Source organism: Platalea leucorodia (genome assembly GCF_965183815.1).
Source record: "Platalea leucorodia genome assembly, contig: HAP1_HAP1_SCAFFOLD_190, whole genome shotgun sequence".
NCBI classification, from domain to species: Eukaryota; Metazoa; Chordata; class Aves; order Pelecaniformes; family Threskiornithidae; genus Platalea; species Platalea leucorodia.
Window position 1 is genome coordinate 125,067 of NW_028121365.1, and position 53,934 is coordinate 179,000.

The following is a 53,934-nucleotide window of genomic DNA, read 5'->3' on the forward strand; positions in this document are numbered from 1 at the left end:
GAGGAGGTGTGGGAGTAGGGAAATGGAGGAGGAGGAGGAGGAGGAGGAGGAGGAGGAGGAGGAGGAGGAGGAGGAGGAGGAGGAGGAGGAGGAGGAGGAGTGGTGGGCACCCAGGGGAGCAGAGCTGCAGGGGGAAGCTTCTGGGGGCTCTCAGAGCCAGGGCACGGCGGGGCGCCCAGGCCAGCACTGTCAGGGGTACCCAGAGCTGTGCAGGCACCACCGTGTGCCACGGGGGCAATGATACCCCAGGCAGGAACCGTGCCTGGGGAGAGGGATGTTATAGAATCATAGAATCATTTATGTTGCAAACGACCTCTGAGGTCATCAAGTCCAACTGTTAACCTAACATCCTGGTCCACCTCTAAACCATGTCCCTAAGCACCACATCCACAGGGTATTGAATACTTCCAGGGACTGTGATTGTGCCACTTCCCTGGGCAGCCTGTGCAGCCTAACCACTCTCCGTGAAGAAATTTTTCCTAATACCTAATCTAAATCTCCCCTGGCACAACTTCAGCCCAATTCCTCTTGTCCTGTCACTTGCTTCCTGGGAGAAGAGACCGACCCCCACCTGGCTACAACCTCCTTTCAGGTAGTTGTAGAGAGCAATAAGGTCTCCCCTCAGCCTCCTCTTCTTCAGGCTGAGCACCCCCAGCTCCCTCAGCTGCTCCTCATAAGACTTGTGCTCCAGACCCTTCACCAGCTTCGTTGCCCTTTGTCGTGGTTTAACCCCAGCCAGCAACTAAGCACCACACCGCCGCTCGCTCACTCCCCACCAGTGAAATGGGGGAGAGAATCAGAAGAGTAAAAGTGAGAAAACTCATGGGTTGAGATAAAGACAGTTTAATAGGTAAAGCAAAAGCCGCGCGCACAAGCAAAGCAAAGCAAAGCAAGGAATTCATTCACTGCTTCCCATGGGCAGGCAGGTGTTCAGCCATCCCCAGGAAAGCAGGGCTCCATCACGCGCAATGGTTACTTGGGAAGACAAACGCCATCACACCGAACGGGACGTTAACGGGACCCCTTCCTTCTTCTTCTTCCCCCAGCTTATATACTGAGCATGATGTCATATGGTATGGAATAGCCCTTGGGCCAGTCTGGGTCAGCTGTCCTAGCTATGCTCCCTCCCAGCTTCTTATGCACTGGGCAGAGCAGGGGAAGCTGAGAAGTCCTTTACTGGTGTAAACTCTGCTCAGCAACAACCAAAACATCAGCGTTATCAACATTATTTTCATACTAAATCCAAACCACAGCACTCTACCAGCTACTGAGAAGAAAATTAACTCTGTCCTAGCTGAAACCAGGACAAAACTGTTTCAGTGGGAGTTTTAACTGCCACAGAGCTGCAGGCTGACGACCTTACCATCACTGTCACAGTGCCCCAGTTCACAGCCATTACCAAGGCCCTTTGGAAAGGCTCAAATGCGCGTCACCTCCTCTGAAGAGGACCTACTTCTTTCCTGTTGCCAGCGTTAGCAGCAGAGCCCTCTGGCTCTCCAGCCCACACTTTCCCACTTTCTATCCAGGACTGAATGGCTTTCAGCCACTACCTTAACGGCTCTCTTGCCCATGCTCCTTTGCCATCTTGCTTCCCACCGTATCACTTGGGGTGGGCTTCTTGTCATTCTACACTGAGCCCAACTTCTCAGCAGGAGGACTACACTGCTGTCCCCACGCTTACCTAGTGTAGAATATGGAAAAGAAATTACAATTAGCAAATAGTAATTCTACCCATAGCCCGTATCTATCTAGTCTATAGCCTACAGCTCTGGACATACAGACCAGCCTATATTTCCTGTATCTACTTACTCTATGATGTGTCCAGAAAGCCAAATCACAATTACCTTTAACAGAGAATGCAACTGGGGGGGAAAGGGGAAGAAAGAAAAGGTGGAGAAAAGGAAAAGGGTAGGCATGCAACTGAAAAAGAAAGGAGCGGAGTTATCCCGAAGACCAGCTCAGCCCCACTCGCTCTTTGATGCACACAGATGTCTGAGTTCAGATGTGAAACAGCAGAAAAACCCTGACAGGGCTCCTTTTCACTGTCCTCCTCCCTGTGTGCATGCTGGGACCTCCTCGTTTCCCTGAAGTCCTCCCAGAGTAACAGGGGGTAGCAAAGAACTGCATCTGCAGAAGCAAAGGGGCGGCCGTGCCTCGGCTTTGGAGAGGCCCAAAGCCGCCCTGGGCCCCAGCAGCCCCTGGCGCCCCGGCATTTGCTTGGCCCCGAGGCCCCGCAGGGCCTGCCAGCACCGGGGACCCCCGGGGACAGAAGCCAAGGACAACGGCCAGCCCCTGTGGGCAGAGGGACAGGGCTCTGTCCTTCCTTCTGGCCGCAGGAGGATGCCCTGGGCCGTGCCAGCACAGGGCGCCTCTCCTCCTCACCGCCCTGGGGCAGCGAGGCCTGAGCAAGGCCCTGGGTGCTGGGCTCAGCCCGGCCCATGCCAGCGACTCCCGGCACGCAGCTCCTCCTGCCCAGGGCGGTGGCTGCAGCACAGCCAGAGCCACCGTTTGGGAAAGCCTTGCCGGGGCCCAGCACACCCCGGGCAGCTCCCCTCCGGCCCTGCCCCCACCCCTGCCCCTCGCCCTGCCCCTCCCCTCCCGCCCTGCGCAGGCCCGGCCCCCCCAGCCGCGCCATTGGCCACGGCTGAGCCAATCAGCGGAGCCGGAGGTGGCCTGTCAGTCACAGCCGGGTGGGGCGGGGCCGGAGGGGGCCGAGGCCCAGGGGCCTGAGGAGAAAGGGCGGGAGCCGGGCCGGGGGCAGCCGGGGCCCGGGGGGGAGCAGGGCCGGGGCCGGGGGAGCTGCAGGGGCCGGGGCAGGAGCAGGAGCAGGAGCAGGAGCAGGAGCAGGAGCAGGTATCTGCCAGTGTGGCTCGGCCCGGGGGGAGGGACCTGGAGGCCTCAGCGCCCACGGGCCCCACCACGGCCCAGTCCCCAGCCCTGCGCCCGAGGGCTCAGCCCAGGGCCAGCCCCAGAAGCAGGGTGGGAGCGGTTCCTGCTGCTGCCCTGAGGGTCGCCAGCCCCAGCCCTGACAGCTGGGGGTCGGTGTTTGGTGTCCGCAGGCCAGGGGAAGGCAGAGCGGCCTCCTCTCTCCAGGCGGCTCCAGGCTTTGGAGCAGGCATGCTGTGGTGGGGACAGGCCAGGGGCCTTTGCTGTCCCCAGGCCTTCGTGTGGGTCTGGTGCTGATGGACAGCCCCGTCTCTGCCGACAGCCTTTGATAAATGGGGATTTCCAGACACGGAGCTGTTTCTGCCTCCTGGTGGGAGCATGTGCCGGGGCGTTGTCAGAGCAGCCGATGGGGAGCGCTCCTGGTTGGAGGCAGCTCCCTTGGCAGATGCTTGTGCTACCGCCAACCAGTCCAAAAACTTTCTAACGCCAATTTGGCATTTAGAAAGCAGGCATTCTTTATTGCAGCGCTGGATGCACGGGGGATATCTCCGCCCAGCGTGCATGCCATAGGTCACGCCAGCAAAGTATTTATCAAACTTAAAACGTACATATTCCTTAATTTTCCGAGGAAAGTCATTAATGTTACAATTATTTCCCAGAAATCATTATCATATTTCCCCTCCCACCGGAGCATGCGCTGTTTAATTCTGGGGCTTCTTTCGGGGGTCCTTGGTGGTCGTTCTCCTCAAATTCAAGCTGTCCGCTTGTTGACCTCTGTGGCAATTAAACACGGACTCCGCGTATGAGTTTAGGCGAAGACAAGCAAAGACAAGTGAAGACAAGCGAAGAAGACGACGACAACGACAATGACAATGGCGATGACAATGACACTTTATTTTTACAATCTATCCCTTTTATAATATGATCTTGTGTTCACGAGCAAGCAAAAACCCATTTCATTGGCTACTGTCTTTCATCCACGTGTCTCTTCAGCGTTACTTATTGGTTCTTCAAGCTGGTGCACGCGAATTCCTCTTTCAGGGATGTGTCCAATCTCATCCTTATTTTTCTGCCTCTAAGTTTCACCAGCTTGTTTGTAAGAAGCCTCAAGGGCACAGCTGCATCTCATCAAAGTAAAACACTATTTCATTTATTCCCACAATTCCCCCTTTTTCTACTACAAAAGCTTGTTTAATCATATTCTGTAGCATTTTCTATACCCAAGACACTAGACAAGAAACTATCGTTATTATAGTGCAAAATATTAGTAACAAGAAAAAAACCCATTTTGATTAGAGACATTATCTACCCGCCAATTCCCCAACTTGTTAGTAAGTGATTCAGCCAATCAAATCCATCACTGACTTGTAATTTGCTAACTTCAAATTTTTGATTGCTTTATGGATTAATTCGGAGTTATCTGAGAAGTCATTCCCCATCAGTCTTCTCAGAGTTCAGTGTCTTCTGCTGTTCGTTCTTGTTATCCGATGCAAGAGCCGGTCTTACGCACCTTGCAGGTACCCACTTAGGTCCTACATCTGTTGAGACACAAGCATACCCTCTGCCCCAGGTTAGTAGATCAAAAAGACCTTCCCAATTACCTGTTCGTAGCAATTTTGTAAAAACTCGGGCCTTCTGTGGTGTGGCTGTTAAATCTTTTGATTGAAGAGACAGAAAATGAGAGACAATAACAGGAATATTATTTTCAGACATATTCAGGTCTGAATATTATTCAGGACACATACACGGCTTTACTTAGTCTGTCTGCTGGAGTGGCTCCTGGCATTCCCTGCTTTTGTTTTTGCAGGTTCAGTTGGTTGTTGCAAGATTTTCCAGCCCAGATATTTCCAAGGCTCAGTTTTTTGTACCTTTTCAGGGGCTACTTCAAGTCCATATCTGTTTAGAGCTCGTCGTATCTCTTTTTCTTAGTTGTGGGCAATCTCTTTTAAAATGTCCAGTTTTTCCACAGAAGAAACATGATTTCTGCACTTTCATTGCGGCCGCAAAAGCTGTAGCTAATGTTTCCATATGATGGGACATTGACTCCACCTTTTGGGTAGCTTCTATCGTATCCATTAAGGAGGGATTTTTTAGAGGCAAAAGCACTTTTTTACAGTCCGTATTCGCATTTTCAAAGGCTAATTTTAAGAGTAGGACCTCCCTTGCTTCTGCATTTTCGACTTGTTTTTCCAAAGCCTCTTTAAGACGATCTAAGAATGAGATATATCCCTCTCCTCTCCCTTGCTTTATTAACGTAAATGATTTTATCGCTCTTCCAACATCCGGCACTCTTAGTAATGCCTGTAAGGCAAGGTCTCTGCCTTGTGCTAATATCTCTGGTCGTAATCGTGCCTGTAACGTTGGGTGATTTAGCAGCAGATCCCCTATAAGCTGGGGGAGTCCTGCCCCTTGTAAAGGGTCGCCTTGTTGTCGCTGCATATTGATAATTGTGGCGTTTTTGCAGGCGGTACGCCAGGTGCTTTCAAAGATCACCTTTTGCGTTGGGGTCAATATAAGATTAGTAAGCGTGCATATATCAAATGGTACTATTTCATTTGTGAATATTCCCTGTAGCAGGGATTGTGTAAAAGGAGAACCCAGTCCATGCGCGGCAACTGTTTGTCGTAGATCTTTTAAAACATTATAGCCAAAAGGTTCATGCTCATCGGGGACATTTGCATTGCTGCATATGACGGGACAGGCTATCGCTGAACAAAAAGCGGTATCCCGTGCTTGCAATGCTTGGTGTCTAATCTTTTGCCACCTCGCAGCAGCGGCTGATGCCTCCCATTCCTCAAGTGGCAATTGATTATGGGTCTGTGGAGTATCGGCATTAGAAGCGGTAGAGAAAGGCGGTAAGAGTGCCGACACAGCAGGGGCCGGGTGTGGGCGGGGAAGTGGAGGGGTACTGGTTGCAGGGATCGGGAGGTCTAGCAGAGGTGTTGAAGCCATAGGAGCAGGTGAAGGGGAAAACGGTGCAGAGGGTAGCGGCGGCGCGGGGGGGCTGGAGGGTTGTGCAGCCTGAGCACCCGCGAGCAAGGGCATGTCGGAGGATGAACCCCATGTCGGTGTTTCTGGCGTGCCCTGCGGGATTAGCTCTGGAGTGGTAGCAGAGGCTGCAGCCTTTCGGTCTGACTCTAATTGTTCTGAAGTGTCTTTCAGTAAACTCCATGTTGTCAAAACACTTGTGGCATTACTGTCTCCCCTGGTGGCCGCTTCCCATAACACTTTTCCTGCCTCCTCCCAAGTCTCCACCTGGAACGCGGTCACTGCGTTCTCTTGTTGCCCGTTTTTTCGCAACCAAGTTAACAACTGAACCTTTCCTTCATCATAATTTATGCCCCTTTTTACAAGGATTCGCAAAAATATACACAAAATAGTTTTTTCTTCCAAGGACATTTGCTCCCCCATTTTCCCATCCCCAGCTGCTCACCTCTTTTTCCCAAGGCGATTGATTGTCAACAAGCAGCTCTCTGGTCCGCTGCAATAAAATTCAGCTCTATGGTCCGCTGCAATAAAGTTCAGCTGGGCTTGCCACCATCCGCTCTCTCGTCCGCGGTTCTTAGGATCGAATCACGTCGTAGGATCAAATCACGTCGGGGTCACCATTTGTGGCAATTAATCACGGACTCCGCGTATGAGTTTAGGCAGTAAGACAAGCGAAGACGAGAACGACAATGGCAATGGCGATGATAATAACGATGACGATGACACTTTATTTTTACAATCTATCCCTTTTATAATATGATCTAGTGTTCACGAGCAAGCAAAACCCATCTCATTGGCTACTGTCTTGCGTCCACGCATCTCTTCAGCGTTACCCATTGGTTCTTCAAGCTGGTGCACGCGAATTCCTCTTTCAGCGATGTATCCAAACTCATCCTTATTTTTCTGCCTCTAAGTTTCACAAACTTGTTTGTAACAAGCCTCAAGGCTACAGCTGCATTCCTGCGAACCTGTTTGTAACAAGTCTCAAGGGCACAGCTGCATCTCGTCAAAGTAAAACACTATCATCTCATTTATTCCCACATTGCAGGGCAGAGCTGAGTACACAGTGGGTGGGATGGGCTCTGTGAGCACTGACAGGGAGGAGGGTTGGGGCCAGAGAAACAGCTCCTGGCAGGGAGAGCTCCAGGCAGCAGAGACAGGGGCAAGGGGTGGGGGGACACTGCAAACAAGCAGTGGGGGAAGGTGCTCTCCGGCAGCTCTCTTGTTGTCTTTCACTGTAGATGTCTTCTGGGCGTTGTCTGCTGGGCAGTGCTCGGGCTCTCTCTTTAGAACATGTCATCTTTGGGACACCTGACTCTGCTTTGCCTGTCCTGCTGGGCTTGCGAGCTGCCCCCAGAAAGGCACAGCTCTCCTGTAGGATCCTAGGGAGTGCTGAGCCTTTCCTTGGGGGTTGGCGCTCTCCTCTCAGGGTCCTTTGCTTCGCTCTGTGAGGGGTCCTGTCCTGCTCTCTTCGTCACAACCCCATCTCTGGGCTGGGACAGAGATTACAGATCTGCCCATTGAACCAGTGCTCCCCTGCTGCCATACGAGTTCAGTTGTTTGGGGTTTTTAAAGAGAAATTTGTGAGTGAAGGCATCTTCAAGGCAGCACAAGCGAAAGGGCAGCACAGATGGGAAAAAAGACTGGTGGGCAGAGAGAGCTCAGAGCTCAGAGAGATTTGCCTGGAACTCAGGAATAGGAGGAGAGTTATGATCTGTGGAAGAAGGGGCAGGCAACTCAGGAGGACTACGAGGATGTTGTGAGGTTACACAGGGAGAAAATTAGAAGGGCCAAAGCCCAACTAGAACTTAATCTGGCTACTGCCGTAAAAGGCAGTAAAAAAAAGTTCCTATAAATACATTAGCAACAAAAGGAGGGTTAAGGAGAATCTCCATCCTTTATTGGATAGTGACAAAGGATGAGGAAAAGGCTGAGGTACTTAATGCCTTCTTTGCCTCCGTCTTTAATAGTCAGACCAGTTGTTCTCGGGGTACCCAGCCCCCTGAGCTGGAAGACAGGGATGGGGAGCAGAATGAAGCCTCCATAATGGAAGGGGAAATGGTCAGCGACCTGCTACACACACATGTAGACACACACAAAGTCTATGGGGCCAGATGGGATCCACCCGAGGGTACTGAGGGAGCTGGCAGAAGTGCTCACCAAGCCACTTCCAATCATTTATGAGCAGTCCTGGCTAAGTGGGGAGGTGCCAGTCGACTGGAGGTTAGCAAACATGACGCCCGTCTACAAGAAGGGCTGGAAGGAGGACCTGGGGAACTACAGGCCTGTCAGCCTGACCTCGGTGCCGGGGAAGGTTATGGACCAGGTCATCCTGAGTGCCATCACATGGCACGTACAGGACAACCAGGGGATCGGGCCCAGTCAGCATGGGTTTATGAAAGGCAGGTCCTGCTTGACCAACCTGATCTCCTTCTATGACAAGATGACCTGCCTAGTGGATGAGGGAAAGGCTGTGGATGTTGTCTACCTGGACTTCAGTAAAGCCTTTGACACCTTTTCCCACAGCATTCTCCTGGAGAAACTAGTGGCTCATGGCTTGGGCCCACGTACTCTTTGTTGTGTAAAAAACTGGCTGGATGATGAGGCCCAAAGAGTGGTGGTGAACAGAGTTCAATCCAGTTGGTGGCCGGTCACAAGTGGTGTTCCCCAGGGCTCAGTACTGGGCCTACTTCTGCTTAATATCTTTATCAATGATCTGGATGAGGGGATCGAGCGCACCCTCAGTAAGTTTGCCAACGGCACCAAGTTGGGCAGGAGTGTTGATCTGCTGGAGGGCAGGAAGGGTCTACAGAGGGATCTGGCCAGGCTGGATCGATGGGCCGAGGCCAACTGTAGGAGGTTCAACAAGGCTCAGGGCCAGGTCCTGCACTTCAGTCACAACAACCCCCAGCAACGCTACAGGCTTAGGGAGAAGTGTCTGGAGAGCTGCCTGGCAGAAAAGGATCTGAGGGTGTTGGTTGACAGCTGACTGAATATGAGCTGGCAGTGTGCCAGGTGGCCAAGAGGGCCAATGGCATCCTGGCCTGTATCAGCAATAGTGTGGCCAGCAGGACTAGGGAAATGATGGTTCCCCTGTACTGGGCACTGGTGAGGCCGCACGTGAAATCCTGTGTTCAGTTTTGGGTCCCTCACTCCAAGAAGGACATTGAGGTGCTGGAGTGCGGCCAGAGAAGGGCAACAAAGCTGGTGAAGGGTCTGGAGCACAAGGCTGGTGAGGAGCGGCTGAGGGAGCTGGGGTTGTTTAGTTTGGAGAAGAGGAGGCTGAGGGGAGACTTTATTGCTCTCTGCAACTACCTGAAAGGAGGCTGTAGTGAGGTGGGAGTCAGTCTCTTCACCCAAGTAACAAGTGATAGGACAAGAGGAAATGGTTTAGATGATTGGATATTAGGCTTTCTTCACCGAAAGGGTTGTTAAGCAGTGGAACAGGCTGCCCAGGGAAGTGGTTGAGTCCCCATCCCTGGAAGTGTTTAAACGACATGTGGACGTGGTGCTTAGGAACATGGTTTAGTGGTGGACTTGGTAGTGCTACATTAACGGTTGGACTCAATGATCTTAAAGATCTTTTGCAACTTAAGTGATTCTATGATTCCATGATTCTGTAACACTGCAGCTCTCCTGACTCTGCACTAAGCTACAAATATCTGAGCCCTTTTGTATGTCCTGTCTCAAGACTCTTACATTTTCAGTCATAAAAATGAGGATTTCTATCCCTAAATAGGATACCCACCGGTTGTAATGGTGGAAAATAAAAACCACAAACAAAATTATTATAAAGACTTGCTAACCCTCTTTTCTGCAGCTGTCACAAACCAGCTCCCATGTAGCCACTGCAGCAGAGCAAAGCTGACTCCTCAGCAGCACATGAGCAGAGGTCCTGCTCGGTACACCACACTCAGCCAGCGCAGACCAGAGAAAGGAAATGCACTTCACTTGGAGGGTATTGCGATGAAAAATGGAGTGGTTTTGCTCAGAGGATTCTATCCTGATTTTAACCTGTCCTTTCATTTTTTGAGTAGTGCCCCCATGTCAAGAAACAGCAAATGTCCAACAGCAGCTCCGTCACCCAGTTCCTCCTCCTGGCCTTCGCGGACACACGGGAGCTGCAGCTCTTGCACTTCTGGCTCTTCCTGGGCATCTACCTGGCTGCCCTCCTGGGCAATGGCCTCATCATCACTGCCATAGCCTGTGACCACCGCCTCCACACCCCCATGTACTTCTTCCTCCTCAACCTCTCCCTCCTTGACCTGGGATCCATCTCCACCACTGTCCCCAAAACCATGGCCAATTCCCTCTGGGACACCAGGGCCATCTCCTATGCAGGATGTGCTGCCCAGCTCTTTCTCTTTGCCTTGTTGGTAGAAGCAGAGTATTGTCTTCTCACCATCATAGCCTATGACCACTACATTGCCATCTGCAAACCCCTGCACTACGGGACCCTCCTGGGCAGCAGAGCTTGTGTCCACATGGCAGCAGCTGCCTGGGGCAGTGCTTTTCTCAGTGCTCTCCTGCACACTGCCAATACATTTTCCATACCCATCTGCCAAGGCAATGCTGTGGACCAGTTCTTCTGTGAACCTCCGCAGATCCTCAAGCTCTCCTGCTCAGATGCCTACCTCAGGGAAGCCAGGCTCCTTATTTTAAGTTCTTTGTTAGCCTTTGGGTGATTTGTTTTCATTGTGCTGTCCTATGTGCAGATCTTCAGGGCCGTGCTGAGGATCCCCTCTGAGCAGGGACAGCACAAAGCCTTTTCCACGTGCCTCCCTCACCTGGCCGTGGTCTCCCTGTTTATCAGCACTGCCATGTTTGCCTACCTGAAGCCCCCTTCCATCTCCTCCTCATCCCTGGATCTGGTGGTGGCAGTTCTGTACTCGGTGGTGCCTCCAGCAGTGAACCCCCTCATCTACAGCGTGAGAAACAAGGAAATGAAGGATGCAGTGTGGAAACTATTCGATTACAAGCTACTTCATATTAAGAAGGTGCCCATTGTCCCACTCGGGCTCCCACAGTATCACAGGAATAGCCTGGACTAACTTTTCTTCATATGTGTCTTTATTTTTCCTTTGTGGGATATTTGGGGGGTTGTTTTTTTGTTTATGCCTGTGATAATATTATTCTTGGCCTCCTACCTGCCTTTTCCTGACCCAAAGTCCTCATGTACATATGGATCCAGGCTCCCCATTTAGATAAACTCAATAAAGAAACCAGTAGAAAATTATTTGTCTCAGCTCGCATCTCTTCACATCTCCTCTGGAGCTGGGGAAACAGCCCCAGCCTGCAGGAGGGCTTCAGGGTGTAAATGCCCAGCTTCCTCACGGAGGAGCAGCCCTGGTGGACACTATCCCTCTACTGCGTGTGAGTTGGGGCTGCTGCTTTCCTGGAGCCATGGCCAAGGACAGCAGCAGGACATTGCCTTTTCAGTGCTGGTCTCTCCTCAATTCCACGCTGTTCTGCTGTGCCCTTTTATTTGTGCTGCCCCTAAGGTCTCGTGCAACTTGTGACAGTCCTGTTATCTGTACGGTGGCATCCCTGTGGCTGAGGGCAGGAGCAGGTCACATGAACCACTCTATCAGAGCTGGTCTCCATGCAAGCACCATCATAACCAAAGGGGCTCCTCAGGACAGGGCCAGAAGGCTGGAGGCCTCTTCCAAAGCTGGTGTCAGGAATACACCCAAGAAGGTTCTCCCTCAGAAGGACTTTTGCTCTTCTGGGCTTCTGATGGATTCAGGGTGACAATCTCAGAGTCCCACGGTGATGTGTTAGGGACCAAGGCGTGGATGAAGACCTCCCTTCTTGGTTGCATATGTCCACTGAAAGATCAACCGGTCTTTGACTTATCTGCCTGGTGCTGTCCCACCTGCAGTGGGGCTGATGGCAGATGCCATCCTGAAGAGGAACTGAGAGCTGCCAGGAGAGCTCAGGGGATCTCCAGGGACAGTGTGTGAGCCTGGGTGGGCGGTGAGTGGCACCTCATAAAATGAGTGACCATCCAAGGAGGAGTGTCCTGGAGGAAAAGGTGAACGTGAGGAGCCCACAGGCTAAGGGCCCTGCAATGGCAGGAGAGGCTGTGAGGAGACAGCAGGCAAAGGGCCATAAGACTGGAGAGTGTTTCAGGGCAACCTCTTGGAAACCCCATGGGCTGGATCCAGTGCAGCCATCCCCTGCCCTGTGTGCCATTAGAGACACCCCATGGTCCTGCCCAGCCCTGTCCTTGGCTCCTGAGCAATCAGGGATGATGGAAACGGGCTCAGCAGCAGTGATCCTGCTCCAGCTGGATCTGCTTCTGACCCTGACCACTATGGCCAGTGCAGGGTCACTCCATGGCCCCAGGGCACCACAGCCCGCTCCCTCTGCAGAGCAGCAATGCCAGCTTGGGGCCTTGCAGGAACCAGGAATGTCTGGCCAGGCCAGCACAGACATGCTGACCTGGGGAAAGGCTCTCTGGAGAGCAGGGATGACCGTGGAGAAGAGCAAGGGAGCATTTCTATGGCTGCAGGGGGGAATCCATGAGAAAGAGAAACCTCTTTCTGCAGGCACCCACTCGGGGCAGGCTGCTCTGTCCCCTGGCCCAGACTCCTGTGCTGGCATGGGGAAAGGGGTGACAATGATGGGGCAGAGTCAGTCTGTGGTGGGCATCTCCTGGACCAGAGACCATGCTTCCTGCCGTTTCCCTAACCTCCATTTCCTCATGCCATGGTGAGCCTCCAGCCCTGGGGCTGATGGGCAGGCCGAGACTCCTCCCTGCCCAAGAGGAGCTGCTGTGCCCTTCAGAGGGGCTGGGGCTGTGGGGTGAGTGCCCAGAGCTCTGCAGCACCCTGTGGCGGTGTCGTGGTTTAACCCCAGCCAGCAACTAAGCACCACACAGCCGCTCACTCACTCCCCCGCAGTGGGATGGGGGAGAGAATCAGAAGAGTAAAAGTGAGAAAACTCATGGGTTGAGATAAAGACCGTTTAATAGGTAAAGCCAAAGCCGCGCACACAAGCAAAGCAAAGCAAGGAATTCATTCACTACCTCCCATCGTCAGGCAGGTGTTCAGCCATTCCCAGGAAACCAGGGCTCCATCATGCGTAACCGTTACTTGGGAAACCGAAGCAGTCCGGTCAAGGGATTGAGCGCATCTGTCACACTCTGCCCCACTGTCAGCCCACAGGCACCACCTCAGTCCCTCTGCGCTGGGTGTTGGGTGTCTCCACGGGCCCTCCCCTGAGCCCATGCAGGGACCCCAGTGCATCCCACATCCTGGCTGCACAATCCCAGGGAACCCTGGTGAGGCCCCACTTGGAGCGTAGGTTATGATTGTTGTGGTGGGCTGACCTCAGCCAGACCCACCCTGCTTTTCACTCACTGCCCTCTCCTAGAGGATGGAGAGAAGGAAGGAGAAAAGTCTCATGGATCAAGAGAATGACACCTTAATAAGAAAAGAAAAAGCTATGTGTGCAAGCAAAGCAAAAAGAGGAATTCATGCACCAGTTCCTGGGGGCAGGCAGATGTTTAGGCACTTACTGGGGAGCAGACTCTCAGCACACACAACACTGGCTTGGGAAGACAAACACCATAACAATGAACAGCACCCCTTCCTCCTGCTTTTGCCAAGGTTTTATCGCTGAGCACAACATCCTTTGGTATGGAACAGCCCTTGGGTCAGTTCAGGTCTGCTGTCCTGGCTGTCTTCACTCCCATTTTCTTGCCCCCCCACCGCACAAGCCTACTGTCTTCTGTGGGGGGTGTTTGAGAAAGAAAGCCTTGATGCTCTGCGAGCAGTGTTCAGCAATAGCCAGAACCCTGGAGTGGTATCAATGGCCAAGGGTGTATCCGGAGTGAGGAATAGATTCTCTTGCGTGATCTCCATGAGCTCAGTCGGTAGAGCATGGGACTCTAAATCCCAGGGTCATGTGTTCGTGCCCCACGTTGGGTGCCAAAAAGGACTGTCGTCGTTTAACCCCAGTTAGGAACTAAGCACCACACAGCTGCTCACTCGCTCCCCCCCAATGGGATGAGGGAGAGAATCAGAAGAGGAAAAGGGAGAAAACTGATGGGTTGAGATAAGAACAGTTTAATAATTGAAGTACAATAAAACAGAACAGTTTAATAGGTAAAGCAAAAGCCGCGCGCACAAGCAGAGCAAAGCAAGGAATTCATTCACTGCTTCCCATGGGCAGGCAGGTGTTCAGCCATCCCCAGGAAAGCAGGGCTCCATCACGCGCAATGGTTACTTGGGAAGACAAACGCCATCACACCGAACGGGACATTAACGGGACCCCTTCCTTCTTCTTCTTCCCCCAGCTTATATACTGAGCATGATGTCATATGGTATGGAATAGCCCTTTGGCCAGTCTGGGTCAGCTGTCCTGGCTGTGCCCCCTCCCAGCTTCTTGCACCTGGCGGAGCATGGGAAGCTGAAAAGTCCTTGACCAGTGTGAGCACTACTTAGCAACTACTTGTCAACAACTTAACACTACTTAGCAGGAACCAAAACATCAGTGTGTTGTTCTCATCATGGTTCTCATGCTAAACCCAAACCACAGCACTATACCAGCTACTAAGAAGAAAATTAACTCTATCCCAGCTGAAACCAGGACAACATCGCTTTGTACCCTGTCCCCCTTCTGTTCCTCCTACTTGACACAGCCTCCCCCACATCCTGGAACCTACCCAGCCCTATGCGCACCCCATGTAAGATTTCGCAGACATCCCTGCTCCGGGGTCTGCTAGGGTCTGGACAAGGAGAGAGGTCGAGCAGGGCTGGCCATTCCCCCAGGGCAGGCCCTGAGCCCGGCAGGAGGAGGCAAAAATGGCCGTGCAGTCAAACTCACCCATAAACCTGTGCAGAGTAGAGAGTGCTGGAAGTGGCCAAATAGGGAGGCTCACTCCAGTAACTGAAAGCTCCCTCCAGTCCCATTCCCTAACACATCGCCCCATGCCCTCCTCCCCTCAGCCCATGGAGAACACCAGCACAGCAGCACGGCCTCGTGGGGGACAACTTCCTCAGCCTGTTCCTGACCTCAGCTTTGGAAGAAGAGCCCGACCTCCAGACACCGGCACTGAGGAAATCCCCTTTTATTACAGAGATGTGACATGGGAGGCCAGCTGTGCCATTGGGCAAGACACATGTGCAAAGACCTTTGTGTCAGACACACTGGGTTCGTGCCTCTGGAGAAGTGGAGTGCATGTAGACATTCCTAGAGAAACAGAATTATCACAGATAAAATGCCCTAAGCACAGGAGATTCCCCAGATACATTGGAAATCACTTGTGAAGAGACATGGGATGCTTATTGCTGCTGAAAAACTACGGATTGAATGAGCTTCTTCAGTGCGCCTTTGAGCTCCTGGTTCCTCATGCTGTAGATGAGGGGGTTCACTGCTGGAGGCACCACTGAGTAGAAAATAGCCACCACCAGATCCAAGGATGGGGAGGAGATGGAGGGGGGCTTCAGGTAGGCAAACATTCCAGTGCTGATAAACAGGGTGACCACAGTCAGGTGAGGGAGGCACGTGGAAAAGGCTTTGTGCCGTCCCTGCTCAGAAGGGATCCTCAGCACAGCCCTGAAGATCTGCACATAGGACACCACAATGAAAACAAAACACACAAATTCCACAAAGACACTAACCACAAGAAGCCCAGCCTCCCTGAGGTAGGAATGTGAGCAGGAGAGCTTGAGGATGTGGGGGATTTCACAGAAGAACTGGTCCACAGCATTGCCTTGGCAGATGGGGAGTGAAAATGTATTGGCAGTGTGCAGCACAGCATCGAGAAAAGCATAGCCCCAGGCAGCTGCTGCCATGTGGACACAAGCTCTGCTGCCCAGGAGGGTCCCATAATGCAGGGGTTTGCAGATGGCCACGTAGCGGTCATAGGCCATGATGGTGAGAATATAATACTCTGCTTCTACCAAGAAGGCAAACAGAAAGATCTGGACAGCGCATCCTGTGTAGGAGATGGCCCTGGTGTTCCAGAGGGAATTGGCCATGGATTTGGGGACAGTGGTGGAGATGGAGCCCAGGTCAAGTAAAGAAAGGTTGAGGAGGAAGAAGTACATGGGGGTGTGGAGGCAGTGGTCGCAGGCTACGGTGGTGATGATGAGGCCATTGCCCAGGAGGGCAGCCAGGTAGATGCCCAGGAAGAGCCAGAAGTGCAAGAGCTGCAGCTCCCGTGTGTCTGCGAATGCCAGGAGAAGGAAGTCAGTGATGGAGCTGTTATTGGACATCTGCTGTCTCTGCACATGGGGATCTGTTCAAGGAGGTAGAAGAAGGGAGAAGTTAGGGCAGACTGCTTTCAGAAAAATCTACTGACTTTCTTATAGAAACCCCTCGAACTGCTTTTCACTTTTAGAAAGAGCTTTGGTGAGCTCTGGTTAGTGGTGGCTGAGGGTGCCCCAGGGAGCAGGAGGCTCTGCTGGGGGCTCTGCAGGACTCAGTCCTGCCCTACAGCAACAGGTAAATAGGAACTCAGGGTGATCTCAGATTAAATCTACTTGTGAAACAAAGAGGTTTTCAGCATTGTGGCTCCCAAGTCACCTGACTGCAGAGCAGAGCTGTGGGGAGTTTGGGTTGTGCCTTCTGTTGTAGTTGCCCCAGCACAGCTGAGGAGTGGTTTGAATGCAGCAATGCCTGGCATTTCTGCTGCACTGCAAGGGAAACCTTGTGGGTGCTGAGATTGGGCACAGGGACTGTCCCTTAGTGCAGAGTGAGGACAGCCGCTCTGTCCATCAGCCCTGCTCTCAGCTGCCCATGTCTCTGCTGCCTTGAGCTTTTCTTAGCCACGACCCCTTTCTCTGTCCCCACATCTCCTCCATCTCCATGCTCACAGACCTGATCCCACCTGCTGTGTGCTCAGCTCTGCCCTGCAGGCACCTCCTGGCAGCAGGGCACTGCCCGGGGGCATCTCTGTGTGGGCAGGGGCTAAGCAACAGCTCAGACAAGTCCTGACGAGAACTGGGGTCTCATTGCCTTCTCCAGAGCAGAGAAATAAATTCCCATCTCCCACTGCCCACCCAGCCAACCAAGAGTGGAAAAACTCAAATCACAGATTTCTTCCTTTTCAGGCAATCCCCTGCCTTGACATCCCTCTTTAGAATGACCCTCTGCAAATGTCCGCTGGGTGATGTAGAAGTCTGAGCAGCCCTGACCCACGCTGCACCCTCTGGGCAGCAGAGGGATCCTGCCCTGCTTCCACCCACAGGTTCTCCCCACAGCTTTGAAGGGCGCTCCCTGGGTGGGCTGAGTGCTGACCCTGGCAGACAGCAGAGTCCCTGCCCCAGCCTAAAGCCTCCTGGGGCGTGGTGAGCCTGCTCTGAAGAACAACCCTGGGCACCCACAGGTGCACACCGATCTTCAAAATCCCAGAAGGGAGCCATCATGCCCTATCCTTCTGACAGCGCACAGGGAAGTCCTCTTCTGCAGCACGTCCTTCTCCTCTACATTAGAGAAACTCTGAGAATTCTCCTGAAAATCCCACAGGCTGTGGGATGTAGCAGCCTTTGGATATCCCTCCAGGAACACCAGCTACATTGTCCTGCAGCCAGAGACTTACCATGTAGGGGGATGTGAAGATCTGTCCCATGCAGTGAGCTCTCAGCATCCTCCCACTCCACACTACCTTACAGTCTCTCTGCCTCACTCTTCTCCTCTCAGCACTTGCAGGCAGTGCCCTCAGCCCTGCTGCGCTTTGCAGAGGAGCTGCTCCTGGGCAGAGCTGTCTCTCTGCAGCGCTGCCCACTTGCCATCAGCTCCCTCCATCCCAGAAGCCCAGCCCAGCTCAGCAGCAGAGGCCCAGCCCAAGGCACCACTTTCTCTGCCCCTCTGGGCTCCCTCCAGGTGTCCCTGGGGCTCCAGGGGAACCTGCTGGGAAACAGGCTGAACTCATCACTGATGTTCCCTCCCTCAGCTGCAGAGAGACACTTCCAGCACTGTCATTTCTCATATTAGGAAAAGACTTTGGCATGAGAAACCCCTTTTTTGGTCCCATCATTAGGCAGGACAGCCAGGAAGGTGACAAGGAAAGATCTAATTTCTTCAAGCCTGGGACTTATCCTCAGTTCAATGAAATAGGCACCTGGGGCTAGGAAGACATGCAGCTCTGTTTTGCCCACGCCATGTCTCTGCTTTTGCACCCACGGGGTCTTGGATGCTTTGTACCAGGGTTCATTATGGCGAGTCAGAGCTTGCCTGGTTGCACAGCTGCAGTGCTTCAGCCCATATGTGCAGCAGTGCCCTCAGCCAGGGGCACAGGCAGGCAGAGCTGGAGCTGTTCCTGAGCAGACAGAGCTGTGACATGATGGCAGAGCTCAGGACAGCTGCTCTTCAAGGACAGCATCCTCCAAGCTCCGCAAGGGTCCAGATGGAAACTGAGTCTAAACTTGAAAGGCAACTGAAGGGCACCATAAGGAGTGTTTGCTGCTTCAGGAACAGTTACAGGAAAAACAAAGATCCTTTGTGGCCACTGCTGAATTTAGCAAGAGCAGGTGTAGATAGATGTGAGATTCTCAGTGTCCTCTTTGCCTCAGCCTTCCCCAGCAAGGTCTCCCAGGCCTCTGTGACTCAGGGCAGGACTCTGGAGGAGGTCAACCAGCAGTGCATGGGGATCAAGTCAGGGATGACTTGAGCAAATTCCATCCTTCCCAGTGCATGGGACAGGAGGGGCAGCATCGCAGGGAGCTGAGTGAGCAGGCCAATGGCACAGCCAGGCCACTCTCCATCATATTTCCAAGGTCATGGAGACTGGGGGAACCCCCTGACAATGGGGAAAGTGCAAATGTTGCACACGCCTTTCAAAATGCCCAAAGGATGTGCAGAGGAGCAAATGGCTGTGCCCCAGATCATGTTCACCTGGATCCCATTTCTGGGTGTCTGAAAGAGAAGGGGACTGGATCTACCTAGGGGAGCTTGTCTCTCCCCATCCTCTTTGCTTTCTCTGCTGAAAGGACAGGATTGCTGGACCCAGGGTGAGCAGTGGTTGTCTTTTAACCTGGAAGTCAGTGAACTTTTCAACATTACCCCTCCACAATATTCTTGTGCCCAAGTTAGGATTTTCTGGTCTGCCTCGGTGGATGAGTAGATGGGTAAATAACCAGATGGATGGTCAGGCTCAGAGGGAGGTGGTGAATGCGTGGCACTCTGCCTGGAGGCATCTAGCTAGTAGGGTCCTGCAGGGGGCTGTGCTGCCACCTGCCCTGTTTAACGGGCTTTTAATGACCTGGAGGAGATGAGAGAGTGCTTTTTCATAACATTTGTAGAAGACATCACGTTGAGGAGAGCAGATACTGCACTGGAGGGCAGGGTGGCCATCCCAAAGAACAAAGACAAGCTGGAGTGATGGGCCAATAGGAACCTCAGGATAGGCAGTAAGTTGCGCCCTTGAGGTCAACTAAGCCCATGACACAACATAGGCCAGGGACTGCCCAGGTGGGCAGCAGCTCTGTGGAAAGCCTTTGGTGGTCCTTGGGTCCCATTAGGCAAAAGAGGAGCAATCAGGAAAGAGGGCCAACAGCATCCTGGACTGTATGAACCGGAGCACAGCCAGTCTGCTCAGCACTTTTGACACCATATCTGGAATATTTTCCTAGGTTTTGACATGCCACAATGCCAGAGAGACCTCAACATACTGGAACCAGTTCAGTGGAGGGCCACCAAGGTCAGTAGGATAGGAGAACTTTTATTGTAAGAAGAGGCTTAGAGAGCTGGGCTTGTTCAGACAGGAGTAGAGAAGATCTTGTGAGAAACATGTAGCAGCATTGCAGGGTTCTCAGGAAGATGGAGTCAGGCTCATGTCCATGACACAAGGACAAGAGGCCATGGGCTGAAACAAGAGAGGGTCAGGCTAGATATAGAGAGAAACTTTCTCAGCATAAGGATAGTCAAGCAGTGAAAGCTGTTTCCCAGGGAGCGTGCACTGGGATCCTTGAATGTGATCAAGATGTGTTTGGATAAAGGCCTGAGTACTCTGTCTGACCCTGCTTGGAGCAGGGGGTTGGTCCAGACACCTCCCGAGGTCCCTTCCAGCCTGAATGATGCTGTCCTTCCTTCCCTTTCATGGTTTCCAATTAGAGAGAGAGCGTTCAGGTTCTCCCTGACCCCAGAAGTCGTTCACATCAGGTTGAGGGCTGCTTCACAGGTGTCCCCAAACAGTCATGACCACATCCTTTGCTTCCCTTTTCCTTTGCCCAAAGCCAACTTCTTCTCTTTTACTGTCTTTATACCCTCCAAAAATAAGAGCCTACAGTGTTAATCCTTTCAGATTCAGTTGCTCAAGGAATGTCAGCATCCATGTAGAGAGTCCAGAAATGACCTGAGCATTGAAGCCATCATTGCGGAAAGAAAGACGAGGCATTTGACTGGTCTCTGAGCCCTGGAATCTGTATGCCATGCCTCCTGAGATTCCTGGCAACACCTAAAATTTAAGTTCAGAGAAATGTGAGTCCTCTTTAAGTGTCCAGGAGAAAGGGACAAGAGAGCATGGTACAGTTTCCCAAATGCCATGACAGTGCCCAAAGCATCATTCCTTTGGATGTTTCTGTGATTTCCCTAAAAACAGCAGGATCTTTTTTTTTTTTTTTTTTTAAAAAAGCAGGAAGATTATAAAAAGCACGAGGAAGATCCAAAATGCTCAAGGCCTCTTCTGAAGAGTGAGTGGCCCTGAGCAGCAGTGATGGGCCTTGTGTCTGGGAAAGAGGGTTGGGAGAAGTCAGGGAGAAACAAGCTGATGGCTGATGGTGTTAGCAAATCCTTAAAACCATGTCTGAAGCCAGCAATGGAAAGCAGTGGATGTCTGATGGTGGAGGAGGAGGAAGAAGATTGTCCTGGGAAGATGGCAGGAAGGAAGGCCCCTCCTGTGCAAATCAGGGATGATACAGGCATTTCCATCGCATGTGCATGGCTCAGCCTGACAGACGGGGAACGCCCACTGCTTGGGGTGTCTGTGCTCAGTCGTGCCCCATGAGCTGACCTGGCTCTCCTCCCCTCCTTCACTCCTCACACTTGGGTGGGTGTCAGGAAACCTCCCTGAGCCTGGGGGATGCACAGCCCTCCTGGGGTGAGGTCCCACCACTGCGGGAGAAGAGGGACGGTTGGTGAGACACATGGGCATGCAGGGAGGCAGCAGTGCAGGTGCAGCAGTGAGTGCATTGAAGGCAGGAAGAAGACTTGACATGTCGGGGGCTGTCATGCTGAAGTGAAATACGTTGAGTCTTGATTTGGAGGCAGCAGAAGCAGGAGGATGTGCAGTTGAGTGCTGGGCTGTGGAGCTAAACAGGATTCTAGCATGTCTGGGCCTTGGAAGTCTTGGGTGAGAAAGCAGCACTAGCAAGGCTTTGGAAGAAACGGGATGGGTTGTGGGGAACTCAGAGGCATGGGCAAATGCCCAGAGACACAGAGCTTGGTGCTGGAAGCAAGGAAGCAGGCACAGGCACAGGCACAGGTCAGTGTAGCTGTGGTGGGGATGGCCAAGGGCCTTGGTGGGGCTTTGACACCCCAACAGAACAGGGACCCTTGTCCACTCAGCTATGGCTTCTGTCTCTTCCACTGAGACCCACGAGAGGACATGAGGTCCTTACAGCTCCAGCACCTTGTTGCCTCCTCCTCGCCCACCCTCCATAGCGCCTGGCAGGTGTCCTACCACTGACCTGCGCCTGCCATCACACACTCCCACATCACAATGCCCCCAGGAAGAGCCCAGAGCATCACAAGAGGGAAAGGATCCCCCACTGCAGGGGATGGGGGTCAGGGCTTGGCCATCCTGCTTGGTGAAGCACATCAAGGGCTTTCACAGTGTGAAAACATCTCACATTGAAATGTCCTCCTGTCCCAAGCGCCTCTGACTCCCTGCTTCACCAGCCCCCAGGGACAGGAACCTTGTCTGCTCATTCCCTGCATGGTCTCTTCAGTGATGGCCTTCAGCAGGGCCTGCTAACACCCTCCCAAACCTTCAGCTGTGCTGCTTTTACTGCTCTGGAGGCTTGCTCAGTCTTTCAGGAGCTGCAGTTCAGGAACTCGGCACCAGAGGGCTCATTGCCACACAAAGCACTTGAAGGAGCAGAGCCTGGGCATAACTTTCCTTTAGTCGTCAGTTCTTATGTGGCTTCCTAGAGACATTTCAGGAGTGTGGTCAAAGTGAGAAGATGTCAAAGCAAAGAGGCATTGTGAATAAAATGCTTGATTTTGAAAAGCCAGTTCTGCATTAATCCTAACATATTTGGGTTACAGGAATGTAATCAAGTAGAGCCTGCACCATTGAGACCCATGGGGATGGACCGGCACAAGGCACCCCCATCAGGGGGAATCCCCATCTGCTAGGCTGAGGCATACATTCAAGATGCAAACCTCTGCAGTGCCCACTTGTTCCAGGCCTCCAGGCAGAGTGTCACTCATTCTGCATGGCCCTCTAAGCCTCTGTCAGCTCATTTTGCTTTTGCTACCCAGCCCTGCAACTCTCAAGCCTATGGGAGCTTTGGCATCAGCATCCTCCTTACATACAAGGGTAAGGCTTCTAAATAGCAAATCTATGAAGCCAGATGTTTTTTGTGAACTCACATGTGGGATATCTGAAAAGCCAAGGACATGTAGTGAGCAACCCAGACTCAGACTATGTGGACTTAATCTGCATTTAACACAAGAGGAATTCAAGGATGCTGCGAAGGTCGACTGCGGTTTGGAAGACATGAAACAAGCAGATTAAGAGGAAGAAACTATTGGCTTGCAATGTTGAAAACAAGATATGGGAGAAGCGGGCGGTGCGTGTGAACTATTGTTGTGAATGAATCAGAATATCTCTAGTAGCGCATGAACAGCATATCACCAAACATAGTTAACCAATTAATGATAAGTTTATGCATGATTAGGAAGGCAAGAAACTATATTAACTAAGCTGTCTATGTAATAAACGGACATTTTGCTTGATCATATTGATCGTATGCTGTGTCCGTGACTTCCGCGTCAGCAGCACAGACGGCTGTTGCCCTGGGTGGCAGAGGAGGCTCCTCTCCATTGACCCATCCTGGAGTGGGCCAGAGTGTGGGAGCAGCACCTGCAGCAAGAGCCTCCTTCTGCCCCATTGCCCTGCAGAGACCTTGAAGAGGCAGTGCTCTGCAGTGCAGCCCTGTGCCAGGATCAGGCCCCAGCAGAGAGGCAGTCCCAACTTGCCCCATCTCAGAAGGATTCAAGTGCCGTTTGCTGCAGAGGGTCCCTGGGCACCCAGGGGAATACAGGACTTGTCATAGGCACATCACGGGAGGAGAGTGCCTCTCCTGCTGGCAGGTGTCAAGGGGATGTAGCTCAGTGGCAGAGCACCTGCTTCGCATGTGGGAGGTCCTGGGTTCAACCCCCAGCATCTCCAGGGGTACTTTTGCCCTGACTCCCCAGCCTCAGGCAGGTGCAGGCTGGAGCTTGGGCACTGGTCCTCTCCAGGCCCTGTGGGCCTGCCCTGCCCACCCAGGGCTTGCCTGTGGGGTGAGGAGGGCTGTGGGAGGGCTGTGTGTGCTGGCTCTGCTGAGCCCCCTCTTGGAGGAGAAGCAGGCAGCTGTGCTGGACCTGAGCTCAGGTCACTGCCCTGCACCACAGACCCACCCCACCGCCCAGGGACAATGCTTGGCAGTGGAGTGTGGGGGGACCTCAGGGAGGGGAGAGGTGTCAGCAGCACACTAGGAATCGTTTCTGGCTGCACTGAGAGATGTGGTGTGAGGGTGCTGGTCCAGCCCTTTGGGACCAGGGCCACACTGCCCTGGTGGCTTTCCAGGGATAAGGGTCTGAGATTGTCCTGTCTCCAGGTGGAGATCCCATACCGCATAGGGAAGCGCTCCTCTGTGCCTGCAGGTAGGGCTGTCTGAGTTGGACGAGCCTGGGCAGGGCTGTGGGACTCCCAGCTTTGACATTTCTTATCCTGACCCTGTCTCCAAGTGCTTCTGCTTCCACCATCAGCACTGGCTTAAGCAGAGCCTCAGCTCAGGGCATGTGGAGCTCCTGAGGTCAGATACAGCCCACAGACACGGGGCTGGTGCCCACCTCTTGTTCCTGGGGTGTTTGGTGTCTCTGTCGATGCTGCGCTGGTGGGATCAGGGAGGCACAGGCCTGTCCACAGCCGTGCACAGGCGGGAAAGGGCAGATGGTGCCTTGGCTGCTCCGCCAGCTAAAACACCCACAACCAAAATGGAGTGTGAGACATGGCCTTTCACTGCAGGGTGCTCAGCCCCCAGGAACAGTGAGCCCAAACTAAGAGAAATAAGGCTGCCCTCCTGTGGGCTTTCCACAGCCATGCTCTGCCCAGCGTGGGGCAGCAGTGCTGAGAGTTGGGGGTCTCACTGTGACCCCCCTCAGGTAGGTCCTCAGGAGCTGCAGGAGCAAGCACAGATCTGGGGCCCAGTGACAATCCTGCTTTGCTGCAGAGAACAGACCCAGCCCACAGGGACAGGCTGTTCAGGTCCCAAAATGCCAGGGCTGGAGCTTATCCCAGTGGGAGTTTTCCAGGGGATGGAGGCTGTGCTTGCAGTGCCCATCTTATGTCACCCATTACCGTGGGAGTCTCGCCCTGGGAACGCTACTCTCCTGTGGCAGCTGCCAGCAGGAAGGCTCCAGGGTATGGAGCAGAGGGATGTGTGAGCCTGGGCTTCCTCCAGATCTCCCCAGGGTCCTCCCAGGGGTGGAGGAACTCCCAGCAGGGAATGGGGCAATGCTGAAGTGGGAGAGGACGTTGGTGACAGCCGCCTCCTGTCCTCTTCTCCTCTAGGGCCAGATCCTGCTGTTGGCAGCAGTACTGAGCTGCAGCAACTCCCCACAGGGAGCCAACACACCTTCCAGCCTGCAGCAGAGGAGCCTTTCAGGGAAGAGCTGGAGGGGTGTGGACACCCACCAGTGGGAGCAGGGAAGGCAGTCTAGGCTCCGGGTCCTGCCCAAGTGTCAAACTCTTCTCCCCGCCTGTCTCCTGTGTAAGAGGTTTTTCTGCCCATGGGCGCAGGGGCTGGTGAAAGCCCCAGCCAAGGGAGAGGGACCCTGGCTCAGCTCCCAGCAGCACCTGTTTTAGGGGAGGGACACAAAATCTCCTCTGCCATGGAAACGTGCCCACATGAGCATCCTCCTAGATGGGTCCTTCTCCAGGCCAGGGGCCAGACCACGGCTTTTGGCTGCAGCACACGTCTCGTGGGGATCCTTTCTCCATCCCCCGGCCCTCCAACAGCGCTGAGGGAAAGATGCCCCCATCCCCCCTGCTCCCATCCCTCCTGTACCTGCACACAAGTACTGCCCCGACACAAATCCAAACTGACACCCCTGGCGAAGCAGCAGGAGGGCAGGGGTGGGGGCTGGAGGGGAGCAGGAGGAGGGGGTCCCAGGGCTGCCGTGGGGCCTTACAGCCCCTGCTCAGGAAGAAGGCAGCTCTGTGCCTGTGACAAGAGTGCTCGGGGTCTGTGAGGGCCCAAGAGAGCAGAAAGAGCCCATGGAGACTGGGGTCCTGGCAGAGCACGAGGAGAGGGAATTCCAGCCCCGTGTGTCCCAGAAAGTGGCTCTGCACCCTGTGCTGGGGCAGTGTGGAGCACAGCTGCCTCCTAACCTTTGTGGGAGGTAATCCACGGGCCAGGATCCCCGCTGGGGCTGGCTGGGGTGTTCAGAGCACTGCGGCCACCTTAGGGCTCACTTCTGTGGGGCAACAACCCAGGGCTTACCCTGACATGGCAGCTCTGTCATGGCCTCTGCACTGTGGGGCCAGTGTGGCCCAGGCAGGGCCTGGGGGAAAGAGCAGCTGGAAACCCCCGGGTGAGGAAATGGGTGCTCCCACCGGGGTGCATCACAGCACCTATCAGAGAGCCATTTTGACTAGAAACTGCCTGTGGCCAGCAGGATGGAAATGGCTCTGTCAGCAGGATTATTCCCCAGGCACCAGGGGCTCTCGGAGCCCCACAGCCTGACCCCGAGCCTGCTGTCCCTGAGACGCGACCCTTCCCTACCACTGTGCCTTTGTTCTCTGCTCCCCCTGATCAGCCTCAGGGAGATGACCCGACACCCGGGCAGGCAAGCAGCAGCTCTGGGTCAAAGCCCCCAGAGACTTTTAATAGGAACCAATATGGATGCACAGTGTAAAAATGGGAATAAAAAACAGAGGAAACTCCCAGCCATTTCTGCTGCCCGTGGTAAAGGGAGATGGTTCCCTGGTGCTCACAGCTCTCCCAGCTGCACAGGCCTCTCCTCCCTCCTGCCTGCACCCAGCTGCACAGCAGGGATGGGCTCTCCGGGCCTGGGGCTCAGGGACTGTTGGGTACCAAGCTCCGCTGTCACAGCCTTTGAGTCCTCACGGGGATGTGCCAGAGACACCTCTTCAGCATCATCATAGCCCATGCTCCCCAGGGACACGGACGAGGTGTCTCCTTCAGCTCCAAGGACCCCAGCGTTCCTCCGGGAGCACAGGCTGCTCCCTGCAAGCAGCAAGGCAGGACATTGCAGTTCACCCCATGGGGTCTGTACATCACCTTCCTCCCCACTCTTCACCACATTCAGCTCCTTCTCCCACCCCCAGTCCCTCCAAGGACAACTCCTGGGTCAGGTTCCCCCTTCCCAGGAGGTCTGGGTGTCAATACGGTAGCAACTTGGGTGGCACCAGGGATCGCACCCCAGGAACCGGCAGCGCTATCTTTCCCTCTCACCTCCGAGTGCATCCCTGGGCCCCGCTCCCTCCGCTGGTGCCCTGGGCATTTCCCAAGCTCCCTGCCCAGGGGCAGCATCATCCCCAGGGTCAGAAACCTCCCTGGCATCATCATAGCCATCCACTGGGTCACCTCCGGGCAGGACAAGAACATCTGAAAGGAGAGGGCAGCTGGTGACAGTGAGAAGATACGTCCCCCAGAGCAGAGGATGGGAGGATGAACAGGGACACAGGGCTGACACACTGGTGTTGGCAGCACCACAGGAGACCCCCATGTCCTCCCCATCTGTGATGGTGACACTCAGTGACACCTCTGTCCACCACATGGCTGCAGGGAGATCAGCCCCTTCCTGCCTCCATTACCTGGTGCTGATCCCACACCATCCTCCTCCTCCTCGCTGTCCCCAGGGGAGGGCTGCAGCTGGGTCAGGGACTCCTCTGAATAGGAGCCTGGCGAGATGCACAGCGGGTGTTAGGGAGCAAGCCCCACGGACCTGTCTCATGGTCAGCGCTGCTGGGGAAGGGGGACCCACAGAGCTGGGGCTGCATGGGGAGGAGGGCTGGGAGTCACCCTGCTCCCCCAGGACAAACACTGTCTCAAAGGTGCTCCCAGAGCTGCCCAAGCGCAGCCCCTTCCCTCACTCCTCGGGTGTCACGTGGGGTGCAGGGGCAGGAAGAGAGGGGCTGTCCAGCTGGGATGGGCAAAGCTGGTTGGGAGGTAGGTCCTCTCCTGGGCCCAGGACCTGGATGCTCTTCCCACAGACCACACGGCCCCAGCGCTGCAGGGACCATGGTCTGGGAGGCTTCAGGGGATCAGCCCTGTGTTGGGGCCAGGGGAAAGAGTCCTGTAGATGGGCCTGCAGGGAGGACCCACACCCACCTGAGTGACCAAACCTTGCCTGCTTCTCCCACACCGGGCTGTAACCAACCTCCTCATACACGGCCTCGGGGAAGAGCTCCTGAGCCCTCCTGGAGCCTGGGGACAGAGGAAAGGCTGGCACAGGGACAGGCAGAGGGGCGATGGGACCCCACTGTGCGCCCCCAAACCTGTTCCTTTGGCCAGCCCAGGACTGGTCCGACAGCACAGCCCCACTGCGCTGTCCAGGCACGGCCGCCACATCCCCAGTGAGGGCAACATTGCTGTGGAGATTATCTGGGGCAGCGTCACCCTCGCATCATCCTTTCGGAGACAGCGCTCATGCCCCTCTGGCCCCTGCGTCATTCCCCCCTTGTCCGACCTTGGAGCAGCTCCCATGTTTCCTCGCCACCTGGAGCTGCCCCTTATCTGCCCCATGGGCCTATAGCAGGGCCCCTGCCCTGCCGGGGGATGGGTGAGGATGGGCAGGGCTGGGCAGAGGGACAGCTTGGGGACCTGACACCATGGAGATGGACTCTACTGCCCCATGCTCCTCCTGCCAACTCCCTTGCCCCAGAGCCCCCTCCAGCACTACCCAGAGCACTGCCAGCCTTGGCCATCCCCACTCTGCTATTTCTCTCCTCGCCCCATCACTAGCTCCCCTTGCCTCTGGGCTGTCTCCACCCCTTGCTGCTGGTGCCCCATGGCCAGGCAGTCAATGGGGTGGTGCATGGGACAGGTGGCAGCACACAGTCTCATCCCCCCAGCTCTGCCTGTGCCCCTCAGTGACACCCCGCAGCACCCCACAGCCCTTCCAGGAGGCATGGTCCCTGGGACTGCTATGGAAGGACCCACCTCTGTGCCCAGCCCTGGTGCTTAGCACTTGCCCAGCCAGGAGGGCTAGGAGCAGGCAGAGAAGGGCCCCCAGGATGATGCAGATGATGACGGGCACTGAGACTCTCCCGCTGCTGGTCAAACGACCTTGGGTAGGATCTGCATGGGCAAGAACATGGAAGGGGCAACACCAGGCCTGGGAGAGGTGGGGGCAGCACCAGTCCTGACTCCCATCACTCAAGGCAGCAGAGGGTGGAGGACCCCAGGGCTGAGTAATGGGGAAGCTTCCACCCTGCTGAGGAAATTACAGCCCTCCCCAACTCTCCCACCACCACCCCAGTGCCTCCTCCTGGGAGCTTCACACCCCAGCAAGGAGCCCCTTCCATCCAGCTGTGTGTTACTAGCCTGGTGCTGGAGATACCCAGCCTCGGGCGGGAGGACAAGTTACCTGCTCGGGGTGGGGATGCTGCTGTCCTGGTTGGAGCTGCAGAGGAGGAAAAGGAGAGCTGGGCTGAGAGGATGGGTGTGCGGGTACTGGGGAGCCTCCTTCCCAACACACCCTGGGTGTGTCTGGAGATGTCCCTGACACATCCCACCCAAACTGCCCCTCCAGTAGTGCTAGAAAGGGAGGCTGGGACAGGGCCCACGGCCTCTGCTCTGGGCGGCAGGCAGGGTGGCACAGGCAGCCCAGGGGACAGCCCTGGGGCTGCAGGGCCCCACAGGCAGTGGCCTGAGGACACCCAGCTCCACTGAGGCTGCTCCCCACCTGGCGCCAGGCTCCTGCACTCTGCAGGAATGGTCTCGCTCTTGGGAGGTCAGGGGCCATGCCAGGACCAAGTGGGTGAACGGCCTTCTCTAGCTCCCTGCCAACACCTGAACAAGAGGTCCCCGTCCTGCCGCTCACCTGAGCAGCGCACAGCAGCGTCTTCCTTATGCCGGCAAGCACCGCCATCCCTGGGCCGGGCCCAGCAGTCCTGCAGGGACAGCTCCGTCCCCCGGCACTCCACCTGCTCCAGCCAGATGGGGCCTTGCCCCATCCCAAATACAGCCCCATTCAGGGCAGACACCGCAGGGCCACAGCCCAGCTGCCTGCACACCACCTCGGCATCCTGCATGTCCCAGGAATCGTCGCACACCGTCCCCCAGGAGCCACGGTGCCAGACCTCCACTCTGCCCGAGCACCCGTCCTCGCCTCCCACGGCACGAATCTTCTCCCTGTCTGGAGAAGGCAAAGACCTCCCATGGCACCCAGACAGCAGGCAGAGCCCTGCCAGACAAGAAGGGTACACAGAGGAGCAGCTCAATACCTGTGCAGCTCGTGGAGTTGGGGCACGGGGCCAACGGGGCCAGGGACATTCCTGGGCGTCGCTCTGAAGAAAGAAACCCTGTAGTGAAGGGGGCTGGTTCAGGGGATCATGCAGAACACAGCAAGGCTGAGCTCTACTTGTGCCTCCCTGTACCATCTTGGTCATGGCAGCATCTGAATCATTCAGGGGACACGCGCAGATCTAGGGGGACCCTGACTGCTCAGCCCCTAAAGGTCCCTGGTTCACAGAGCAGCAGTCATGTGTCTATGGAGGGAAGACTCTTCTGAACCCCATCTGGTCTCTTCTGAGACCTCACCTGGAGATGCCTCTGCCTTCCCCAGGCGCTGCTGGCAACCTGGGTGGCAACTGCTGCTGGACGTGTGTGGCTGGGGTCACATTTGTGCCACCGGCAGGAGTAGGGTCTGACATGGGAAGGAAAGCCCCTCCAAGCTCTTTCTCTGCCTTTGGCTGTGTCCAGTGGGGAGCAGGAGCTGGGGTGACACTGGTGCCTGAGTGGCTCAGAGTTACCATTGCAGGTGATGTGGATCTCATCTCGCAGGTCTTCACATGACTGCGCGTCCCAGGGAGTGGAGGGACACTGCCAGAAGGAGCTGGTTTTCTCCCCACACTGCACGTTATCCAGCCACGCAGGGCCAGACAGCTTGCCATAGGGCAGGCGTGTTTCCAGGGATCCTCCATCCCCGCAGCCCAGCTCCTTGCATGCCAGCGACACCGTGTCGAGAGTCATCGAGTTGGAGAAAATGCTCCCCCACGTCCCGTTGTAGAAAACCTGCAGGCGCCCAGAGCAGCCATCGCTGTTCTCCAGCCTCAGGGCCACGAACTCTGGAAGGAAAGGCACCAAGGGGAACAGGCTGGTCTGGGGCTGTGGGAGAGGGGACGCCTCTGCACCCCCCAGGCCCTCAGCCAGGCAGGGGCATGGCCAGCACATCCGTCTTGCACCCAGGGGCAGAGAGAAGTCCCTGATGCACTGACATCCCTGCCCTTCCCGCTAACACTGGGGAACAACTGAGCTCCCCAGGGCCCCCCAGTGGGACTGAGGGTGCCCGTGCATGGGTGTCTGCAGCATGGGCTCAGGCAGGAGTTCAGAGGCAGCCAGGGACAGCCTTTGCTGTGCCAGGCTCTCCCCACGTCCCGGCCTCCCCAGGAACCAAGGTCCCACCACAGACCTGAGCAGATGACTCCTGCGTCCTCTTTGTGCCCACAGTCATGCTGCCCCCAGGGCCTGGCAGGGCAGTCCCAGAGAGCAGCTTCATCCCCGGAGCAGTTCACGCCATCCAGCCAGATCTGCCCAGAGCCTTCCCCAAACCGAGCAGAGCCAGTCGCCTCCACTGCCCCTCCACAGCCCAGCTGGTGGCAAACGACGGCAGCATCAGACAGGTCCCAGCCATCGTCGCAGATGGTCCCCCAGCTGCCCTGGTAGTAGATCTCCACTCTCCCCGCGCAGTGCCCAGCTCCATTCACCAGCCGGACCTGCCGGCTCCCTGCAGTGGGGAGAAACCCCAGTTGCTGTCAAGGGCTGGCTGCCCACCCACCTCATCATCTGGGGGGCCTGTGCAGTGCTGCTCACCCCAGCAAATGACTCCCACGTCCTCCACAACCCCTGCTGCCAGTGCACTCTCGGGCAGGGAGGTGTTGCATTGGGTCAGGTTGGTCTCATGCCCTGCGCACTGGACCCCTCGCAGCCCTACGGGGCCTGTCCCTCTCTGAGGCTTTGGGGGGTTGTAGGCTGTCTCCGCCTGTCCGCACTGCAGCTGCTGGCACACCATGTTGGCCTCCCGCACGTCCCACTGGTCATCCAGGACTCTGCCCCATGTCGCTGAAAGATCTCCACTCGCCCGTCGCACCGGCTCCCTCCACCCACCAGCCGCAGGGATGCAAAGCCAGCTGAGCCTGGGGAGAGCAGAGATGCTACAGCCACTGGAGGCACCGGGGAACATGGCACCCTTCAGGGAGGAGGGCAAGGGGGAATTCTCTGACCACACAGGACAAGATTGAGGCTTGTGCTGATGAGAAGCAAGGGCAGAGCCCAGGCCCGCTCTGCAGCTCACACCCAGGTCTGCTGCTGCTGGGGGCACCCAGCCAGCTCCTGCCTGGGTGGTGGGAGGAGGCTCTGCAGGGCTCTCTGTGGGGATGGGATGTGGTTGTCTGCAGCTAGAGGGATGGAGCAGAGCCCTGCAGCCCTGTCCCGGGCTCATCCCACAGCAGAAAAACACAGGAGCTCAGGCCTGCCAGTGGTGCCAGGGCCTAAGCCGCTGCCCTGGGGGCAGATGCCTGCCTCCGTTCAGTCCCCTCCTCTCCCACAGCAGAGCAGTCAGTTTGAGCAGGCAAAGCCCTCCAGAAGGCTCCTGGGGAAGCAAGGGTTTCTCCAGGGAGAAATTCAGCCTGGTACTGCCATGGGACCCCTGCTTTGGGTGGCCGTGTTGCACACAAAGGGCAAATGGAGTTAATGCAGCATTTTCCCAGCACTCACCTGAGCAAATGACAGCGGCGTTGTTCCCATGGGAGCACGGTGAGGCCCCCAGGGTGATCACTGGGCACTGTCCCAGGTGGGCTTCAGTCCCATCACAGTGGAATGAATGTCTCCAGACAGGGCCAGTCTCTCTCCCAAAACGCTCTCCTCCAGGAATGGACTCAGCAAACCCGCAGCTGAGTTGACGACAGAGAATGTGGGCATCCGAGAGATCCCAGTGGGAGGCACAGAGGGGCCGCCAGGTCCCCAGCACCTGGACCTCCACCCTCCCTGCACACGCCGTGCTGCCGTTCACCAGCCTGAACCCCGTGTACTCTGGGGACAGAGAAGGAGGACTGAGGGTGGATTGGTGCTCTTGTACCCCCAGTAGCTGGTGCAGAAGCCAGAGGGACAGCATGCCTTTCTTCTCCTTCTGCACTATTTTCATGCTGCAGCCAACCCATCATCCCTCCTGTCCTCACGCCCAGCCCATCATGGTCCTTGCTCTGATCCCTTACCCCTGGCACAGCTCAGGTGTTCAACACCCCACCCTGAGTCCTTACGTGTACAGGTGACAATAGCGCTGTTCGCATGGGTGCAAGGCTGGTCCCTGGGAGACCCCCTGGGGCAGGAGGCGAGGCGGGATTCATTCCCCACACACTGCAGCTCTCCATCCCACATGAGACTCATCCCTTCTCCAAAGTGAGCGGCCCCAGCCACAGGCAGGGCCACACCGCACTGCAACTCCCTGCAGACCACGTCAGCAGCTTTGGGACCAAAATGGGAGTCACAGACAGTTTTCCACTGGTGCCCGTCATGGATCTCCACACGTCCTGAGCAGCGGCTCTTCCCTTCCACCAGCCGGACAATTCCTGGGGAAAAAAAAAAAACAATCAACCAACCAACTGAGAGGGCTCTGGCAATTCCCACAACACCTCCAAGCAAGCTGTGACCAAATGGCCCATTGCATATCCCAGCGGAAGCTGTTGGGGGAGTGTTGGTGACACAAACATATCCAGGCCCCACTCCACCCCTTCTCTACACCATCACGGCTCTAGAGGGTACGTGTCTGTCACAGCACCAGGCACCGCTCAGACAATCTGCTGCTGCACAAGGCATCCTGTGCTGCCCGGCATGGTCCCCCCAGCACTGCAGTGGTGCGAGCAGTTTGGGTCTGGGAGAACTGGCCCACATGACAATGACTGCTGCAGCCTGCTCAGCCCCTGCAGAGCTTGGGACCAGGCAGGACCATCACCTTGATGCAGCCAGAAATGCACCCCTCTCCCAGGGAAGTTCTGGGGTGTTGGGAGGTTCCTGTGAGGGGCAGATGTCACAGAACACAGCAATGGTGCGGCTGTTACCATGGCTGGTGCCTGTCCAGACCCCTCCAATGCCTGCTTGGAGGGGGTGTCCTCAGCCAGGCACACAGTGCTCTGCCCAGAGGTGAACAGGTCCCAGGCCAACGGCCAGGCAGAGGGACAGGAGACCCGCATGCCCCCCTGGGCTCATGCTGGCTCAGAGGGTAACAGCAGGCACACATGAGAGTCAGTAAATGATGCCAAAGCCTCTGTTTCATGGGGCAGTGTGGGGAACCATGGGCAGGCAGGAGAGGCTGGGCAGCAGGTCAGCGCTGCCTGCATGGGGCCGTGCCCCTGTGGGGCTGTCACAGCCCCAGGCACCTCCCAGTAGGAGCCTGTGCATGCCGTGATGCAGAAGGGAGCAGCCAGAGTCAAGCAGCTGCCAAGCTCCTAAGCCTCGCAGTGCTGGACCACACAGCCAAGCCCTGGGGACAGGCAGCGAAGGGCTGTGTGCCACCCTGCTCCTCTCCCAGGGCCCAGCACTCATGCTCTCCAAAAAGCCCTTTTGATTCAGTTGAGGTACTCATGCCTGTCGAGGGGAATGACCTGGGGGACCAGCCATCTCATGCCGTTCCTCCAAGGTGTGGAGTGCCAAGCAAGTCCCCCCTGGTTTCTCCAGCACAGGGACCCTCAGCATTGTTGGCTGAGAAATGGCAGAATGGGTGGAGACCAGTGGAGATCAGTGGACACCCCGGGGCAGGGATGGAGGATTCATCTGCAGCCCAAGACACTGACTGAAGAGGGCCTGAGACACGGTGGCAGGGTCAGTTCACCCTGCCGTAGGCTCCCTCTGGGCTTTTCCCAGGGCCTGGGAACACCAGCAATGACAATCCCAGCTTGGCAGTGCAATCGGCCCCATTGGGCAATGCTCTAGTGCCCACTTGTTGCTCCCTGAGGGCACACCCAAGGTCCCTTCCCCCATCCCAACCTCAAGGGTGTGGAACAGGATGTTCTCTTACCTGAACACATCACTCCAGCGTCCTCAGCATGAACACAGTCATGTTCACCCCATCCTCCATGTGGGCAGTCAGAGAGGGCGGATTCGGTGCCATTACAGCCAACATCATCTATCCAAATGGGGCCAGATTATGGCCCAAAGTGTCCATACTGAGGAGCTCCAACAGCAGACCCACAGTCCAGCTGCTTGCAAACCACTGACGCATCGTTCATGCTCCAGTAGTCATCACACACAGTGCCCCACTGGCCCCCATGTTTCACCTCCACTCTCCCAGCACAGTGCCTGCCACCATTCACCAGCCTCACCTCCGCAGCACCTTCAAACACAAACATGGGACCAGTCAGGCACAGCACCAAGCCCCAGCACTGCAGGTCTGGGGGAAGCCCCTGCCCAGGCCATGTCAGAGGTGCCAGGGTGGGAGCCCTCTCCCCTCCAGGCTGTCCCCAGGGCAGTGTGGGGGTCCCTTCTATTCTCATGGGCTGCGCAAGGCTGGCTGTGGGCAGTTCTGGCCCTGCTGGGTCATTCGCCTTCCCACCGCACAAGGCACCTTTTCCCACCCCAACGGCCACCTGCCCCCTGCCCACACACACCTGCACACTGTGCCCAGCCCTGCACAGGGCACCCTCTCTTCCCCAGCCCAGCACTCCCTGGACAGCTCCGTGTACCCAGGCCTGCAGCTTCCCATGCAAACCGCCTGCCCCGGCACCATCCATACCCACCCCCACCCCCAGGGCTTTCTGTGTTCCCACCAAGACGATTCCAATGATGCCCCCACCCACATCCCCTCCTCACCCCTGGTGTCAGCCCAGCCTCTGCACTGGGCCGGGCCCCCCAGGAAGGATGTCTCTCTACGCAGATGCCCCCGTCCCCTTCTCTCTGCAGGGCACAAACTGCCCTCATGGGGTCAGGGCTCCCCTGCAACAAGGGGGCAGTCAGCAGCACACAAACCCTCCGGGGTACCCCAGAGGCTGGCAGTGCCCTGGGCATCTCTGGGTGCTGCCGTCACCAGCTAGGCCACCACCGCCTCCAGAGGCACAGTGCTGGGCAACAGGGGGTCCCAAAAGGGTACCCCAGGACAGGCTGTCTATGAATCCAGCCAGGCACAGGCTGCCTTCAACACCGGAGCCCTGGAGGTACTCTCCCACCCAGACAGGCAGGCACAGGGTCCAGGGACTTGAGCACCTTCTGACCCTCATCTCAGTAGCACCTGCAAAGGAACCCCATTCCCAGACAGATCCCGATGACCATGCGGGTACCCGCTGGCCCTGGGCTGTGGGACAATGGAACTGGCACTTACCTCCGCACAGCTGTACCCAGAGGAGCAGCCACAGCATCTGAGGGGACAGGAGTCCCCCTGTGCCCATCCGGAGCCTCCTGCCCTGCCAGCACATCCCTGCCACGCCACACTCCCTGCCACAGCTCCTGGGGACTCATGGGGACAGTGACGACAGGAGGGCAATAGATGTCTGCAGATCCCAGCCCAGCTACAGGACGAGCCAATCAAAGCAGCAGGACCTTTTTAGACATTATCGGGAGCTATCTCCCCTCCGACACAGCCCAGCCCTCCAATGAACTTCTCCAGTGCCATTCATGACCATATATGAGAGACGGCTCTGCTGCAGGTGTCACGTCACTGTGGTGGGGGGCTGTCACAGGACAGGGGTGGTTGGGGGGGAGGAAAATGGGTTTTTCACCCCTTGAGCCCTGCTGTGTTGACCAGGAGCACTGAGCATCTCCTATGCCAGGCACATCCAAGAGCCCAAGGTGAGAGTGTCCAGCCATGCCCGTGCCATGGGAACCACAGGGCTGGGACTGCACCGGGGTCTGTGTCAGGAAGGGAAGGAAGGAGCCCCTGACCCTGCTACAGACCCTGCTGTGCTGGGAGCAGCAGCTGGGAAAGGGCCTTAGCCCAGGCCAGAGCCCCATCCCAGGACTGCTGGCTCACCCATCCTTCCCTGGAGAGCCCCTTGGAAGGTCCCTCGTGTCCCTGCCCTGGCAGCAGACCCACAGCCCAGAGGCTCAGACATGTCCCTGACTCTCAGCCTGGCACCAAGGGGCCGTTCTTCCCCACAGGCGGATCAGGAGCTCCAGCCTGCAGGTGCACAAACCACAGCCCCCGTGGCCTTGCAGCGCTCCCCGCGCTCCCCGCACAGCGCCCGGGCAGGAAGTCTGTGGTTTCCTCCTGGCACCGTGCCCAGGCACATCCCGGCGGTGCCCCCGAGCCAACCCCGCCCCGACTGCTCCAGCCAGGGCTGCAGGGGCTGCTCCTTCGGCCTCGCAGACACGGGGCCCGGCAGCTCCTGTCCCCCGTGATGCCCTTGGGACAGCACACGGCTGCTCTGCACCGAGCCCCACAGCCATGGGGTGCCATTGGTGATGTGACCACTGCCACCCTCCTACTGCCACCTCTGTGCGCTCTTCGGTTATACTGACGGTGACCTCACAACCTCCTCCTGCCAATGCTGCGTGCACATGAGTTACACTGTCACACGTGTGTGCGGTGTATGGCCTTCTGCTGATGATAGTTCTTTCAAAAAGTCGTATTTGGGCGTGGTCTAAATATTATTTTGGTGACATCAGAAGCACCTACAAGAGCTATGTGCCAGCTCCTGGCCTATCAGCTACTCAGGCACCAGTGACATCGCAAGCTCATACACAGCCCCTGGCTTATCTGCTACTCAGCCACAGATGATGTCACAGCATCTGCCTCTGATATTGGCCTGCTCTGGGCCTATCGGCTATTTGGGCACCAATGACCTCAGAACCACCTACAGAAACTGTGGGCCTGCTCCTGCCCTATCAGCTACTCAGGCAGGAGTGACCTCAAAACAACCTACACATACCTATACCTGTTGTCGTTTAACCCCAGCCAGCAGCTAAGTCCCACACAGTCGTTCACTATTTCACTAAATAGAAAGGTAATTCTACCCCAGCCAAAACCCGTACAATGCCAGATGCCTGCTCCTGCCCTATCAGCTACTCAGGCACCCGTGACCTCACAAGAACATGTACACCCATTTGCCATGTACTCGCTGTTGAGGTACTCAGCCTCCGGCGACCTCACAAGCACCTATCAGGGCCACGCACCTGGTCCTGGCCTATCAGCTATTCAGCCAAGAGTGACATCACAAGTACATACCCAAGCCATGTGTCTCCCTCTTGCCTAGCAGCTACTCAGGCACCAGTGACCTGATCACCATGTATCCACCTACTTTCTATCCACTCGCCTATGAGATACAAAGGCACAAGTGACCTCACAAGCTCCGGCACAAGCCACATGCATGCTTTTGGCCTATCAGCTACTCAGGCATCAGTAATCTCACAACCACTTGCACAAGCCATGTCCCAGCTCTCAGCCTATCAATCATCTACTCAAGCACATACCAACCTATTTGCTATGTGCTGACGTGGTGGAGTGACCTCATGTGGCAGCCCCCACCCAGTCACTTGCTCACTCCCCATCAACAGGATGGAGGAGGGAACTGGAAGGGCAAAAGCAAGAAAATACATCTCATGGTTCGAGATAAAGACAGTTTAATAAGTGGAGGAGTAAGCACTCACAGCAGGAGATCGACGCCCGGACAGTGTCTGAGCAAAGGACACTTTGGAGAACACCCCCTCCTCCCCAGTTTTATTGCTGACCATGACATCACATGGTGTGGAATATTGATTTGGTCAGTTGGGATCAGCTATCCTGGCTTTTGTTGTTGTTGTCGGGGCAGAGCGAGAAACAGTGAAGGCCTTGATGCTGTGCAAGCACTGCTCAGCAATAGCTACAATGTCGGTGTGCTGTCAAAGCTGTTTTGGCCACCAAGGCAAAGCACAGCACCACAGGGGCTGCTAAGAAGAAAATTAACTTCATCCCAGCCAGACCCAGTACAATCTCCACCCCTTATTCCATACCGTGTGCATCCTGCTCAGGTCCTACAGTATTCAATACATTTACATCCACCACCACCACTCCCTTTGACAGGACATAGACACAGCATACTGGGTTTGCCTGGTCTGGCTCAGGTGGACCTGGACAAGTCCCAGCGCACTCCTGACTTCTCCCCTCACTCAGTCAGCCAGAGCTTTTTGAAGCATTCAGTCAGATTATCAACCTCAGGACAAGAAAACACATGTATCACGAGCCCACACCCCACACTGGTCTTACAGCTAGCTGTCAGATCCCCCACAACCCTGGGGAAAGGGAGTTCCCCACCAGCACCCTTCCCCTCTCTTTGGCACCTCAAAATCCAGTTTGCTGTTCATGGGCTCATTGGCTAGTTCCTCTCGTTCACATGGTCTTTGCTCAGATCTTCTGTGGGTCTTTTCCATGTGGTCCCCATGCACATATTCTTCTGAAGCTGGCATTTTGTCCTGTTTTTTTCATGTTCGCAGACAGCATTGCTTGTGTCTTGCAGCAGAGAGAAAAGCTGAGAGGCTTCCCCAGTTCACCCTGCATGGCCATCCTGCTGGGCTGGGCTGGGATGTGGGAGCTTCCTAGGCTGGTTCACAGGACTGGGCTCTTCTTTGTATGCTGACAGGATTTGTGCCAAGGGCTCCTTGGTGGCCTCCTGGGAGGGGGCCATAGCCCTCAGGCATGTTCCAGCTTGGCTGTGTCCTCCCCACCCTCTTGAGGTTCCCCCCACCCCAGACATGTCTGGGCTGCTTCTGCAGCCTGGTAAAGTGGGGGACCTCGACCCACCCTTGTACTTTGCTTTCTATTCACATTTAAACTCTGATTATTCCTTCCAGTAGCTCTTATTAAAGAAGGTTTTATCCATTTGATACCTATGTTGCAATTGCTATATAGACTCAATTTCTCTGCCTTTATAAATGTTAACATATATCTATATATAAATGCATACACATGCCTATGTGTATAGAAGTATATATATTTAAAATACTGTCTCTAATCATAAATAAATAAAAATATAGTATATACTTATTTGAACACTCAGTTTTAGATATATTTCTAAAAATGGTTTATATTGTATATAAATGTACATATTTTTCTATCTGAGCACGTCCTTGTCCAAAGGAGGCAGGCAGCCAATCAAAGGGATGCATGGGAACACATGGGTCTGACAGTGTCAAAGAAATGGCTGCCAGCCAACCACAGTGCAGTATGAGATCACGTGGGGAATGAGGCTGTCACAAGTGGCGGCCTCCCTGTATGTAATGACAGGGGGCTTCGCTTGCTGACTGCTTCTGGGCGCAGCGGGAGGGGAGGCTCCTCTTGCCAGCCAATCACAGGATTTCCTGAGAAGACGTGGGTTTGATGCTCTCAAGCAATTGCTGTCAGCCAACCACAGAGCAGTGTGATGTTTAAGATCATGGCAGTTCACTGTCGTAAAATGGTGGCACCACATCATAAAATGGCACCACCACCCCCAAATGGCAGCCTAAACAAAATGGTGGTCAAAACAAAATGGCAGCCCTGGTGTATGCAGGGGAAGGGCCTTCTGGGTCAGATGTACTTCTGGGTCAACCAGAAGGGGTAACTGCTCCTTCCAGCCAATCACAACCAAGCACGTGACCCGTAGAGGGGAGTGCCTTCTGGGGCAAATGGCCCCTGAGGCAGCTGGGAAGGGGCGGGACTTCTGCTGGCAGCTGGTGGGCGGGGCATGGCGCGTGTCTGCCCTCCGGTGGCGGTGGTGCCTGTGCTCCTGGCGTGTTCCAGGGCCATGACCCAAACGAGCACAAGGAAGGCTCGTGGTGAGGTAAAAATGCTCCTTTGAACCGCTGTCATAGAACGGGTCACTGCGATGTCAGAGCTTCAGTGTCTGTGCCTGACGTGAGAACTTTCCCGCCTCCCTGTGCTTCCAGGCTGCACAACCCTTCTCCAAAAAACTGCTGCGGGACCCTCCTGGGTCTCGTGGGAAAATGTGCACGACTGTGCTGAGGATCCCCTGGGAGCAGGGACAGCACAAAGCCTTTTCCACGTGCCTCCTCCCCTGGCTGTGGTCTCCCTCTTTATCAGCACCTGAAGGCCCCCTCCATCTCCTCCCCATCCCTGGGTCTGGTGATGGCAGCTCTGTACTCAGTGGTGCCTCCAGCAGTGACCCCCTCATCTACAGCATGAGGAACCAGGAGCTCAAGGGTGGAATTAGGATTACATGGAAGTTTCTGCAATAGTGATCAACTCTCCATCTCTCTCCACAAGCGACTCCCAGGATATCCCATCCAAACCTGGTGCTTTGGTGTATTATCATTGTTGTTACCAATACCATTATCATTACTTTTCCCATTATTGTTACTTGTGGTTATTGTGTTCCTAGAGAAATGTTTGGATTTGTCTCGCTTCTCCAGAGGCATGAACCTGCTCTGTCTCACCTGGAGCCTGGGTAAGAGTGTGTCTAACACCGGGGCGGAGCTGACTGCCCCATAGCCTCTCTGTAATAAAACGGGATCTCCCCCGTGCAGTGGGGAGATGAGCAGCAGCCATCCCCATCCAGCTGGAGCTGCTCCACACCCTGAGCAGCAAGGCCAGTGTGGAGTCGCCCTGTGACCCCAGGCACCACAGCCAAATCACCCTGCAGAGCACCATCGCCAGCTCGGGACCCTGCAGGGGTGGTGGGGAGGGGGTGAGGAGCAGCCAGGTAGATGAGAGAAAGGTTAGGGAGAGATCAGAACAGAGATGACCTGGGCTGGAAATTGCCTCAGAGACAAAACCACCAGCGTTTGCCTAATCCAAGACAATGCCCAGGGTGTGGGTCCCCTAAAGCATGGTCATGGTGCAGAGCCAGAAGTCCTTGCTGTCCGGGAGCTCCACCAGGCCTGGGAAGCGGATGAAGAAGGACTGGTGCTCACGACTGTGCATCCCTTTGTGCCATCGCCCCTCCTCAAGGGTGGCATCAAAAGGGAGGCTGGGACCCTGCGTCAGGGCTTGCATGAAGGAAGCATGACTCTGCCCAGAGTTCCTCTCAGTCCCTAGCCAGGCAGGGCTGTCACCCCAGTCAGTGCAATTGCTCCGGGCACCCAAGAGACAGGCTGGGTGGGGAGATGCAGGGAAGCCAGGATTGACCGCAGCACTCCCGGTAGCCTCTCTGTAGCCAGAGCAGCTTTCCACAGCTGGGAGGAGATGCGCTGCTGCTTTCTCCATGGTCAGGGCTCTTTGGGGGCTGTAGCCACTGGCACTGCCTGCTGGGAAGCCCAGACCTAGTTCTGAGCCCCGGTGCCCTGCACCACAGCTCTTAGTACCTCCCCTCCCATGCCACCATCCTCTCTCAGAAGCACCACCAAGTGCATTACTCCCTTGGCAGGTATGCAGAGGAGCTGCTGGAGGTCTTCTCTGCTCCCCCATGCTGCCCCTAGCTCTGCCTCAGTGTCAGCCCACAGGCACTGCCACATTCCCTCTCTGTTAGGTGCTGGGTGTCTCCACATGCCCTCCTCTGAGCCCATGCAGGGATCCCCAGGGTGTCTCTCTCCTTGGACCTGTCCACCAATGCCTGGCGGTGCAGCCACAGGGGATCCCGGTGTTGCCACACTTGGAGAGAAGGTTGTGATTGTCCTTGGTCAGAGTAGGCATCAGGATCTGTCTAGCAGTCAGGAGGGAAAGAAGAGGACAAGAGACCACGAGAACAAGAAGCAGGAGGGGGATTTTCAAATGAGGTTTAAGGAAAAAAGCCCACACCTTTATAGTTGCTTAGTGTTGGGTCTGGGGCCCAGAGGTTTTCAAAACTCAAGTGGAGAAAACACTGACCAGCCTGATCTAAGGGACAAGCCCCCAGCCTGTCCTGGTCCATGGGGTCCTTCCTGCCCAGGGACAGGACTCTGTGTTTCCCTTTGTTGAACTTCATGAGGTTCCTCTCTGCCCAGTTCTCCAGCCTGCCCAGGTCCTTCTGAGCAGCAGTGCAACCAGCCGGTGTATCAGCCACTCCTCCCAATTTTAGATCATCCACAAACTTGCTCGGGATGCCCTTGGTCCCGTCATCCAGGACTGTAATGAAAGGGTGAATAAAATGGGACCCAGTATCAACCCTTGGGCTGCCCCACTGGTGATTATCCTCCAGCTGGACTTTGTGCCACTGGACACAACCCTCTGGGACTCAGTCAGTTTTCAGTCCCTCTCATTTTCCACTTAGCCAGTCCATACTCGCTCAGCTTGTCTATAGGGGTAGAATGGGAGACAGGCTGACAGCTCCCTGCATCCTCTTTCTTGCTCTGCTTCAAGAGAAGGTTTCCATTTGCTGTCTTCCCGTCCTCAGGAACCTCACCAAATCCCCTTGACCCTTCAAACATGATTTCAAGTGGCCTTACAAGGACATCAGCCATCTTCCTCAGCTCTCATGAGTGCATCCCCTCAGGTCCCAAGGACTTATGCATGTGCGGTTTGTTTCCATGTTCCCTAAGCTGAGACTCCTGCACCAAGGGTAAGTCTTCCTTGCTCCTTGCCCTGGTCTTGGGGGCCTGGGATTCCTGAAGGCTGGTCTTACCAGTAAACGCAGAGAGGAAGAAGGCATGGAGTACCTTGGCCCTCTCTGTGTTCTCTGTCACCAGGGTCCCACCCCATCTAGCAGCAGGCCCACATTTTCCTGAGCCTTCCTTTTGCTGCTGGCATCATTGTTAAATCCTTTCTTGATGCCCTTCATGTCCAGATGGAATTACCAGATTGAGATCGAGATGGGCTTTGACTTTCCTAACACCCTCTCTGAATGCTCGGGAGGTTCTTGGTGCCCTCCAGAAACCTCCTGAGTGTCTTGTGCCCTGCTGTGCTGCCCCTCCGACAGATGTCCAGATGGGTAATGTTCCCCACGAGGACCAGGGCCTGCAAATGAGAAGCTGCTTCTACTCATCTGAAGAAGGCTTCATCTGTTGCTTCTTCCTAATACAGTTGGTCCACTGCAGACACCAACTATAACATTACCCATCGTAATGTTGGTCTGCCCACTAATCCTGATCCATCGGCTCTCATCTGGCTCCTCACCTGTCACTAGCAGAGCTCCATGCTTTCCTTCTGCTCGCCCACAGACAGGGCACCTTCCCCTCCTCACTGACCTGCCCCATCCTTCCTAAAGAGGCAGCTTCCATCCATGGCCACGCTCCAGTGCTGTGAGCTATCTGACCATGTCTCTGATACCCAAGTGAGATTTCAGCTCAAGAACTGCCCACAGATTCCTAATTCCTCCTGTTTGCTCCCCAAGCCGTCTGCATTCCTGTGCAGGCCCATCAGAGGTGTGCCCAGCCATGCTGATTCCCTGCTGAGACTGAGGGCTACTTGACAGGTGCCCACAAACAGCCCTGGTTGTACCCTTTGCTTCACCTCCAACCTTCCTATTCCCTGTGTCCCCCCTCCCAGGTTCTTCCCTTTGGTCATCCTCAATCCCTCTCATTCAAGAAGCCCACCCCTGATTCCCCTTTACCCGCTGGCCCTGGCTTTGCTTGCCTGTTGCCCTCCTTTGGTGTTTCTGGGCTGGCAGCATTGGGAATTCCTACCTTGGTCAGCAAGGCCATTGAACTACTACCTCCCTTTATTATCCATCATGGCCTTCAATTCCTCATGCTGTCATCTTGTTAGAGGCACCACAGGACAGGGTGAGCCACCTACACGCACACAGGAACAGCTGACACAAGGAAGCTTCAGTTCATGGGGACCCTGGGAAACTCTGGGATTTGGCCAACAGAAAGCTCATCAAGTTTGACAAGGAGAAGTGGCCAGTCCTGCATCAGAGGAAGAATAACCGCATGTATCAGGGCAAGCTTGGAGCTGACCAGCTGAGGAGTGAGCCTGAGGAGAAGACCGTGGTCGCTACAAGGGATGCAATAGGAGCCAGTGGAGCATGCTGACCATGAGTAAGGCCAGCTGCACACGGGGCTGAATTAGGGTGAGCGAGACCACCCAGACAAGGGGAGTTACCTTGACTGAGTGCTGTTGTGGCCACATCTGAAATAATCTGTCCTGGTGTGGGGCTCTATGTTCTGCAGGAGTGGGGAGGAACTGGAGAAGGTCCAGAGGTGGCCTGCCAAGCTGGGCTGAAGGGGCTGAATCACATGGCTTGTGTGGAGAGACCGAGGGACCTGGGCTGCTTTGGCCTCATGGCATAGAGGCCAAGGGCAAGGTTGTAGTAGCCTGCAGTCGCTTGAAAGGTGGTTTCAGGGAGGATGAAGATTTCCTTTGTAGAGGAAACAGCATGAGGAAGGAAAAGCTTTGGAGTCTGAGCCTGGGCAAGAGGAAGATGAAATGTCACTTGAAGGGTAGTGGCGTGGTGCAACCGGTCACTGGTGGTGGTGGTGGTGTTTGTCTGCGATCAGCCCGTGGCTTTCTGTTTCAGAGATATTGGTACAGGCAGGGACATGGGAGGATGAGAGCAAGGTGGGGAAGTGGATCGTGTGTCTACAGCCTGCAGGGAAACAGGCACAGGCGTGGGACAGTGTAGGACATCCTGGGGTGGAGATGGCCAATGACGATAGCCATACAAGAACTGTTTTTGACAGAGAGATAGGAAGGGATAGATATAAATGCCATGAAGGAGCTGATTAAAGAGTTCATTTGACTTCTGAAAGATGGGGCGAGCTTCTAAGTCCCTGAAGCTCAAAGCATGGACGAGATAATTGGGAGGCATCTGAATGAACAAAAAGCAGGGGGAGGGGGGAGCCTGGAGAGCAATGGGAAGGGCAAATGTCCCACTACCTCTGCTGAGAAGATGCCTTTAGACATGGTCATTTAATCAAGAGAGGTGGGAAGACCTGAAAGATAAGGGAGATTGAATACACAGCGTAATATAATAGATAGAGCAGCCATAATGCAAGTACAGGAGATCAATATTTTTTCTCCTATGATTAATGCACTCCCTGCAAATTCCCACTCTGGCATGATGGGAAAACCCTGCCACTATATTAAAAGTATTCAATTGTTTCAGCTGGTGAAAATGGGCTCCTATTTTTTTCTCAGTGTTGCAGATTTCTTCACCTTTCCAGGCAGACCTTGTTTGCCTGACCATAAAACATCCAGGGCGGCTTTTAGAGGCCTCCGTGTACCTGAGGTGTTTCCCTGGGGCTGGCAGCTATCAGGCAGGACGTGTGGGAGAGCAGAGCCCCTCGGGATCTGCAGGCAGAGGCTGGGCAGGGGGTTCCCAGGGCATCTGCACTGGCAGGAGGTGTCTGTGTCCCTGTAGCTGAAGGCATTTGGGTCCTACATCCAACCACAATAAAATTTAAAAGCTGAAAAGTGTTTTTAAACATTTTCTTTGCTTTGCAGCTTTCTGTTTAATTCTTTGTTTTATGTTTACTGACATTTTCTAAACATTTTTCTTTTCAGGCTAGCAGCATTTAAAAAAAAGGTCATTTTGTGTCTTGCCCAGAGCCCTGTGCCCCCAAGACAGTTCCTGCCCAGGACTGTCAGCGATACCCCTCAGTCTTTGCCGAGAGAGAGTCACACTGGGGTATCGACCTCTTTTCACTGCCTGAGATGTTAGTTTAGGTGGTCACATACAGCACAGGAAAATTCCTGCCCCATAAACATTTGCTCTGTGGTCATCAGAGAAGGGGCCTGACACCATAGGATCAGTTCAAGTTGGAGGGGACCTCGGGAGTTCTGCAGTCCAACCTGCCAGAAAAAAAAGGGTCAGACCAGGTTGTTCATGGCTTGATCCAGTCTGAGTCTGGAAACCTCCAAGGACGGAGTCTGCACAGCATCTCTGGGTGACCTGCTCCAACGCTTGGCTCAGCTCACACCGAAACAGACTTTCCTTATCTGCAGGCTTTATCTCTCCTCTTTCACCTTCCACCCCCTGTCTTTTGTCCTCCCACCATGCCCCATGGTGAAAAGCCTGTCTCTCTATTCTCCATCAAGTCCTTGTAGGTACTGGCGGGCCACAGTGAGGTCCTCTCAGCCTTCATTTCCCCAGGCTGGGCTAGCTCATCTCCCTCAGCCTCTCCTCAGGGGAAAGGTGCTCCAGTCCCTGACCATCTTGGAGGTCCTTTGCTTCAAGCAGAGGGATTCAAGCACTGAGTCCGGCAGGAGGCTGGAAATGGCCAAACAGGACAATTCACCCATAAACTTGGGGTGTGCTGCCAGTGCTGGAAATGGCCAGGGAGAAAGGCTGGGGGGTTACAAATGCCCTGGGGCACCTGCCCCAACTCTCCATGGCACCAAAGGCACAGAGCAGCCTCCTCTCTCCTGCATCTGCAAGTCTCAGCTCCCTTCCACAAGCCCTGGCTCTGCAGCACCAACCCCTGGTGTGAGTCCTCACCCTGCAAGGTCGGACAGCTCAGCTAACTTCAGTGCGTTCCTCTCCTGAGCACTTTCCAGCCCAGCCCAGTCCCTCTCTGGCTCTCCCCATCACTTCCCGCCCCCTACCCATCTCCCCCCTGTCCAGCCCAGAAAAGCAGCCCATTCTGGGCTGACCCCATGGCAGTGCCCATTGATGGGTACTGCAGAGCTCTGCACACTCAACCCCACAGCCCCAGCCCCTCTGAAGGTCACAGTAGCTCCTGGGAGGCAGAGAGGTGTCTCAGCCTCCCCATCAGCCCCAGGGCTGAGGGCCACCCATGGCATGAGGAGGTGGAAGCCAGTGTCTGCTCCTGTCTCCAAGACATCCTTATTGTCCACTGCCAACAAGCCCCTCTGTGCCAGCCCCTCTCCCAGGAAAAGACTCCTGGCCCCGGGGATCCTCAGGCTGCTCCAGCTGCCCAAGCAATAGAAAAGTCTGCCCGAGCTGGTGCATTCAGAAATAGATTTCTCTTTGTCATTTATAACCCCCTGGAAGCACAGAGGTGCTTCTTTGCTCTTCTCCAGGCATGTCCCTGCCCCCAGAGAGCCTTTCACCAGGGAAGTTTGTCCATGCTGGCCTGACCTGCCACTCCTACCCCCTCCCCGTGCTCTCCACAGGGCCCCAAGCTGTTGGCACTGCTCTGCAGAGCGACCGGGCCGTGGTGCCTGAAAGCCATGGGGTGATGTCCCAGGCAGATCCCTGTTGATCATTCACCATCTCCAGAGGAACTGGGCACCCACAGGTGAAGGCTCAGCCCAGGCCCATTCTCTAACACATTGCCCCATGCCCTCCTCTCCCCATTCCATGGAGAAGCCAAGCAAAGCAGCATGGCATTGTGGGGGCAATTTCTTCAGCCTGACCTCAGCTTTGGCAGAAGAGCCCAACCTCCAGACACCAGCACTGAGGAAATCCCCTTTTATTCCAGAGATGCGACATGGGAGGCGAGCTGTACCATTGTGCCAGCCACATGTGAACAGGCCTCTGGGTCAGACAGGCTGGGTTCAGGCCTCTGGTGAAGTGGAGTGGATGCAGGCATGGACAGACACGGTTATCAAAGGCAAAATGCCCAAAGCACAGGAGGTTCCAGACATGAATTTGAAATCACTTCTGAAGAGACACGAGCAGGTTAATGCTGCTGAAAAGAGCTGATTGAATCAGCTTCTTCAATGTGTCTTTAAGCTCCTGGTTCCTCATGCTGTAGATAAGGGGGTTCACTGCTGGAGGCACCACTGAGTACAGAACTGCCACTACCATATCCAGCAATGGGGAGGAGATGGAGGGAGGCTTCAGGTAGGCAAACATGGCAGTGCTGATAAAGAGGGAGACCACGGCCAGGTGAGGGAGGCATGTGGAAAAGGCCTTGTGCTGTCCCTGCTCAGAAGGGGTCTTCAGCACAGCCCTGAAGATCTGCACATAGGACACCACAATGAAAACAAAACAGCCAAATTCCACAAAGAGACTAACCACAATAACCCAGACTTCCCTGAGGTAGGCATCTGAGCAGGAGAGTTTGAGGATCTGGGGGATTTCACAGAAGAACTGGTCCACAGCATTGCCTTGGCACAGTGGTAGTGAAAATGTATTGGCCATGTGCAGCAGAAAAGTGAGTAAACCACCGCCCCAGGCAGCTGCTGCCATGTGGACACAAGCTCTGCTGCCCAGGAGGGTCCCGTAGTGCAGGGGTTTGCAGATGGCAACATAGCGGTCGTAGGACATGATGGTGAGAATAGAAAACTCTGCTGCCATCATAAAAACAAACAGAAAGAGCTGCGCAGCACATCCCTGGTAGGAGATGGCCCTGGTGTCCCACAGGGAATTGAGCATGGCTTTGGGAACAGTGGTGGAAATGGAGCCCAGCTCGAGCAGGGCGAGGTTGAGGAGGAAGAAATACATCGGGGTGTGCAGGTGGTGGTTGCAGGCTACGGCGGTGATGATGAGGCCGTTGCCCAGGAGGGCAGCCAGGTAGATGCCCAGGAAGAGCCAGAAGTGCAAGAGCTGCAGCTCCCGTGTGTCTGTGAATGCCAGGAGGAGGAACTCGGTGATGGAGCTGCCATTGGACATTTGCTGCCTCTGGGCATGGGGACCCGTGCAAGGAGGAAAAGTCATTGACAAGTTAGGGGAGACTTTTCTGAACAAAACTGAAAGCCATTTCCTACAGACCCTCCCCTTGCTGCACACACACACAGACACACACAGAGAGACACATTTTCCTTTTCTAGGAGACCTTCCTTCAGCTCCATGGGTGAAGCTGTGGTTTGGTGCTGGTTGAATGTGCCGTGAGGAGCTGGGCCTCTGCCCTCTGGCTGCCGAGGTGTCAGCCCCGCTCTGCAGCAGTGAGTTCATGGGAACGGTGGAAGCAGGGTCCACTCCTCGTATTCAACTTTGTCAGATGAAACCATCCCTAATGCAGAAGGGCTTGTCAGCATCTGCACTCCCAGTGTTAAGGAATGAGGATTGCAGAAGGCAGACTGAAAGGGTTTTTTTAAAAAGAATTTCCCCCCTCTTCTTTGAGGATTGTTTTGGGATGTCAGAAACCCTCAGTATTTCTGTTGCACTCAGGGAGAACAGAGCGAATCCTGCAAGACAAGAGGATTGCCTTGGGATTAGAGCAGAGTGAGGGGAGCTGGTCTGTCCCTCAGTCCGAGAGGCCCTGGCCTTGCACCTTTCTGAGATTGAGGGTGATCACACTGCTATGTTCCTGTGAAAAGCCAGCAGACACTGCTGAGAGCAGAGGGATCCAGTGCAGACCACTAAATGTCCCACCCTTTCTCAAGGTCTCAGCAGCCCACTTCCAGCCAAGGACACACAGGGCTCATTTCACCAACCCAAGAGCATTTCCTTAGCCATTCCATCTCTGTGCTTCTCCATGGGGCTCATGGAGGTAACACAAAGATGCTATGGGACAGATGTGCATTCTGGAGGGCAGCTCACAGCTTGGAAGGATACCTCAAGGAGATACCTCAGTTTTTTCATGATGGTATCTCGCTAAGGGCAAACCAGCTCATGCCCCAGCCCCACAGCCTGCATCGTCCACAGCCTCACTGATGAGAGGAAGGCTGGGACACTTGTTCCCAGGGTCACACCTGCACAAAAGGCCCCACAAGATCAGTGTGTGACTCTGCAGCTGAAACTGCCACCCCCAGAGAGCCTGACAGCAAGACCAGGATAACAAGAGCAATCACACAGACAAGTAGAGAAAGAAGGAAAAATACAGGGAGGGTCTGGCTGAGAGAGGCCAGGGCAGAGGCATTGGGGCACTCAGACAGCGTTCCCCTTCCCCAGCTGTGCACGCCACCTCCCAGACACCACCATTGCCGCGCAGCTGCTCTCAGCCCCTGTGCTCTGCAGAGGGAAGTGGGCCCGTGGCTGGAGAGCTGCACCACGGCTCTGCTGGAGCTCTGGCTGCAGAGGAGGTGACTTGACAGGTCCTTTTCTATTTCTCTTTCCCTTCCCCATCACCACCCTTGCTCCTGTTCCCTGCCCTCAGAGTAGGAAACTGAAAACACAGGCTCAGGAAATCTCTTTATAGCAAACTCTGCCTTGACCTTCCTCTTGAAACAGCCCCTTGGAAGTTTCCTGGTGGTGATCTGGAGCTATGAGCAGCCCTGACCCACGCAGCACCCTCTCGACAACAGAAGGACCCTGCCCTGCCAGAAGTTGTTCCTTCCACCCACAGCTTCTTTCCGCAGCGCCGTGGGGAGCTGCCAAGGGAGGCTGAGTGCTGACCCTGGCAGGCAGCAGAGTCCCTGCCCCGGCACACAGCCCCCTGGGGCACAGGGACCCTGCTCTGAAGGACAGCCCCGGGCACCCCTGGCTGCACACACACAGTCACCCCCTGCAGCCATCCCTGGGAGAAGGCAGCTGTGATGCCCTGTCCCTCTGAGGGTGCAGCAGGGAAGCCCTGCTGTGCAGCACGTCCTTCTCCTCTACACTAGAGAAACTGGGGCAGTCCTCCTGACTGTGGGATGCACCAGCTTTTGGAGATCTTTCCACCAGCTGCAGGTACATTGCCCTTCCTGCAGGTACTTACCACGTAGAGGGCTGTGAAGATTTCTCCCCCAGTGAGCTCTCAACTTCCCTTACACCCCAGACTGCCTTTAAGCTCTCCCTGCCCTGCTCCTCTCCCCTTGGTGCCTGCAGGCAGTGCCCTCAGCCCTGCTGCGCTTTGCAGAGCTGCTGCTCCTGGGCAGAGCTGTTTCTCTGCAGCTCTGCCTGTTTCCCATGAGCTCCCTGTGTCCCAGGAGCCTGGCCCAGCTCAGCAGCAGAGGACCAGCCCAAGGTGGCAATTTCTCTGCCCACTCTGGGCTCCCTTGCTTTGTCCCTGGGGCTCCAGGGGAACCTGCTGTGAAACAGGCTGAAGCAATCGCTGATGTGCCATCCCTCAGCTGGGGAGAGACACTTCTTTCCAGCAGTGGCATTTCCCTGCTGAGAGACAAAGTTAGGTCTAAATATCAACTTTTCTTGGCCCATCACTAGACAGGACATGAGACAGGGCTCTCCTTTACCCCTGCTGAGGGAAGGGATGCAACTGAGGCAGTCAAGGCATCCTCTCCATGGTTTGTAGTTCTGGGGCTGGCAGGGGACTCTGCTCCCTCCCATGCACACCACCAACCCACAGGAGGTGGGATTCCTCTTGCCTCTGTTCAGGTGGGCATTAAAGAGGCACCTGCATATGAGCTCCTTGCCTCAGCTCCCATAGTAATTAATGGTGGTGGAGGCCAGGAGTGAGCTGTTCAGGTGCAAATGTGTGGTCACAGCTGAGGTGCTAGAGGTGGTCAAAGATAGGTGCAGGCTATAGAAAGAGACTGAAGATAGGTGCTGGCAGATGTGGAGACAGGACAACATCAGACACTGACAGCATCTTCTTGGAGGCTCTTGGGAGTTTCCTTTGAACAACTAAAATGACAGCTGATGCCCAAATTAAGGGCAACTGAACCTCTCCCTGCTCATTATGTTCAGGGTGGCCTGTAGAGGTATTCCTATGATGGAATGGAGTCATGTGCCATAGGGAGAGCTCAGGCTCTCTCTCTCTCTCTTCTCCAGGAGCTGTATTTACTAGGCCTCCACTCACTGTGTTGGCAGTTGCCTCATGGTCATCCCCACATTGCCTTACAGAATTCCGGATGTCGACTCAATCTAATTTTCAAACCCAGGCCCACAGAGCATCCTGAGACGCCAGGGCTGGCAGGGACAGCACAGCACCTACAGGAAAGCAATTCCCATTCAGGGCGGGTGCGTGACAGACACCCCTGACGGCATCGCAGCAAGTGGGATGTGGTGCCTGTGTGCCATTGGCTGATGCCATCAGTCAGAGGCATCAGCCATCAGGTGCCATCAGAGAAGCAAGGTCTGTCCCTTCTCTACACAACAGCTGCCTGCATTGCATGAACACAAAGCACCCCGCACCGGGGTCTTTACTCCCTCCCTTGGTGGAGCACTCAAGGAACAGGCCAATCATGTAAACAGCGTGCCTGGATACATCTTGTCTTCAAGGACAGCATAATCCAAGCACTGCCAGGGTTCATCTCAAAACTTAATTGAAACTCCAAAGGGAATCCAAGGGCATTAAGATGGAGCTGTTGCTACTTCAGGAACAGCTAAGGAAGAGTCAGTAATGCTGTGAGACCACTGCTAAATTTAGTAAGAGTAGGTGTGGATAGATCGGAGATACTCTACATCCTCTTTGCCTCAGCAACCACCAGCGAGGTCTCCCGGGCCTCGGTGCTTTGAGGCAGGACGCTGGAGGAGGGCAACCAGCAGTGGATGGGGATCAAGCCAGGGGTTCCTTGAGCAAACTGCACCCTTACCAGTCCATGGGACTGGAGGGGCTGCATGCAAGCGTGCTGAGAGAGTGTTTTTCACCGCTGGTTCATTGTAATTCGAGTAAGAAAGGCAGTCAGACTCTGTGAGCTATCATTTAACGTGCTGTTCATTAGCACTAACACTATGAAGAGGGAATCATGCAGATCATCTTAGGTCCCTTTTAGATGGTGGGAACCTCAGGTGGTGTAGCACTGAACAGGCCCTCTGACCCACACGCAGCATGCCATGTGCACCCCACCCATAGAAGCCATTCCCCTCTTTTGATCATTCAAGCTACTGGAGGCATTTATTACAAAAGACTCTTTCCATTATCTCTACAGTCTAACAGAAACGATGCTCTCATGAGAACTCTTTGCTGCATTGTTAGACACAGCAAGGCCAGGCAGGAGGTGTAAGGGCAGTACTGAGTGGGAGCTGCCTGCAGGCTCCTCTGTGACAATGAGTTGCTGAAGTTGTCCTGCGGCCAAAGGCTCCGTTCTGCACGGCACAGGCGTGAAGGCCAGGCTGTACGTGCAGCGCAGCACAGCTCGCTGGCCAATGGTCTTCTGGTCAGGGTCAGTGCTCAGGTTTCCCTGTGAGAAGTCTGCACTCCACCCTGGTGCCACAGCTGAGCTGTGGAGGAGGAGGAGGTGGATCAGAGCTAGGAGGAGGTGGATCAGAGGCAGGAGGAGCTGGAGCCCCGTGGCTTGTCACAACTGTGACAGATTTGGATGAAATGAGATACATTGGGACAGCTTGCCTCATGTGGGCTTCTGCAGTGGAGGAATACAGGCTCTGCTGGAGAGACTGGCAAGGAGGATGAGGATGGGGGATGCCTCCTGTGTTCTCTTCCTGTGGAGGAGGACAACCAGCAGTGGATGGGAATCAACTCAAGGGTTACTTGAGCAAACTCAAGTGAAAAGGAGATGGGTGTTTTGACCAGGTCCCTGAACACAAGTGTTGGTATGCCATGACACCTGAGATTCCACTTTTGGGTCTAGAGGAGCACGATGCCCCTTGAGGTGTCCTGGAATATCTCCTGACCCAGGTGATGCTTTAGGCTGAGAAGAGAATCAAAACACCACTTCTGACCACAGTGATTTCACCTTCAGTGCTGACCTACAGGGCAGGTGGAGGGACTTCAGACCTTCGAGGCATGCTGCTGAAGGATGAGGTCTTCAGAGATCCAAAAGGAAGGTAATGGTGTTGTATCAGTGTCCGTCTCGTAAATCTTTGGCCTGCTTTGTGCTTTTCACCAGTTTGGGATCTGTCCTTGATATTTTTTTTGATAAAAAAATAAACTCCTCTCGCACACACTTGAAATAAGGATGAAAGAGAGCAGAAATGAATTAGGGGCAACATTGTCTAAGAGGTGTTACAATGAAATGATAACAAAGAGCTAGGAATGAGAGAAAAACCATTGTTCTAAAAACTTCATGCCAAGGGCTAAATTCTGTTAAGTTATAGCTGTCTTGTCAAGTAAGAAGGAAGGAGAGGAATAAAAGTAAAGAAATTAAGTATATCATCATCAAGAAGGAGAAAAGAAATTTTAGAGCATGCTACTGTTACTGTTTTTAGTGAAGAAAACAGAAAAAAGTCCATAATGTAGCTGCTAAGCCCCCAGCCAGCTGCTCACT

At 55.0% G+C, this 53,934-nt stretch overlaps 2 protein-coding genes and 2 pseudogenes across 4 annotated transcripts; 1 reads left to right on the forward strand and 3 right to left on the reverse strand.

The window, feature by feature from the left end:
• The first annotated feature begins 9,935 nt into the window (after positions 1–9,935).
• On the forward strand, positions 9,936–10,925 carry LOC309603744 (olfactory receptor 14A16-like; annotated as a pseudogene). Its single transcript has one exon. The product of its transcript is annotated as an olfactory receptor 14A16-like (transcript).
• Positions 10,926–15,164: 4,239 nt separating this feature from the next.
• Positions 15,165–16,100, reverse strand: LOC309603739 (olfactory receptor 14A16-like; the record flags this gene model as incomplete). The annotated part of the gene is made up of 1 exon (XM_082338663.1): positions 15,165–16,100. One exon carries the CDS (start codon positions 16,098–16,100, stop codon positions 15,165–15,167), a length of 936 nt encoding a protein of 311 aa, XP_082194789.1.
• A 5,845-nt stretch (positions 16,101–21,945) lies between these two features.
• LOC309603745 (scavenger receptor cysteine-rich domain-containing protein SCART1-like) lies at positions 21,946–34,627 on the reverse strand (annotated as a pseudogene). Its single transcript has 5 exons — positions 34,297–34,627; positions 32,008–32,315; positions 31,098–31,397; positions 30,697–31,011; positions 21,946–21,971 (listed from the first exon to the last, which is right to left on the reverse strand). The product of its transcript is annotated as a scavenger receptor cysteine-rich domain-containing protein SCART1-like (transcript).
• Positions 34,628–47,596: 12,969 nt separating this feature from the next.
• On the reverse strand, positions 47,597–48,556 carry LOC309603746 (olfactory receptor 14A16-like; the record flags this gene model as incomplete). The annotated part of the gene is made up of 1 exon (XM_082338667.1): positions 47,597–48,556. The coding sequence occupies one exon, from the start codon at positions 48,554–48,556 to the stop codon at positions 47,597–47,599; it is 960 nt and encodes a 319-aa protein (XP_082194793.1).
• Positions 48,557–53,934: the final 5,378 nt, after the last annotated feature.